The sequence below is a fragment of the Urocitellus parryii genome, chromosome 3 (genome assembly GCF_045843805.1).
Source record: "Urocitellus parryii isolate mUroPar1 chromosome 3, mUroPar1.hap1, whole genome shotgun sequence".
Lineage (NCBI taxonomy): Eukaryota > Metazoa > Chordata > Mammalia > Rodentia > Sciuridae > Urocitellus > Urocitellus parryii.
Window position 1 is genome coordinate 219,061,743 of NC_135533.1, and position 66,978 is coordinate 219,128,720.

The 66,978-nt window shown below is 59.7% G+C and overlaps 3 protein-coding genes across 3 annotated transcripts in view; all 3 read left to right on the forward strand.

Moving 5' to 3' along the window:
- The first annotated feature begins 8,843 nt into the window (after window positions 1–8,843).
- On the forward strand, window positions 8,844–19,711 carry Klf16 (KLF transcription factor 16). The gene is made up of 2 exons (XM_026414689.2): window positions 8,844–9,360; window positions 17,426–19,711. Exons 1-2 carry the CDS (start codon window positions 8,910–8,912, stop codon window positions 17,725–17,727), a joined length of 753 nt encoding a protein of 250 aa, XP_026270474.1. The 5' UTR covers window positions 8,844–8,909; the 3' UTR covers window positions 17,728–19,711.
- Window positions 19,712–23,724: 4,013 nt separating this feature from the next.
- Window positions 23,725–50,873, forward strand: Rexo1 (RNA exonuclease 1 homolog). Its single transcript, XM_077796635.1, has 16 exons — window positions 23,725–23,968; window positions 38,552–40,329; window positions 41,298–41,402; window positions 42,187–42,400; window positions 44,366–44,529; window positions 45,171–45,302; window positions 45,541–45,664; window positions 46,483–46,596; window positions 46,674–46,811; window positions 46,899–47,012; window positions 47,585–47,658; window positions 48,042–48,152; window positions 48,513–48,628; window positions 48,739–48,877; window positions 48,995–49,115; window positions 49,183–50,873. Exons 1-16 carry the CDS (start codon window positions 23,812–23,814, stop codon window positions 49,269–49,271), a joined length of 3,690 nt encoding a protein of 1,229 aa, XP_077652761.1. The 5' UTR covers window positions 23,725–23,811; the 3' UTR covers window positions 49,272–50,873.
- Window positions 50,874–52,414: 1,541 nt separating this feature from the next.
- The window catches only part of Atp8b3 (ATPase phospholipid transporting 8B3), a 16,158-nt gene continuing 1,594 nt past the window's right edge, over window positions 52,415–66,978 (forward strand). Inside the window, exons 1-25 of the mRNA XM_026414731.2 lie at window positions 52,415–52,755; window positions 54,164–54,222; window positions 54,706–54,797; window positions 55,227–55,340; window positions 55,930–56,028; window positions 56,110–56,171; window positions 56,583–56,655; window positions 56,730–56,800; window positions 57,032–57,114; window positions 58,637–58,795; window positions 59,204–59,319; window positions 60,064–60,254; window positions 60,333–60,541; window positions 60,842–60,873; window positions 60,958–61,126; window positions 61,617–61,805; window positions 61,896–62,008; window positions 62,958–63,122; window positions 63,214–63,325; window positions 64,025–64,100; window positions 64,189–64,300; window positions 64,581–64,947; window positions 65,051–65,274; window positions 66,424–66,507; window positions 66,750–66,978. The exon at window positions 66,750–66,978 is cut by the window's right edge and continues 11 nt beyond it. Of these exons, the coding sequence (XP_026270516.2) occupies window positions 52,415–52,755; window positions 54,164–54,222; window positions 54,706–54,797; window positions 55,227–55,340; window positions 55,930–56,028; window positions 56,110–56,171; window positions 56,583–56,655; window positions 56,730–56,800; window positions 57,032–57,114; window positions 58,637–58,795; window positions 59,204–59,319; window positions 60,064–60,254; window positions 60,333–60,541; window positions 60,842–60,873; window positions 60,958–61,126; window positions 61,617–61,805; window positions 61,896–62,008; window positions 62,958–63,122; window positions 63,214–63,325; window positions 64,025–64,100; window positions 64,189–64,300; window positions 64,581–64,947; window positions 65,051–65,274; window positions 66,424–66,507; window positions 66,750–66,978 (3,541 nt within the window). The remainder of the gene's footprint in view (window positions 52,756–54,163; window positions 54,223–54,705; window positions 54,798–55,226; window positions 55,341–55,929; window positions 56,029–56,109; window positions 56,172–56,582; window positions 56,656–56,729; window positions 56,801–57,031; window positions 57,115–58,636; window positions 58,796–59,203; window positions 59,320–60,063; window positions 60,255–60,332; window positions 60,542–60,841; window positions 60,874–60,957; window positions 61,127–61,616; window positions 61,806–61,895; window positions 62,009–62,957; window positions 63,123–63,213; window positions 63,326–64,024; window positions 64,101–64,188; window positions 64,301–64,580; window positions 64,948–65,050; window positions 65,275–66,423; window positions 66,508–66,749) is intronic.

Consider the following 66,978-nt stretch of genomic DNA (forward strand, 5'->3'; position numbering starts at 1 on the left):
AACTGGGACCATGCGGCTTCCTTTGCAAACGGAGAACAGATTCCAAGAACAATGGCTGTTCCATGGATCTTCCTGGGGAGCCAGTTTTGAGGTTTGGGGTCGCGGGGAGCACTCCTGTTAGGATCCATCCAGTTCTGGTTCTTCTTGCGTTGTGTTCTCCAGGTCCTTCCATGCCCTGCGATCTCTAGGGCAGGAGCCCTAGAGCGAGAAGGGTCAATCACCCACTTTGGTCTCGGACATCCCCTCAGCCTGTGCCGCGCGACCAGGCAGGCGGTGGAGAGACCAAGACCTAGATCTGGCTCAGCCTAGCTATAGTTTGCGGCCCCTTTAAGGACCTGCGGTACCTAAGCCCGGGGGTTGGGTGGGGACACGGGAGCAGAGGGCGTGGCTTTCAGGTCAGCGGCAAGCGGAAGCGGAAGCGGCGCAGCGCGCATCCGGAAGTGGATTCCGTGGCCCTGGGACCGTGGTAAGTGGCTACTCCGCTTTCCGCCGGGGCTCCTCCGGGACAGCCTCTGCCCGGCTCCGCGGTTTCCTCGGTGTGCGGTCCGCGAGTCCCGCGGATGGGAGCGCGGGGAGGCGGCTGCGCTTTTGGAAGGAGCCCGCCCCGCGGTGGGGCGCCTCCGTGCCGGGGTTCGCCGACCGGCGCCTCCCGCCGCCTGGCGCCGTCAGACCCGACCCTCAGCGCCGGGGAGCAGAGGTGCGTGCGGGCACCCGGCAGAAAACTCGCGGAGCCCGGGGGTATCGGGAGCCGACGTGGAGGCGTGCTTCCCCGCGCTTCCCGCTGTGGTCCTCCCGGCCGCGTTCCCCGGGGCGGGGCCCTTCCTTTCCGTCAGAGGTGCGCACGCACACACGCCGGCGTGAGTGTCCGCGGAAGGAGCGTCCCTTTACTAGGGCGCCTAACGCAGCTGCGAGTGGACGGTGTCCTCGGACACAGACTCATTTCGTTTTCACGGTTGCCCAGGATTTTTCTAGTACTGGTTCATTTATCCTGTTTCCTGTCGATAGAAACGTGGGTTCTTTTCAGCCTTCCGTTAGGAAGAGCAATGCTCCTATTGGGGTTAACTATAGTTTTTTTAAAAATTTTATTTTTTAAAGGTTTTTCTTTTATGATTTTTTATATATTATTATTATTTTTTTTTTAGTTTTCGGTGGACACAAAAATCTTCATTTTTATGTGGTGCTGAGGATCGAACCCAGCGGGGCGCGCCTGCCAGGCGAGTGCGCTACGGCTTGAGCCACGTCCCCAGCCCTGATTTATGTTTTATTACTTATTTATTTCTGGCTGCTGGGCTTGGATCCCAGAGCTCCACTCCAAAGTATTGGTCCTACCACTGAACCACACACCTGGCCTATTCTTGTCATTGTACTCCAGCAGGAATATTTCTTTGGGCTCAATTGCTCACCGCGGAAGTGCTAGGTCAAAGGACATTGTGTAGATGCGGAAGGTGCCCAAGTTGTCCCCTCCACACAACACAGGAGACGTTTGGTGTTCCTCAAGCTTTGTTTTGCAGATGTGGTAGGCATAAAATGGTATGTCATTGTAGCTTCATTTGAAATTCCTGTAATTAACTTTTTAGAATACTAATGTCAGAGCATTTTGATGTTAGTAGTTCCTACCACTATTAATATTTTGAAATTGGAAAATATGTCTTTTGTTATAAATATGTATATATTTAAAAGCCATTTGTATTTCATATTATTTGCCCTTTTTTGAATTGGGTCTTGGTGTCATTTTGGGGGAACAATTTATATATTAGGGAAATTAGTCTTTTTGTTGTCAAAAGTGTATCCTCCATCTTTGATTTGTCTTTGTAGTTTTTTTTTTTTTTTTTTAATGCCAGGTATTTAAAGTTGTTATTAGTTTTTCACCATGGCTTCTATGTTCTGTGTCATGTTCAGAAAAATGATCAAATACAAGATTATAAAACACTTGGTAGTTTCTTTTAGAGATGAAATGACTTCTATATGTATATTTTATACATATACATTTAGATTTTTTGTCTAATAATATTAGACAAAAGAATACTGTCTAATATTAGAAAATACTTCTGGTAAGGAGCAAAACTTATTTCCGAATCACTTGCTTTGACTTAGTTTTTCCAAAAACATTTTTTCCTCCATTGTCCTGTTGCGTGCTGAGGCTCGACTGGCCTGTTTCCTCAGCGAGCTGGAACCCCACTGCCTAGCTACATATGTCCAGAGGACCTTTTCCCCTCCTTTTCTTGGGCAGGTTTCTTTTTTGTCAATGACACCAGGCGAGTTCATCTTGTTTCCCTGCCCTGTTTTTTTTTTTTTTTTTCCTAATTGGGATTGCTTAGGTTTGTAGATTAAGTTGCAATAAAAGTGCGAACTCGATTACTGGATGCCTTGTACGGAGTACTTGTAATGCTCATTCTAGTAGGTGCTCTGTGATAGAGGAACCTGAGGGCTTCCCAGCTGTGCATACTGCTGTTTGGGATGCCCTTGTGGCTGGTGTGAACTCGGCTCTCTGTCCCTTCAGTTGCGCTGACAGGCACCTGTGGCACACACATGGCCAGCTCAAGGCACTGTTTTCTCTGGGGCCTGCTCATTTCACCTGAGGCATGGAGTTAAGCTGGACAGTGAACTGCAGACTGCTTGGGTGACCTCAGTGCCTGGGCCCTACCTGGATACAGGAACTCAGCCCTCACCCTCGACCCCTTCCCACCCACCTTGATCTGGGTCCCTGGGAAGCCAGCAGTCTATTCCAGGCCCCTTCTGCTTCCAATCGCCAGGATTCCTGGGACGAAGGCCAACTTCCAAATCTCTATTTTGTAGATTTTCCAGGATACACTTCTTTATACCCCAATAGCAGCAGTGTCTCCTAGCCCAGAGGCTGATTCATGGGCCCTCCCCATGTCATCTGTCATCGACACACTTCAGACAAGATCTCTGAGGGCAGAGACCAGGTTCTGTTCCCTGGCCCACCAGCCAGGTGACCCTGTGGCCTAGACATGCTGTGGTTCTTAGAGACCCATGGACAGGACCTGTCCAGGAAGACAGGCCCACCCCAGGAGGACACAAGCCCTTATAACTGGCCATATCTGAGGCAGCACCTAATGCCACCACCTCTGGCTCCTCCCTGGGGACCTGAGTGCCCCAGGCTGGCATTCCATCTGGGTTCCAGCACCGGGGGCCACCCGTGCTTCTCTCCTTCATTGGCAGCTACAGGTCGTGGTGTCTTCCCATGACACTGGGCTGGCAGGACCCACACTGTGGTCTCGGCTCTGCCTGGACACAGGGTGGAGAGGTTGGATGCTCCCTGGGGTTCTGTCCCCTCCTCCACTCACAATGGCCTCTGGTTGGACATGAGCCTCTGGGGCAGTGCCACCTCCTTCCTCCTTCAGGGCACTGTGAACCTGGTTGCAGGAATGTGTGCTCCCCAGGAAGGGCTGGTCTATCTGTTCACCTGGGTCCAGGTGCCTGGCCAGGGGTTGGGGTGCAGGACTGACCTGTTGACTGTGTTGGTTCAGCCAGGTGGGCCCCCACCCTGCATCATGTGGCCCAGGGGCCAGCCTGAGTTTCTGGTCTACCTCCTTCCCATTTTGAAACTCCTGCCACAGACCATGGTGGTCTTCCATTGGCTCCAAGAAAGAAACCCTCCAGAACTCTCCAGAACTCCAGAACACAGGAGCACATGTGGCTTGGGAAAAACACTTTGACACACATCTCCAAGCTCTATACTGCCTGTCCCCAGAACCTGGTTCAGAGCAGGCACAGACAGGGTCGGTGCATACAAAAGGAAAGGGGTTCTGAGTCAAGGCCCTGGCCAGGGTCACTCAGGGAGTGCCCATCCCAAAGTTGTGAAGTGCACCACTCTAGGTGGTGCCCTTAAAAACTTCCAGCTGGTGCAGAACCACATGCCTGAGGACTAAGGCAGGAGTATCGGGACATAGACCAGCCAGGGGAACACAGCAAGACCCCATTCCCCCAACCCCCGGAAAAGAAAAACCCCCAAACCTCTGTCCACCTGACCCTGTTATAGCTGGATAGTTCTTAGGGCTTTTCATCTTCCAGAGGGTGGGGGGCCTGGAGGAGCGGCAGGCCTGCTGCCAGTGGTGGTTCAGAGGCCCCACCCGCGTGTCCCAGCCTTGCAGAGAAGACCCCCTGCAGTTGGCTGCAGCCTGGATGGTGTCTTCCTGAGCCCTTTTCCAGAGGTCTGGGCTCTGGATTTGGCTTGAGTTGCTGGGAACATGTGCCAGCAAGAGCTGGACCCTCCTGCCGCTGTGGAACCCCTAGCCTGGTGGGTGGCTGGTGCTTCCTGAGCAGTGTTCTACTGCATCACCTTCTGTCCTCCATCTGAGAGCATGTGCCCCAAATGGAGGAGGGTGGCCACTTGTACCCTCTCACCAGGCCTGGTGTTTCAGCTGCTTGCCGTCCTGCATGTGGGCCACCACCAGACCGTGGTAAGTACTGAGTTCATGTTGGAGTAGAGATAAATGTAGATGGTTATGGGGGTAAGTTATCAGTTATGTAACAAAATGTGCGTAATTTAAATAAAGCCTTCAGCACCCAGGCCGTTCATCCCACTGTGCCTCAGTTGCACAGGTGGTGGGGACTCCTGTTCACTGGCAGGCACAGCAGAAGGGGACGGGTCGTGCCTGCAAGTGCTAGTGGTGGCAGGGCTGGGCACTCACTGCCTGGGGTGCTTCTGAGGAGCAGATCTGCCATCTCCTCACATGTCGCTCACACCCACTCACTGCTCCCGGGCTGCTGACAGGTTGGGAGAGTCTCCACACACAGAGACCGGTGCAAAGAGAAAGCGGACTACAGGCGGGGCTCTCCCCAGACCGGGAGTCTGTCCCCTGGGACAGGCAGTTCTGCTGAGTGTCCCAGCAGGCACAGCGTCCCCTTCATCTAGTAGCTGACACTTGTTCTTTGTTTCATTACACACAGTGCAACTGTACCAAGCCTGAACAGGTTTCCTTGTGAGTATGTTTGGGCACTTCAGTAGGAAGGTCCAAGGGCATGGCATGTTTCACACCTTGGTAAGCTGTGCCCAGAGCCAGGAGCATACTTGTAAAGCTCTGTGAAGGAGGTGGACCTGGTGGCCACATCTGTGATCCCTTGTTCGGAGGCGCAGGATCGCAAGCCCAAAGCCAGCCTGGGAACTTAGTGAGACCCTTTCTCAAAGATAAAAGGGGCTCAGGGTGGAGCTGGGGTTGTGGCCCAGTAGTGGAGTGCTTGCCTGGCATGTGTGAGGCACTGGGTTCAATTCTTGGCACTGCATATAAATAAATGAACAAAAATTCATTAACATCTAAAAGATTATATTATATATATAAAAGGGGAGGGCTCAGTGTGTGGCTTAGTGACACAGTGCCCCTGGGTTCAGTCCTCAGTACCACAAAACAAACAGGCAACTGGTGGCACATGTCTGTAATACCAATGATTCAGGAGGCTGAAGCAAGAAGATTATAGTTTGAGGCCAGCCTCAGCAACTTAGCGAGGCCCTACGCAAGTTAGATCCTGTCTCAAAATTAAAAATGTAGCTCAGTGGCAACATGCCTGTGTTCAATCCCCAGTACCAAGGAGGAAAAACATTTTTTTTTGGCATGATGGCACACTTCTGTCATGCCAGCAACTCAGAAGGATGAGGCAGGAAGCTCCAGGGTTCCTGGATTGGGTCAACTACACAGTGAGATCTTCTGCAGCTGGTAAGCCATGTGTCACAAAAGGGGCTAGGGATGTGGCTCAGCTGGTGAGCACCCCAGGTTCAAACCCCAGGAGGTGCTGGGGTGAGCTGCGGAGGGGACGCAGCTGGTGCCCACCCCACACTTGTGTGTTCTCATTTTGATCTGCTTAGTGTAACCTTTGGGTTAGAGGTTGGGGAGGTGGCGTGGAGGCCTGTTGCCCCAGCCTGCCTCCTGGTGGACATTAGCCTAGGCCCATTCCTGGATGTTCCCTCCCCATCACAAACCTGTCCCCTTTGTCCTCAGCCCCATCTAGGAGTCCCGCACTGCCCAGCTTCACGGGTCCTCAGCCTTAAACTGTCATGGTTTTTGAGGCCCTGGAGACTTCCCTTGACCAGCTTTAGGACTGACTGACCAGGTGCTGTGACAAAAGTTCCCTGACTGGATTTGTCTTTCTCGTAATTAGACTGAGATCAAGGGTTTGGGGAAGGACACCCAAAGGCGAGGCCTCTCTCACATCCTATTAGGGACACCGCATGCCTGTGCCACATTACCTGTGTTGTGACCTTGACACCACATTGGGTCCACAGGTTCTCCATTCTCCATGGGCAGTTACATCCTCCCCTCCCCGCTATGCTCTTGGGAGACCAGTCTTGGCATGGCACCATCCTCATATGTGACCCTGGGTATCTGCTGTGGGTGTACCCCAGTTCACATCTATTCTCACCTGTACCCCTGGACCCTTGTGATCTTCCCAGGTGTGGCCCTGGCATGGAGTCCTCTCCACATCCCAGTGACATCTGGCTGCTGCCTGCTGAGACCTGTCTCTGAGCCCCTCGGGGCAACCCCACTTATAGGCAGGAGCTGAGGTCTGCCGGGCAGGGCTGAGGCAGGGCTGACAGTGCCGAGAACTGCACCTGGCCTCAGCCTGGCGTGTCCCCAGAACCCGCAGCTGCTCCACATCTTGGTGCTCCAGCTTTGACCTCTCTACCTGTACAACAGGAGAGGGTAACAGCACCGGCAGTGTGATAGTGGGGTGTAGGGGCCATCCCTGGACAAGAGCAGGCCCCTACCATTGTACAAATCGAGGCCATCTGGGTGTCACTGGGGTGGAGTGTGGTCCATCGGGGCTGCTGATTGCAGCGTGGCTGGCATGGCCACAGGCTTCGATCCTGGTGATGGATGGAAGCAAGGAATATCTAAGGTGGGATACCCCGACAGGGACCCGCCTTGCCTACTGCATAGGCCTGGATTGTCCTCAGGTTTCAGGAGCACAGTCCTGTGATGTTCAAGCTCCAGGTAGGGCCGCCTTTGGACCAGTAACCTTCAGTGGAAGGAATGCAGGGTCCTGGCTGTTACCTCCTGTTTTCTGCACAGGTGCTTGGCCTGGGCTCTGGGGGAGAGACCACCAGGCACACCATCCCAATCACAGTAGACGGGAGGGGCTGAGGCCTGCCCAGGGGGTCCACCCTGCTCCACCTACAACTACACTGGATGCCCAGGGAAGAGAAGGAGGTACCCCAGGGAGGGAGATGGTACCCTCCCACGTCGCTCTTTCTTCTCCTTACCTTCCTCTGTCCAGCCACAGCACCACTGGGGACCCCAGAAGGTTCAGCTGTAACCTTCTGAGGGATACTAGTTGGCAACACCAAATGCTGGAAGCCCGGAGCTAAGGAGACTCAGGGGAAGTGGCCAGCCAGATAATAGAAGGGCTTAGCCAAGCCTGGTGGCTAGTTGGGGGGTGATGGGACAGGATGGACACAGACCCAAGATGGGGCCAGGGTCGCAGTCCACCCCTTGCTTAGGGCTGCAACTCTGAGACCCGACAGCAGTGGATCTGGCTCTAGGAGGCCATTATTACCTCCTGGAGGGCCCCCGCAGCCACTGCATGGCCTCCACCGCCCTGCGGGAGTTAGGAAGGGGCGGGAGTCTGCTGGCTGACTTCCGCGCGCCCGCCCGCGCCCGCGGCCTGCACGTTTGGGGGACCATGCTCACCCGTGTCCCCAGCGTCCTCACTGCTACGTAACTGGCCTGGAGGTCCTCCAGGGGCCTCCATCAGCTGACCTGTTTTCCCGACCCAGTCACTGGGTTCTTAGCCCAGGGCCAGGAAGCGACGCCTGGGACCCTTGTGTCCCAACAGGGCGAGGATCCTTGCTGTGGCAACTCGACCCTGGCCTGCCCTTCGCGGCCTCGCCTGCCTTCTCTTTTCTTCTCCCTACTGTGGTCCTCCCCAGTCCCAGGGGGCCGCGCACGAGTAACTCCCGAACCCAGGGCAAAACAGGAACCAACGCACGCAGGGTCGGCCCGGCTCCCCACCTCGCAGACTCTGCCACGCGACACCTGGTGCCCAGGCAGGGGAAGGCCTGCGGGGCGCTGGGATCAGCGAATGGAGGACTTCAGAGAACTGGGAGACAGGAGACCGGGAGCGTGGTCAGAGCCCGGCTCCTGGACCGGGAAGCGGGGGAAGGGTCGCGCACGTGGCCTGGGGGCGGAGCTGGCTGCTTCCGCACCCCCACCGCGGCCACGTGCAGACCCGAGCCCTCCCCATCGCAAACGGGGGCGCGCCCAGGACGAAGGTGGAAGTGTCCGGGGAGGGGGCAGGCTCCCGCCGGCCGCGCGCCCCGGCGTGGGGTGGGCGCGCCCGCGAGGAGGCGGGGCGCGCTCCGGGAGGAGGCGTGGTACGCCCCGGGAGGAGGGGCGTTCCGACTTGGGGCGGGGCGCGCTCCGGGGAGAGGGGCGTGCCGGAGTGCGGGCGGGGTTCGCCAGCCTCGCTTCCCGGTGTGGGGAGGGGGTTCTCTGGGAAGGGCACGGGACGTGCGCCTGGACAGGGCGGGGCTCCCCGGTCTCGCGCCCTAGGATGGAGAGGGCGCCCTCGAGGCTGGAGACCCCGGCGATCTCCTGCGCAGGAGTGGACGCACCGAGGGGGCGGGCTTCTCTGACCTGAGCCCCGCCCCCAGAGCCCGCGCGCGGCTCCTAGGGCGGTGGAGGGCGCGCCCGGCGGGGGGCGTGGCCGTGTCGCCCCGAGGGGGCGTCCTCCGGGCGGGGCGGGCCTCGGCCGCCCCCGCGGGCTCCGGTGCGTCAGGGCGCGTCAGGCGGGGCGGGGCGGGCCGAGCGCGGGCGGCGGCGGCGGCGGCGCGCGCCGAGCCTCCTCCTCCTCCTCCGCCTCCTGCACTCGAGCAGCCGCTACCGGCAGGACGGGCTCAGCTCCGGCCGCCTCCGCTCAGTCCACTGCGCCTGCACCGCACGTCCTTGCCCGGCATGTCGGCGGCCGTGGCGTGCGTTGATTATTTCGCCGCCGACGTGCTCATGGCCATCTCCTCCGGCGCCGTGGTACACCGCGGGCGGTCCGGCCCCGAGGGCGCGGGCCCGGCTGCCGGCCTGGATGTGCGCGCGGCGCGCCGGGAGGCCGCCCCGCCCGGGACCCCGGGGCCGCCGCCTCCGCCCGCCGTGGGCCCGGGAGCTGGCGGTGCCGCGGCGCCCCACCTGCTGGCCGCCAGCATCCTGGCCGATCTGCGCGGCGGGCCCGGAGCCGCCCCGGGGGGTGGCTCGCCCGCCTCCTCGTCTTCAGCCGCCTCTTCCCCGTCCTCGGGCCGCGCCCCCGGCGCCGCGCCGGCCGCCGCCGCCAAGAGCCACCGCTGTCCCTTCCCGGGCTGCGCCAAAGCCTACTACAAGTCCTCGCACTTAAAGTCGCACCTGCGGACACACACAGGTGAGCGCGGACGCGATCCCCGACCGCGCGGGGGTGGCCTCCCAAGCCCCCTCCCCCGCCGGGACCCCGAAACTGCGTGGCGCGTGGGGGGCGGGGAGGGGGGCGCGCCCGGGCCGTCGCCGCGCCGCCGGGAGGGCGTGGCCTCGGTGGGTGGGGCCCGCGGGGGGCGTGGCGGCCACGCGGTCGGGCTGTGAGCTGAGGGCGGTGGCGGGGCTCCGGCAGAGCGGGGCGCCGGCGCGGCGGGGTCAGCGGGCGCGATCGCTCTCCGCCTGACCGTCCCTGGGTCTCGTTTCAAGTTCCTTTCTGTCTTGCGTCCTGATGTGGGTGGAGGGCAGGTGGTTGGAGCATCCGGTTCCGAGGTTCTTCTTGGTTCTCCCCCTCCCCCAGCCTCAGTTTCCTTATCTGTGAAGAGGGAGGAGGATCCGGGTCTCTGCCTCCTGGGTGGCCGCGCGGATTCTCCCACGAGGGCGGCTAAGTTTCTGGCTCCGGGCCCGGGTGGGGGTGCCTGGCACATTTTCTTTCCTCCGTTCTCTATTTTTCGAGGGGGAGGGCGCGTCGGGAGTGCGGGTTGGGGCCTGAGCCTCGAGCGGAGAGGCGTGGAGAAGGGATCCCACCACTTTTCGTCAGCGTGTGGCCCATTTCCTATACCTCGTGAGGCATCCCCGGAGGTGCGCGGGGTCGAAGCGCAAAGCAGTCCAGCCCTGGGTGTCTGGGGAATCCGCATACTATCTGCGCCCTGGTCATCTTTCTCTGCCAGCCCTTCTCTGGGACCCCACCGGGCTGGCGGTTGGCGTATTCACTCCTTCAGAAAGTAGAGGGGAAGCAAAGGTGGTGATGTGGGGCTGCATTTGGATGGAGCATCCATCCTGTCTGTCTCTTAGCAGGTGACTTATCTGCTCTGGTTTGGGAAAAGGATGCCCGGCTGCCTCCTGAGGGTCATTGTGGGGATCCCTTAGGGGTACCGGCACCCAGAGGGGACTTGTTCCACAGCCTCTCAGGGAAGGAACAGAGTTGGCCAGGGCCTTGCAGCAGAGGTGGTCTTGGAGATGGCTCTGCAGGCAAGCCCCAGACACATTGCAGGGTCTCCAATACCAAAAGGAGGGACTAAGCTTCCACCCTTGGGTTGTGAGGAGCTGGACTTGGAGGCTGGAGAGGAGGAGGGAGTAGGGTAGTGGGCACGGAAAGTGCCTGTTTTCTGCATCTCCCCCATTTCTGTTTCGTCTTCATAGCCTGGGGCCAGGACCCTCTGCCCACCTTGGAGCCTAGCAGGACAGAATATAGGGTGGACTCTACATTTAATGCCAGAGGTCTCCACCTTTTGCTGAGAGGTTCTGCAGGAGAGACATTTGGGGAGGAGCTGTGAAAGTGGCAAGGGAACTCTGGGGGCAGAAAGGGAGATGCCTGCAGGCCCCCGCTGAGCTGAAGAGTGCCTGGGCTGCTTGCTAGTGGGTTTGCTGTTCTGACCTGTGGGGTGAGGTGGACCCTCGGGGAACCCTGCCTTCTCCACTCACGGCCGTACACCCCCTCCTGTCCTGCTCCAGGACCTCAGCGTTTCCTGATGGTGTGGCTCTGAGTACTAGTGTACTGGCTTGGCTTTTTTGTTTTTTTTCTGGGCCATCTTTCTTCCTGGGTTGGTTCAAAGGGGAGGCCCGGCCACCTCCCACTGTGGCATCCAAGGGATACGTCTATAGGCTCTGAGGCGTCTATAGGCTCTGAGGCGATGGCAGCATCTGCCCGGCTCTGGGGTGTCAGCACGGTCATCCTATGTGGAATTAGAAACAGGCAAGAAGCGGTGCCTGGAGGCTAGTGGGGCTGCCGGCATGCAGGTGGACATTTTACTACAGCACTGTCTCCTCTGCATGGTGGGGAGGGCAGGGTGCCCTCCTTGGGTGGATCCCGAGTCCCTGCCCCCAACCACAAAGCCCCTTTTATGATGAACGTTTGGTGGGTAGGAGGACAGTCCTGGGCCCAGGCATCTCTGATTTACTTTCTAGTGGGTTGGACATTTGGGTGCTGGATGACTCCTCATTCACGGTCTCTTCCGCTCCCAGGACCACAGTGGGGTTAGCGTCCAAGGGCCACTTTTAATGGAAAGGGCTTTGGTTTCTGTAGTCCTCAGGGGAGGCCAAGGCAACTGTTAGGCCTGCTGGGGAAGCCAGGAAGGCCTACTGGGTCCTCAGGCCAGCTGGGTTCACCCTGAATGCCGTTGTTAGTCACCTGCTGTCTGTAGGGCTGTGGTCTGGGAGAATCCTGTCCTTACCCAACTCTGCCTGGGGACTTTCTCCTGCACTAAGGGGACAGCAGTCTGGCTTAGCTCTCAGGGCAGAAAGAAGGGCAGTGTGAAGTTTTGTGTCCCCAGCAGCTTGGCCACATTTGACCCTGGGCTGAGGGGGGCCAGGAGGAGCAGCAGGATCTTGTTCTCAGAAGAGTACCCCACCTGGTCTGTGGGTAGAGCCTGGACCACAGGCCCCTGTGCCCACAGCTCTTAGCCCTGTGGAGTGCCCCTGTGTGGGGCGGGGAAGGACTTTGGAAACTGTGGGAGATGTTGATGCCGTTGCTGTGGATACCTAGAGTGAGCCAGGCATGGGGTGGGGGCAGGGTGGAAGGAGAGGCGTGCTGTGGACTCCTTGCTCTTGGAACATCCTCCATGCCCAGAAGCCCCCTGGCCCTGGCCCCCAGTGCCCAGTCCAGTCAGCAGTGTGCCTGGGGGGGGGGGTGTCTGGCCCCTTTCCAGCCGAGGAGCTCAGACCTGGAAGAGGTCCCCTCTGGGCACTGCAGCCTGCTGAGCAGTGTCCCTGGCTTCCGCCCATTCCATGCCAGGAGCATCCCAGTTGTGGCAACTACTAGTGTCCCTGGAGGGGTTTGCAGGGTCAGCCCCTGTTGCACTCTTCTCTAAGGTCCCAATTTACCTAAGTCTGAAAGGTATCACTGAGTGTCTGCTGTGTGCCAAGGCTGTGCAAAGCCCTGGGGGACAAAACTGGTCCCTGTCCTAACCCTTGAGCTCCATTCCCAACCCTTTTCATTCTTTATTTTTATTTTAAGATAGAGTCTTGCTAATTTGCCCAGTCTGGCCTCGACCTTGGGATCCTCCAGCTTCAGCCTCCTGAACTGGTAGGATGACAGGTGTGTGCTGCCAGGCCAGCTTGTCCCAGGACTTGTGAAACCTCGAGGAGGGAGGGAGAGCTTTGCTGCTGTGGAGAACCAGGCTTCCCAGAGGAGCAGGTTTCAGACCTGCGCCTGGCCTGGGTGGGTGGGGCAGGAGGCTGGGTTTCCCCCGTGGGAGGAGTGGGCTGGGCCTGGGCCTGGATTCTGAGGTGGGGAGGTGCAGGGCAGGCAAGGTGAAGGGCTGTCTGATCCCAAGGACGGGGCTGGGGAGGCAGGCTGGGCTTGGCAGAGGAAAATCCGTTTATGGAGAAGGGATTAGGGTGGAAAGGGCTGAGGGTGGAGCAGGCCTGGGAGGGAGGGTGGGAGGTGGGCCAACCTGCCAGTTGGGGTCAGGGAGGATGGGGTGCAGGGGGAGGCTAGGGTGACCTCAGTTTTCTGATAGGGAATCCCGAGATGTCAGCAGGGTGTGACACTGCCCCAGGAGGAGGCACTGGGGATGGGGGCCTAGAAGGACAGCAGCCCGTCTCGCAGGCAGAGCTGTGAGTGCCTACAGGGGCAGACTGGCAGTTCTGGGAGGGGGTATGCCAGGCCCAGGGGCACTGAGGTGCACCTCCATTGGGTGCCCAGAGACTGCCTCCCCCACTCTGCAGGCTCCCCAGCTGGTGGGAGGAACAGGGCCCCCCAACTTTGTGGGGGATGATAACTATCCCCCACCCAGACTGCCTGATAAAAGTGGCCCAGATGGGCTGGGAGTTGGTGAGTGATACCAGCCAAGGCTGGCCTCCTCGGTTTGGGGGCTGGACGCCTGGGTAGGGAGCCTCGCAGGGGTGTGTCCGCCCCGCCTTCAGGCCCCAAGAGGAAGGTACCAGTCTGAGTGTGAAGTGGCCACACAGGCTGGGTGGTCCAGGAGGGACAAGGGGCCTTGGGTTGTTGGTGGACCTTGTGTCTTTAAGTAAATGGAGTCCTGAGCTTGGTCCTCTAGGACTGCACAGGCCCCATGCCCGGTCCTGCTGAGGACTCAGCAGTGCACACAGCACCCTGCCCTTGGCTCACAGTGGGGTGTCTAGATATCACCATGAGATACAAGAAGGCTGACAAAGGGCACAGGAGGTGGGGGCCACCAGCAGTCAGGGTACCCTCTGCGCACAGCCCAGGTGGAGACCTCTGTGCTCACTCTCTGCTGAGCAGCTGCTGCAGGGCTGGGCAGAGCCATGTGGGCTCTGGAGATTCTGAAGGTGGTGGGTTTGCTGGCAGGTGGCGTGTGGGGAAGGGAGGGAGTGAGGACCCCGGGATGTGTCTGCTGATGTTTTGGGCAGGAACAGCACAGTGATTCCAAAGAGGAAGCTTGTGACATGGTGGGAAGCTTTGGCTCCGGAGGTCGAGGGCCGCAGCAGTGGAATGGGTAGGGTGATCAGGGACCAGATGTGTTCAAGACCTGGGGCGGGTGGTGCCACCCCACAGGCTGGCCATGGTTTTCTAGCCTTTCTGCCATGGCTCCCAGACTCTCCTTTGGATTCTGTGGGACCTCTTCAGGGCCACCTCCTCCTCTGCCCCTCCCTGGGTGTGTGTAAAGGGTCCTCCTCCACCCACTACTATCTGTGGAGTGCCCTTGTCCCTCCCCTGTGTCCCTCCCCCATGGTGGGCACAGCTGGCCATGCCCCCTTTCTACTAGGCAGTCTCAGGTGAGGTTTCCCTGGCTGATCCAGGTCCCTTGCTCCTCGCCCTGAGCCTCAGCCAGACTGACACCCCCAGGCCCTCCCACAGGCAGCTCAGGGGCTGGCGCAGGTTTTGCGGATGCCCTGGCCTCCGTCCCTCCGTTTGTCTAAAGGCTAGCGCTCTCCCAGCTGAGCTGTTTTGGCAGGGTGGCAGGTTGGCCTCCCGTTTTCCTGACCCTGCATGGCACCCGGGCAGCCCTGCTGTCCTGAGCTCACCCTTCCTGCCAGAGTCAGAGGGTCAAGTCCACCTTGGCTCCGCCCACAGTGCCTTTCCTGCGTGGTCCCCACCCACCACATCCTCCTGTGGCCACCTTCCAATCAGGTAGCCCGCAGTGCCAGGTGGCTGTATTTGGAGTTCTGATGGACTCAGCTCTGGGCCATCCCCATCTGCCTCCCAAAAATTAACCCCCGAGAAAGGATGGTAAGATGGGGCCAGGCATGTTGCGGCCGTGTGCCGGACGCTGCGCACCCCCATACCTCCGCCCACGTGCGCACGTGTGTCCTCGCCACCCAGCGTGGGGCCGCGGTTGGCCCGCGCTCAGGAGGGGACCCTAGCCCGCCCTGCTCCCTGGCGGGAGCAGGACCACGTGAGCGGGGCCGGCTGGGGCTGCTGATGTCCCAGCCGCCACCGAGCAGCTACGTGCGGCAGCTGTGTTCCCAGCGGCAGCGGGCTGGCGCTGGCACCACTCGCCTGTCTCACAACCTGCTGGTTGCAAAGTGGAACTGGGGGTGGAGAGGGGCCGTTGGGAGGCGGGACCAGCCTGGCGGCCCTGAATGGGGAAGTGAGCCTCTCTCCCCTCTCCCCTAGGGCCTTCCCTGCTGCTCCCTGCAAGATGGCGACCGGTCGGCTCAACTCCAGGAAGGAGTGTGGCCCCTTCATCTCTTGGTCTTTGCCAAAGCCATCACCCACAGCCCATAACCAGACTCCCCTCCCCGAGACTGTGACCCTTAGGAGCTGTCAGATCTGCCCCGTGGGGACTGGGGGGTGGAGCTTCTTTCCGGGCTGTTTAGGGCTTCTGGGTCCTATTGAGAGGGCAGCCCCCAGGGAGTTGGGGATCTGGTGGTCTTGGGGAACAATTGCTCCCTGCCTCCAGCTCCTATCCCACAGCTGCTTGGGGTCACAGCCTTCTGGACCTTTGGTTCCTCCAGAGGTACCTGGTCAGAAGCTTCCCTGAAGGGTGTCTGCTGGCTTGGACCCATGGTCTGTGTGCAGGGGTGTGGGTGTGCAGCAGGGAGGAGGATGGCTGGAGAAGGGGGGTTTTCTTTGGCGCCTTCCTGATGGGGTGATGGCAGGTGCTTCTTGGCAGCCCAGCCCCTCCTACCATTTCTCCACCTCTTCCTCAGTCCTCTCCCCTAGAGCAGCCCTTGAGCTGCTTAGACCAGAGATGTCACCATGTCATCCTGGTGTCCCTCCTGCAGGTTCCCAGTCACCTCTGTATCCCCCCATACCTGGCTCTGTCTGGGGGCTTTTCCCTGTCCCTGGCTGAAGGATCCCTTTCTGTCGAGTTCTGCACCTCTTTCCCAGCGTCTCCCAGCTGGTGGGCATGTTCCCTCATCCTGGATTGATGCAGTCCCCCGCTCCAGGACTGCCACCCTGGCCGTGAAGTCCTTTCCCTAAGGCTAGACCTCGGTGTCACCAGGGTACCTGGTGCTTCATCTCCCTTTTTCCCACTTGGGGCTCGATCCAGTGTCACAAGGGGCCTCACACATTTGAAGATTCCCACGCAAACATGCCCAGCTCTTTCCCTGTGCACCCCACCCTTCAAAACCCTTGAGCAGCCAGGCAGGCCAGCACACACCTGTCATCCCAGCCACCCAGGAGGCTACTGCTGGGGAATTGGGGAATTGCAAATTCGAGACCAGCTTGGGCAACTTGGCCAGAGCCTGTCCTTAGCAGTGGGGGTTGGGTGCTGGAGGTCAAGCTCAGTGGTGCAGGAGAGCACACAGGAACCCCAGCCTTCTGGGTGCCCTCCACGTGGCCAAACGGGCATTCTTGGGGTGTGTCTGGCTCCGAGTGCCAGAGCTGGTCCAAGGCCCTTGGGGTCTGGGTGGACCCTGAATCTCAGTGGCACTGGCTTGTCCCTCCCCGGTCCTTGGAGGTCCCTGTGTGCTGGGTTGTCGTGTGCTGTGTGCTGAAGGCCGGGTTCCATGGGGTGTCGGTGGGCCCAGTTCTGGAGAAAGTGGAGGGACGGCCAGGCCTGGCCCCTGGTCCCAGGTTCCAGGAAGGATGGGCGCGGCTGGCCAAGTGGTGGGAGGGATTTGCAGAGGAAGTGCCTGCCCCTGCCCAGCACCATCTGTCTTTGGGGGGGGGGGCAGGCCAGCTGCAGCCCTGCCCCTTCCCAGAGGCCCCGCCCTTGAGCCCTGGGTCCTTATCTACATGGTGACCATTCTGGCTGGTCATTCTCTGAGAGCTCGATCCTGGCTGCTACCCTGCGTCAGGGGCTCTGGAGACGGAGGTTGAGACGAGGCCTCTGTGACTGGCAGAGCCTGATTGTCGGAGGCTACAGGTGGCTCTGGGAGTGCGTGGGTGGGGCTCTTCACATGTTCTTGGTCCAGAGAGGGGACACAGTGGTCAGTGCAGGGGCTTCTGGGTGGGAACTTGCCCAAACTGCACCCTTCTTTGCGACTGGATGGTCATTTGAAAGAGGAGGGGCTTGGTTGGGATGTCTGACCCCGGGGAGGCTCTGGGATAGCGCCCCCCCCCCCCCCCCCCCCCCCCCGGGGTGGACTGGGGGTTGGGGGTAGAATCCTCCAGGGAGGGAGTGGAGTGGCTCATTTGCATTTGGAGCCACTCCCCAAACCAACTTGCTGGTTCCAAGTCGGAAGAAAGCCTAAAACTAGGTGACCTTTGATCCTTCCTAAGGATGTTGTCCCATCTTGGGGGGGGGGAGGAACAGCAGACCTGGGGACACTGTATCCTCAAGAGTCTCCAGGTTCCGGTACCATTCTTTATCGGAGTTTCTAGGACCTAGAGAAGGAAGGGATTCGTGGCGGGTTCCTGATGGACCCCGGGGTGGGTGGGGTGACTTTAGTCTTGTTTTCTTCCTTTTGGTGGTGCTGGGGACAGAGCCCAGGCCCTGGCATGTGCCGGGCTCTGCCACTGAGCTGTGCCCCATTTGCTCATTGCACGTTGGCATCTGAACACAGCCTCTTGGAGAAGGGGCTGAGAAATGCCGGGCTGGTTGCACCTTTAAGTTTGTGGAAGCCTCCTGCCTCCCCCTGACTGCTCTCTGCCCTCTGTCCAGGTGAACGCCCCTTTGCCTGCGACTGGCCCGGCTGTGACAAGAAGTTTGCCCGCTCCGATGAGCTGGCCCGCCACCACCGGACACACACAGGTGAGAAGCGCTTCCCCTGCCCCCTGTGTACCAAGCGCTTCACCCGGAGCGACCACCTGACCAAGCACGCCCGCCGCCACCCTGGCTTCCGCCCGGAGCTTCTCCGTCGCCCAGGCACCCGCAGCACCTCGCCCAGCAACTCGCTGCCCTGCAGCCTGGCCAGCAGCCCCGCGCCCAGCCCGGCGCCCAGCCCAGCCCCTGCAGGCCTGTAGAGCCCTTGCTCACACGCCCTGGGCGTGGGTCCCCTGCTCGGCCTGGCTTGGACACCAGCAACGGGAGGACATGTCTGCCCTCTGGGGCCCACGTGGGGAACAACCCAGAGCCCCAGGCCCCCTCCAGCAGACCCTGAAGATGCCCCCTGCTCACCTCAAGAAAGCAAGGAGGGGCCTGAGACTGGACCTGGGTCAGCCTTGGAGTCGGCCCTGGACAGCGTCTGTATATAGCCATGATTGTCAGCTGTCTTCCCGTCTGTTCTGCAGGGGCCCCGGGTGGGCAGCCCGCAGGCCCTCCCCCACCCCGACGCCCTCTGTCTTGCCCCAGTGGTGGTTGAGAGGCTGGGCGGGCCCAGGGGAGCTTCCCCTGCCCAGGGCTTGCACCAGGGGCTGAGGGGATGGCCACTCTCTCTAGGTTGGGATGAAGTGTGCACAGAGCCATAGACGGACCAGGGGTTCCCTTGAACTCCTGCCTGTCCCTATCCCCACCCTACCGAAAGCCATTGGAGACGTTCAGGGAAATGGGGGTGCAGCCTGGCCACCCCCAACTCGGTTACTCAATCTCAGGTGTCCATAGGTTCTGCCCATGGGAGGGGCAGCCTAGCACCTAGGCCCCAGGGAGGGGGAGGTGTTGGGGTTTCCACAGGGACCCAGGCCCTGCCCGGGGTAGGGAAGGAACCGGGGTTCCCTGGGGAGAGGGGCAGCGTGGGGTGTGTGTGCTGGTTATTTATGCCCGCTGTCTGCTGGCTGGCCCCCCTCCCCGGGTGTGTGTGTGAGAGTCTGGGGAGGCTGGTGCTGTGGGCCGACCTCTTTGCTTCCACTGGGGTAGGGGCCCTGGCTTTGGCCTTGGTGGCATTGTGTGACAGACAATCTTGTACAGGACCCTGCTGGCCACTGGGCAGATGCCAGCGGTCCCTGCCCTGCAGGTGGGCTATTGCCCAGGCCGGTAGTGGAGCTCTCGGGCTCTATCCGACCCTGGGCTTTCTGCCCTCAAGTCCCTCTTGCTCTTGGGTGCCTGAAAGGAGTGGCCCCTGGGCTCGGACACTAGAGGCAGGAGGCCCCGCTCTTCAGCCTGCGGGGATAGCTCGTTTTTTTTGGACCGGATAGAATATTTTTTCAGGCCCCAATCCCTTTCTTGTTTGGCCCCGTGGGTGGTCCGATGTCCTCAGGGGTTGTGAGTGGGGTGGGTAGGAGAACCTGCCAGGCAGAGCCTCTCCAGGGTCTCCCCACTGTGGTTTGGATTTCCTTTTGGAAGAAGGACCCAGGGCCTCCGTGCTGGAGTGGAGAGGGATCCAGGGTCCTGCCCCAGACCTAGAAAGGGTCTGCCTGTCCTGAGGCGCTGCAGGAATTTGGCACGCCCACTTCTCGGAACCTTCCAGTCCCCTGATGGGGGCTTGGGAGTTTGGGTGACTCTGGCTTCTTCCTGGCTCCAACTCCAGGCCAGACGCAGGGGAAGGCAGGGGTGGTGGGAGGCAGGGCACCATGCCCTTCTGGAGCTGGGCTCGGAGGGTCTACCGGTGCAGCCTGCACCCCAGTCCTTCCCAGGGTCCTTGCAGGCTAGGTGCATCTGTTTGCACACCCTCCTCCAGTGTCAGATGCCTTAGTCCCTGGGGTGGGGTGGGGGGGCTGGGACTCCCTTTTCCTTGTGTCAGATGTGTCTTGCTTGGTACCAGCTCCCCCAGGGCCTGTCCTCTGCAGGGGTGGGACTGTGCTTCCAGGACCCAGGAAGCTGGGAAGTCCTCTGAAGCCATGGCCCCTCTCTGGTATCTAGAGGCAGAGACTGCAGCCTGCTCTCCCCGCTACCCCGACCCCGGGAGCTAGCGGTCTCTGGGACCCAGTTCCAGCCATTTAGGTGTGGCCTCTGAAGGGGACGCAGGGGGGGAGCCCCAAGGGACTTGTGCTTTCCGTGGGCGGCGCCCCTCCTCCACCCTGCCTGGCCTCATCCTTGTATTTAATGAATTAAAGCCATTTTTTAAACCCTGCCCCAGAGTCTTCTGTGGTTTGTTCCCTTGGAGGGACCCCTGCTGGGGGCCCGCTGAGGCCGGGCTGGTGCGGGGTTTGGTGGTGGTCTTGCAATGCGGCTCCCCGCAGCCCTGAGGCCCAGGGAGGGGGCCTGCTGCAGTGCGCACTGCTCAGTCACCCACGCCTGGTGCAGCTGCGCCCCCCGCCCGCCCGCCAGGTTACCTAGCAACGAGCACGGTGACTCTACGCCCGCCGGGGGCGTCACCAGCCTGCCCCCTTCCCCTTCCGGCTCTGGTGGGGCCGTGAGGGCCTGCGCTGCACCCCAATGCGTAGGCGACACGCTCCTCCCCGGAAGGCCCCTCAGGAGCGCCCCACTTCCCCATCCGTGCCCCCCCTAGGTTCCTGGGGCCGCTCGTCCTGCCACTCAGGTACTGAGTGCCTGCTGTTTGCCAGCTTCCCAGTGGGAAGTGGGGGTGGGTGCCAGGTGGAGGCTTAGTGCCCCCCGTGGGCACCGAGCAGCAGCCGGTGGGAGCTTGAGCCCCTCCCTGGGAAAAGATCTCAGAGCCCTGGCCTCCCCCGCGCACCTGCCCTCTTCTGAGTCCCGCCCAGGCAAGGCGCTGGCCCGCCACCTGGTGACCACCCTTGGTACTGCGCAGCTGGCGTCCACTTGCCTTAACTCTTATGCAGGGTCGTTCCTTGGTACCCGGGGTCCCGCCCGCTGCGCCCGCCGGCTCTTTGCCTTTATGGAGGACAGCGGCCCTGAAGGACGGCCTCCCCTGGCTGCTACTCACTCGTCCCCAGTGCTGCAGACAGCCCGGACCTCGCAGCCCTCCAGCTCCTGCTGGACCTCTCCCTAGGGGCTGGGCTCCTGGAGCGGGGGCTGCACGCCTGGCTTTGCTCTTCAGCTCTCTCCGGGCTTTGGACCCTCCACGTGGCCCAGAAACACCATCGTTCCTTCTTTTTTCTTTTCTTATAGTTGGAGATGGACAGAATGCCTCTACTTTTTACTTGCTTATTTTATGTGGTGCTAAGGATCGAACCCAGTGCCTCACACATGCTAGGCACGCGCTCTGCCACGGAGCTACAGGCTTTGAGTGGCCTCTGGACCCCTGGCCCACGTGGGTGACCCCTCCTACCCCCATCTCCTGTGTACTCCATTCCCGCTCACCGGACTGCTTCCAGCCCCAACCCATGCTGGTCCACCCTCACTCCCTGACCAGCCCCAGCCTGGTCCTTCCCTCAACCCCACACAAACAGGTATCCCCCGCTTGGCCTTCGGCCGGCCCTGCCATGTCCCCCCTCTGTGTTGTCTGTGGCAACCCCATGTTCACACCGTGGGCCTTCTGGACTGGCCTTTCTTTTTTCTTTTTGTTCTTCTGTGGTGCTGGGGTGAGACCCAGGTCCCTGCATGGGCTACATGAGTGCCCCATCAGTGAGCTGCACCCCAGCCCCCATTTTTAAAAAATACTTTTTAATTGTCCATGGACCTCTCTTTTATGTATTTATGTGTGGTGCTGAGAGTTGAACCCAGTGCCTCACAGGCCAGGACCCCGGCTGACCCCAGCCCCTTTGTCGATTTGTTTGTTTTGGTTGAACCACATCCCACCCTCTTTTAGAGTCAGGGTCTCACTGAGCTGCTTAGTGCCTGGCTTTTGCTAAGGCTGGCTTTGAACTTGTGATCCTCCTGCCTCAGCCTTCCAAGCTGCTAGGATTACGGGCCTGCACCACTGCGCCCAGCACCCTGCCCCCACCCCCACCCTTTTTTTTTTTTATTTTTTTAAAGAGAGAGAGAGAGAATTTTAATATTTATTTTTTAGTTTTTGGCGGACACAACATCTTTGTTGGTATGTGGTGCTGAGGATCGAACCCGGGCCGCACGCATGCCAGGCGAGCGCGCTACCGCTTGAGCCACATCCCCAGCCCGCCCACCCTTTATTTTGAGACAGGGTCTTGCTGAGTTGCCCAGATGGGCCTCAAACTTGTGATCCTCCCGACTCAAGTCTCCCGAGGCGCTGTAATGACAGGTGTGTGCCACCGCACCCGCCTGGACTCACCTCTTCTTACTGCCCACCTCCAGTCCACTTTGAAGTCTCCCCTGTGCTCTATCTTCAAAATATATTTGGAGCTTGATCCCTAGCACCAAAACCCCACAGAATATACTCAGAATCCATCACTTTTTCCCACTTTTTCTTTGTGGTACTGGGAATTGAACCCAGGGCCTCGTATATACCAGGCAAGTCCTCTCCCACCAAGCCACACCCCGACTCCTCTCCCCACTTTTAGGGATTCATCTGATCTGGTCCCAGCATTCCTCACCTAGACCAGAGTTAGCACCTCGGCCCAAGTTCTGTGGTGCCTCCAGTGTGTCCTTCCCACAGTAGCCACCAGAGGGCCTGTGAGCACCCAGGTGAGGTCCTCCTGTGCCTTCAACCTTCCCTGGTAACAGCCTCCAGGGGAGTCAAAGCCCAAGTCCCCCCCATGGTGCACCAGGCCTGCCCACCTGTTTCAGCCTCTCCCTGCCTCCCCTCCTCCCTTCCTAAGGCTTGCTGCCTTTGCTGCAGCACAAGTGCCTCCAAAACCCCAGGCCCAGTCCTGTGTGGGCCTTGGCCTGGGTTGTGCCCTCTGCCTGGAACTCTTTGCCAGATCTTCTGGGTGCTCTTCCCTTCCCTCCATCTAGGTCTCTGTCTAAATACCACTTCCTCACTGAATTCTCTTACCCTAAACAGGAATTTCTGTAAGGAAGAGATACAAATGGCCAGTCTGCCTGCGAAAGGATGCTCAACAGCACTAAACCACAGGAAAGTACAAATAACCACCACAATGAGAAGCCACTTCCAGAATGGCACTTCCTCAAGGTGAATGTAGATAAAGTGTGGCCCAGGGAGGCCTTTCCTAGGTATCCATCCAAGAGAAATAAAAACACGTGCAAAGACTTGTACACAAACGTTCAAAGCAGCATTGTCTACAACAGCTGAAAAGTAGAAGCTACACGAATACCCATCCTTAGATGAATGGATAAACAAATGTGGCCCACTCTGCACCAGAATATTACTCAGCCATGAAAAGGAACCAGGCTCTGACACATGCTATATAACATGAAAAAAACTTTCCCAATGTAACTATTTAAAGCGCACAATTCAGAGGCATTAAAGAGCATCACTGTTGTGCAAACACAACCATCCTCTGTCTCCAGAACTTTCTCAACTTCTTAAATTGAAACTGTCCCCATTCAGCACTAACTCCCCATGCTCTCCCTGGCATCCGCCATGCGACTTCCTGTCTCTGTGGATCCGAGGGACCCTTGTGAGTGGAGTCCTGCAGTAGGTTGTCTGGCTTATTTCATTGAGCATAATGACCTCGAGGTCCATTTTACAATCCCACCAAAATGCACCCGGCTGTTCTTGCAAACTCCCATGAAGATGCGGGCTTAACCCAGGAGCCTGAGTCTCCCTGTCATGCCTGGTTCTGCTGCAAGGCCTGGTTTACAGTCGGTGGTACCCAGTGTTTCCTGAACCTCTAAAGAGAGTGTAGACCAGGGGATTCCACTGCTGACAGGGTTCATGTGGGGGGGTTATTAAGGCACTCACTGAGAGCCAACTGTACTCCGGGGCGGACTGGATTTTGAGTGGGCGCGGAGCGACGCACGCGTGGCTCTCCGCACAGCATAGGGAGACCTGCCCCGAGGACCGGCAGGTTTTCCAGCCGGCGCTTTTAGACTGTGCCAGGTCCCAAGGGGATCTCTCTAGTCAGGCGCGCCGTGGACAGCCCAGTCACCGCAGGGGCCTGGGACCCAAGATGGCGAGGCTGTGCCGCGAAGGACCTGGCGCCAGCGCGGGAGCAGCTTCCAGAGGCCGCGATCAGGGCCACCCACGCTCTCCAGCTCTCTTGTGTCCCGGAGCCGGGGCCCGCCACCCCCCGCGGCCTCGCGGCCGTAGGCCTTTCTGAGCAGGCACGCCGCGGGCAGCCCCTCCCGGGGTCCCTTGCGGCGGCGTCCCGGGGGCCTCCGGGGGCCTCGGAGCAAGATGGCGGCGGCGGGGTCCGTGAGGCGCGGGCGGCGACGACCGCGGCGCCAGTGAGGGGCCCCGGGCGGCTCCGGGCCGGGGCCCCGCCGCGGGACGGATCATGCTACGTTCCACTGGCTTCTTCCGGGCTATCGACTGCCCCTACTGGGCGGGGGCGCCCGGGGGGCCCTGCCGGCGGCCCTACTGCCACTTCCGGCACCGCGGGGCCCGGGGGCCTGGCGCGCCCGGCGGTGGCGGAGCGGCGTCCGCCGCAGCAGGTAATGCTCGCTCGCCCACCGGGTCTTGGCTCCGGGCCTGGGTCTGGACCGCACCGCCGGGCCTGCCCGCGCCCCGGTTCCCCGCCCAGCCCCTTCCCCACCCGCTCGCGGGCCGCGGTCCCCCCGCCCGGCGTCCCGGGCGAGGGTCTGGGCCTCCCTGAGCCTCCCCTCCTGCGAGCCTCCTCTCGGGCAGCGGCGCTGTGAGCAACGGGCGGACGCGCCCTCCGGGCCTGTCGCGGGGCGGGGGAAGCGGGCCCGCGCCCGGCCGCCGGGCTTCCCGCCGCTCCCCGGCCCCGTGGGCTTGTGGCAGCCCTTGTTCACGTCCAGGACCCGTCCCAGCCGCGCCTCTGGTGACAGCACCGCTGTTTTCAGTAGTTGTGTCCCGAGGGTCGTGGAGCACTTGCTGTCTGTCCAGCAAACAGGGAGTAAGTCAGAATCCACTTGGCTGGGACGGGCGCGGCCTTCCAGGGAGTGCCCTGCTCTTCGTTGGGCAGAGGACCTGGGTGGACTAAGTGTCGCACCCTCCTGTCATGGCAGCCTTTGAGCGCTGCGAGGGGTCAGCAGGGTCTCTTGTGAGAGGTGGGAGATGAGGTGAGACTTGGGGCACTGTGAGGATTTGGACTGGAGCAGAGGAGCAGGGCGCAGGCGCAGGCTGGGAGCCGGGATCCAGCATAGTGTGGTTCACACTCCTCCTGGTGACCTCTGTCTCTCTGGAGTGGCTGTCGCCTTCCCTCGGGTCCTTATTTCTTCAACCACAGGTTTCTTCATCCAGTGTTGTTTTCAGACATGTCTCACATTCTCCTTAAGGTAGTGATTTTTGGGCTAAGGATCTTCTGACTTAAAAAGAGGAGCACTCTTGCTAGGTTAGATCTTGGATCTGTTTTCCTTTGTCAGAGAAAAGAGAATGGTTTTCCGTTTCTCAGGTTTCCCATGTAGCTCTGCCAAGAGGACCCACACCTGCACCCAGCAGTCTGCAGTGCGTTCCTGGTCCAGCTCTGCACCTGACACTTGGCACCCTCGCTGGGCCAGAGGTGATGGATTCAGAGCTGCATAAGATGCAGGTCTCCTCTCAGGAACTTGCTGTTTCCTAGCACTGTGGAGCTAGGAAAGTTGGTGTGCCCACAGATACCGCAGCCAGAGGTGGGGATGGCTGGGGAGTGCATGTGGGAGGCTTCTCTGTGGCCACGAGGCTCAGTGTAGTTTCTTGACTTCATCTATGTTCTTGCTGGTCTTATGTGATGTTCTGCAAGAGCAGCCTGACTTAGTTTCCTCACTGCTCCCTCAATCCACAGACACCCTCATTGTGTGTGTGTGTGCGCACGCACACACACACAATTCTAGGGGTGGGACCCAAGGCCTTGTACATGCTGGACAAGCACTCCACCCCTGAGCCACACCCCGCTGTTTTGGCTTTCTGAGTCCTCTGGGCATTGCTTTCCAGCCTTCTGAAGTCAGGGGTGTTGATTCCTCAGGTTGTCCCTTTATGCCATGACAGCCTTTTGGTAAGTTTCTTTTGTTTCCCAAAAGGCCATTTCTTTGAGTTCCTTTGGTGATGTTCTGTGTGCCCCACAGTCCTTCGGGGAAACGCGTCTGCTTACCCAGCCAGCTGCTGCATTTCCATTTTGCTGGTGGAGAACGAATAGCCTTGTTCCAGTTTCTGGTAGGGAGGAAGTGTCCTTGCCTTCTAGAAGGCACCTTGCCCCACCTCAGTTCAACCCTCACTTTGTTGGCTTGTTTTGGGTACCAGGGATCAAACCCAGGGGCACTTAACTACTGAGCCACATTCCCAGCCCTTTTATTTTTTTTTTTATTTTTATTTTTTTTAAAAACCTGCCATAGTTTGGATTTTTTTGTTTTTTTGTTTTTTTTAGAGAGAGTGAGAGAGGAGAGAGAGAGAGAATTTCTTAATATTTATTTTTTAGTTCTCGGCGGACACAACATCTTTGTTGGTATGTGGTGCTGAGGATCGAACCCGGGCCGCACGCATGCCAGGCGAGCGCACTACCGCTTGAGCCACATCCCCAGCCCCCCAGCCCTTTTAATTCTTTAAAAATTTGAGACAGATTCTCACTAAGTTCCCTAGGATCTTGCTAAGTTGCTGAGGCTAGCCTTGAACTTCCCATCCTCCTGCCTCAGCCTCCCGAGTCACTGGGATTACAAGAAGTGCCTGCCTTCAGGTCAGCCTCTTTTGCCCAGCCTTGACAGTGTCCATCTGGACTCTGTAGAAGAGTAGAGGAAGAGGCAGCCCTTCTGCTGCCCTTTGCTTTTACCCAGCAGGTGTCAGTTCTTTGTGACTTCCATTTTGGTTTTTGAGCCCCTATTTTTTGCTAAGCACTTTTGTGTCCAACTTTGCTTCTGCAACAAAAGACAGAACAAACTCATGTCCATGTTCACTTGGCCTCTTTGGGGGATTCCATGTGGACAGGGCAGTGGCTTCCTGGAACTGAGAGCAAAATGGAGGTAGAAGTGTGAAGCCAGTATCCACCCTGGAGCACTGTGGAGCTATAGCACTGAGCTCAGCTCCTTAGATCACCATGGCCTTGATCTAGGTGCTCAGGGGAGAAACCAAAGCTGAGGGAAGGAGTGCCTTATCCCACAACGCTGGGTTTCTGTTGGCGACTAAAAGGCTCAGGGTCACTCCAGGAAAACTGGACTAACTGGGCTGCGCAAAATAACCACACAAGAGACACAAATACCTTTTTCTTTGGGGTCACTGTGACGGCTCCTCTGACCTTAAGGGTCCGCAGGAAGAGAGAGCAAGAGCATGCGCTGACCCCTTTTATTGAGGAAAAGCCATTCAAATGAGGCAAGGGGTCAGGTTTCAGGGGGCTGATTCTGTCTTCATGATGTCCACTGTCAACAGATTGACTGACACCTGGGTAGGCCACACCCAAGGGCACAGTAAAAGAAGGGGACACACACAAGGCACTTCCATGCAAGATTCTACCCTAAACCGGGCAAAGGGATATATTACAAAGGAACAGGTGAGCATAGCTCCATCCATGGGCTGTAGCAAGACACACCCCTGCACTGTCCCTCGAACCCAAGAAGGGTGGGGAAAGCTCTGTCACATTTCTGTGTCGGAGCGCCTCAGCACCCAGCCGGGGAGTGTGACTCAGTCACGTGTGAGGTTGGTCTCCCATACCACAACTGCCAACAAGGCTGGGCTTGGGACCTCAGGGAGCTGTGGGCCATCTGAGGTGGGAGGAGCATCATTCCTGCTGAGGACTAGGGCTCACTGGGGCTCTGAGACAGGCAGGAACTGGCCTCAGGGGATGGCAGCATCTGGAGCTCTGACTTGAAGGGCAGGTGAGACGGTATTCCTGGGTCAGAGGGACAGTGGCCATCCTCTGAGTATTGGGCTCTTTTAGGACTGGCCTGGGGGCTGGGTGGGGGTGGGGGGCAAGAGGACCCACCTGACATCCCTTATGTGCCCCAAAGCCCTGGCTTCCCCACTCCTGCCGAAGCTCCCCCCAGATGACAACTTCCTTCTGAGTGAAGGAATGGGTGAGAAGAGCCACGACAACAAGACTGACTCCAGGGTCTCTGGCGGATTGTCCCTCTCTGGCCTCCACCACCACCAGGGAGAGTGCTGTCCAGCGCAGGTTGGGCTGTGAGTGACAGCCATAGGTAAGAGACAGTGCTTCAGCCCTTGAGGACCTCTGGTTCTGGTCTGGGGTGTCAGGCTTAGGGGTGAGTCTAGTGGGAATTACCAAGAGTCGTCCTGGGCTCAGGCATTGATAGCACATATTCCAAGGAGTGTGTCCATGGCGTCAGAGACTTGAGTCAAGTGCAGAGAGCCTTCTAGAGTGCTTCCCAGGACTGTGCTTTCTGTAGGGAATAGGATTGGGTCAAGCAGGGCCAGAGAGGAGGGAGGGGACCAAGTCAGGGACTGGGTGTGTGGTTGGAGCAGAGGTGCCTCAGACCACTCCCAAGTAGCAGTCAGGGTGCTGAGGTGCGACAGGGCCTTGAGCTCCCTGTGCTGGCACTGCAGCCCTGGCCTTGGGCGCATCTCCTGAGCCAGGCCAGTGTGTGGCCAGGCAGTGTTCCTTGGGGTTCTCGCAGTGCGTGCTTGATTGGGCTCTGTGTGTTCCTGCACACAGAGGTTGTAAGGATCGTCTCCATTTCACAGATGGCAGGGGAAGCTCCTTACCTGTGCATGTGTGTCAGTGGGTAGGAGCCAGGCTGAGTGCAGCAGTGAAGACCCAGTGCTGCCTGCTGTCTCCCCCAAAGTCTTGCTGCCAGACCCCTGACACCAGGAGCACCTGGTGCCCAGTGGGGGGTCAGGCATGGTACTCTGCCCTGGGAGAGACAGAATTACTGGACTTGTGGGAACACACACTTGCTCTTAGAAAGTTGAGTGTTCCCTGGAGGAACTAAGCCCTGTATCTCCAGGGATGCCCAGCCAGGCAGGGCTGAGGTCAGGGAGGTGGTGGCGCTTCTCTGCTGTCAGAGTGGGGTCTTCCTCTGTGAGCTGGCTCAGAACAAGGAGTGGGGCCTGGCAGCAGTACCATCCCTAAGGCTGGGTCCCTCTGGGCTCTCAAGTGCATTGTAGGGCTGATATCCTGCCATCTTGCGTCCTCTTCTCAGAGACCTGACATGCTGGGCACTCCCAGGACCCAGTTCCTCCTGGAGAGAGAACTGCTTTAGACTCCCTCCCAGGGGAAGACCCAGTTCTTGAAGAAAACCCAGCAGAGGGCAGTGCTGCCACATTAGGAGGCTTGGCCAGGACCTGGGTGGGGGTCTTCACTAGCTGGTGGTCAGAGTCAGGTCAGCTTGACCGCCTCCTTTGTGGTGGGAGCTATGGAGCCCATTGAAGGAGCAGTTGATAGTCTGGACGTCAAAGTCAATTTTCCTGGGTAGGGAGGGCTGTGTATCGTAGGTGTGCAGCAACATCTCTGGTCTTCCCTTAGTTGATGACGGTGGTACTCCTGCCCCCCCAGTCAGGACAATCACAGATGTCCCAGACACTTGCAAGTTATTTGATGGACAGAGTCACCCTGCTAGAGAACCCCTGGTTGTGTTTGGATTTTCTTAGGGAAGGCCACTCTATTTTCTCTTTAAGCCTCTTCCTGCCCAGGGAACCTAAATCCAGCATGGCCAGGCCTGACTCCAGAGGCCTGGGACACAGCTTTACCCCACCTAGTGGAAGAGCCACTGGTCTGACCTCACTGCTGGCTGGCTCTGGGGTTCTCCCCATCTCTGGAAGCTGGGGTAGAGGTAAGGCACCAGGCACCCTGTGAGCGTGGCAGGGCCCAAGCCTCCCTCCCCGCAGCTGCACAACACAATGTGGGTTGGCTGCCTCTGTTGACCCCATGCTTTTACCACCCTGGACTGGGCCTGATATTCATTTTAGAAATGCTAAGGAGCACAGAGAAGTCAAAATGCTTCTTAATCGCCACAGGATGGCTTTGGGTTTGGTGTCTCTGTAGAGTAGTCATGAGCATGCCTCACACGTCGCACTGGATTCTGTTGTTTTCTGAGGAGTTTCCCTACTGGGGCCCCCCTGGATAGCCGGGGGGGCTGTGAAAACTGCCTTCTTGGCCCATCCCAACCTGCAGCTGGACGTCCTGGCTTGGGCTTTTAAAATAAGGCTTCCTGCACAAGGTCACTTGGGCATCTTAGGGTCCTCTGCTTAGTGTGGATCAGTACAGCTGGGATCTCAAACTGCAACCCTGCCTCCCTGGTGAGTCCTGGGCCATGTCTGGGGACATTTGTGGCTATTACAACTATGGGAGCTCCTGGTCTGGAGTGGATAGAGGCCAGAGTTGCTGCTCAGTACCCTACTGTGCCCAGTGCTAAGAGGACACCTTGTTCCAGTATGCCAGCATCTGGCCAAGGGCCTGTAGAGGCGGCAGAAGCCATGAAAACATTCTGTCCCCCAGCCCTTGTGCTCAGGCTGGGGCCTGCTAGGGTCGGTGGAACCACCTGTCTGCTGGGAGTTGCCTAGAGGACCTGCAGGTCCTGAGTGCTCACCCAGTCTCAGCCCTCACAGCTCTCCTCCTGCTCCAGGGACTCCAGAGGAAAGGAGGTGTGGCCCTCAGTGACCACAGAGATAGTCGAGTCCCAAGTGAAGGTATCTTAGCTTGGCTTCTTGTGGTGGAGGGCCTAGCTAGGCAGGGAGGTGGGCCTGTCCCTTGCCTTGGTTGTCTCCTGCTCAGTGGGCATGGGACATGTGTGTACCCTGCCTGTGCAGGCAATAGGTCTACCCAGTGCAGGGCAAGGGTGTGCCCCTCCTCCACCCTCAGCATCCCCTGCACCTGAGCAGCAGTGAGGAGCAGATGGCTTCAGGCTGAGTTGGGGTGCGCAGTGCTGTGCTTACTCTTTAAAAGCCGTCCGTATGCAGTAGGTTGCTGTGACCCATCATGCAGGAAAAACTGAAAGACTAAAGGGGATCAAGAGGAGAGGGAATTGGCTGGTCAGGGCAGATGCCAAGGAGGTCCTGGCACTTCACTGAATATCTCTGGCTGACTGCCTTTCCCATCTTTCCTTGGTGGCCCAGTCCCGGGGGCTCTTGGGTGGTCGCTCACTCTTGGAGGAAGTGAGTGTGTGCACCAGTAGTCCTAGGGTGGGTTGCCTGGGCCCTGTGGTGCCCAGCAGTGCTCCAGAGGCCTCAAGGAGGGGATGCTGCTGGCTTCATAGGGAAACTGCCCTGGTACTTCCTACCTCAGTGTGCTGGAAGGTCCAGACCTGGGCACACACACTGTGGGCTGTAGTGCCTTCTGTCACCTCCAGAGCTTTCCCTGGTGCTCCCCTGGACTCGGTAGGTATTTGTGGGACAGATGGAGGGAAAGGGATGACAAGCATAGGGTGGGGACAGAAGCACAGACACAGTCCAGTCTCTAGCAGAGAGAGAGAGAGAGCTGGCACCCGGACTTGCAGGGAAGTCAAGTGGGTGTCAGGTAGTTACTGATCTGGCTTTGAAAGGTGCACTCTCCCAGAGGCTTGCCTGGGGTCTGGAAGCGGAGTGGGGGTGCACCATTTAGGATTCTGGACAGGGAGGCAGACTACCAAGGGGCCTGGAATGTTCTTAAACTCTGCTTCAGAGGGGCTGGCTCCTCCCAGGAGGTCAAGTGAGGCAGCCTCAGTGCTGCTGCTGCCCAAGGGCCAGCAGGGCTCACCATTGGCATGCTGACTTGTGACCTGTCCTTTCCTAGCACAGGCCCTGGAGGGCTGCTGTGGACCTAAGTCTGCTCAAAGTCGGGGGCAGGGGTTTGTGTGCCAAAGATGGGGGCCTGAGAGGCTGGTTAGCCTTCTGTCTAGCTGCTGGGAGCTGTGTATCAAGGCTGGGGATGTGGCTCTGTGGTAGAGTGCCCCTGGTTTCATTCCCCAGTGTGTGTGTGTGTGTGTCTCTCTCTCCCCTCCCTCCCTCCCTCCCCTCCCCCCCTCCCTCCCTCCCTCCCTCCCTCCCTCTCTCTCTCTCTCTCTCTCTCTCTCTCTCTCTCTCTCTCTCTCTCTCTCGCACGCGCGCGCACACACACACACACACACAGGAGTGTCCCTTGTCCTTTTGGTGTCTCCTCAGAGGGTTGGGGCTCTGGTTCAGTGTTCCACTCATTCATCTGATTATCCACAGGTGCTTGCACTGGGCCTGCCTGGTTGAGGCTGGGTCCTGCTGCTGGTCCAGTGGATTGCGCTGCAGGCTGATGGTGGCTCTGCCGGTTTCCAGGGAAGGGAATGTTTGGGGGCTCTGGGACTGGCTTCCACTCTAGGCAGGTCCTGGCAGTGCAGCTCATATGCTTGTCCCTCAGTTCTGGCACAGTCTGCTTGTCTGGGGAGAGCACCCCCCACTCCCCACAGTGGCTCTGAGGCCTCAAAGAGCAGGCCAAAGGAGGTGGGGTGAGGCCAGAGTCTTCACCTGGCTCCCCTCGTCCCTTCAGGTGTGCCTTGCATGTGGGCACATGAAGCTGGCTCCCTGGGGAGGGTCTTGGACAGCTGGAGGAAGTGGCTGGAGCAGGGAGGGAGTGGGGAGCTCCTTGTGTTGGGCAGACTGGGCTCTGTGGTTGTGGTGGAGGAAGATGGCCAGCTGGAGGAGTGACTGACGGGGTGGGCTGTCTCCCTGGAAAGCCAGCCCTGTGTCACCCAGCACCTGCCTGCTGTGTGAAGAATAAAACCTCTGGTGCTCATTTGTGACCCTGACATGTGGGCACAATTTTAGAAGACACCGTGGCCCCATTCCTGGAACAAATAGCCTTTGAAACCCTGGCCTGGTAAGGCTTCCGTGCTTGTCCCACCCCAGCTTCCCTGTGAGCACCTGGGTCCTAGGCGTTGCTAGGCTGAGGGTAAAGGAAGGTGGCCCCAGAAATCCCTACTGGGATTAGGGATTTAGGATACTGGAACATTGCTGGGTAGGAAGACTGGGGCCTTTATATTTCCAGTTCATTTATTTGAGCCATGAAGATGATTCCTGCCTGTGATGGACTACTGGGAGAGGAGGGAGCAAGGCAGAGAAGAATAGGCCCCTCCAGCCCCCACCACCAAGACACATTCCAGGCCAGCCTCCCCTCCCCCACTGTCTGCCTGCCCTTTGCTTCAGGAATCCTTGGTGGTTGGAATGGCCACCTTGAGCTCTTGTTGTGACTACATCTTTGTCATCACACATCATTCTGTGAACATTTGTGGGCCCTTCTCAAGCCTGAGCAACGGACATGGCTGCCTGCTGGGCATGGAGGGGCAGCCCAGCAGCCTGTGTAATAAATGAGTGTCCAGGGCAGCTCTTGTGTTCTCTGTCCTTGCCTCAGGAAACTAAGCATCACCAGTGACTTACAGTCTGGCTGGGCAGTGTTTTCCAGGTCAGGACCTGTGGCACTGCCTGCTGGGAAACCCTGCCATCGTTCTGGGGATGGCCTTGGGGCAGGGAAGGCTCCCTGGGAGGGGCAAGTAGCCAGCCCGGGCTTCAGGGAGGTTGGGGGCACTTGTAAGGCTTGGCACCCTCCTCACTGGCTGGGCCCTGTTCTGGGTGCCCGTGAATGGCCTTCTCCAGTGATGTGCAGTGCCTGTCACTCCAGGCGTAGGGTACTCTCTGGAGTCAGTGACCCTGTCGCTGCAGTGGGGCTGAGCTCAGAGGGCCCTGGGCATCCAACATCCAGGGTGGGACATGAGGATGTCCTGCATGTGGTTGGGACGGGAGGCCCCTGTGAGCCAACACGGGCCTGGGAGGACAAGTGGCGGACTGCCATAGGGACCTTGGGCTATACTGTCATCCACTGAAGTAGCCTTTGGGGGGCACTGTTTGCCAGAACATTTTCCTGGGAAAATCCAGAGTTGGTGGGTCCTCTGACATGAGCCAGTGGGCAGCTCTGGGGACTGTCCTTTTTGAGTCCTTGGGCTACCCAGGTGGCTTCCTGGGTCTGGGGCAAGACCCCGTGGCCAATAACCCTTTGACTCTTTGTGTCCCAGCAGAACTCAGAGGGGAGGCCCTTGGCTGCTTCCCTTGGTGGGCCCACTGCCTTGTGAGGGTCAGTGTGGTGTGACCACCACCTGAGTGCGGAGCTACCCCATGCAGTCTCTTGGCCTTTATCAATCTTTGGGACTCAGGCAGAGGCTGAGAGAGAAGTGGAGGTGGGTGATGGCGGGCCTCCCAGGCAGTGAGGGAGACCTGGGCTCAGGACCCAGGAATGCTCCCTCCCACTCCTGCTTCCGCATCTGTGACCTCAGCTTAGGGCATTTGCAGGAAGTGGTGAAGGCAGAGCTCTGGGGAGGTACTGGGAATTCAGAGGAGTTTCTGCTGTCCATCTTCTTGTAATTTTCAGAGTCCTCTGGTTATTCTGAATGTAGTTAGAGTTTGGGCCAGGCTTCCTGGGGGACCCAGGCCCCCATTCAGAGGCAGGTGGTACCCTGGGCAGAAAACCACAGCCAAAGTGAGGTTGGGAGGGATGGGGACCTGTGCCTGGTCCTAGATCCAGTGCCCAGGGCTCCAGAAGGAAGCACCACCCTCTTGCAGGTGTCCAGCCCACTTGGAGCTCTGTGCCTGGGCACCTCTAAGGAACTAGCGACAGGGCCCCTGAGTCAGGGCTGGGTCTTGCAGAGAGCTGGCCAGGTGGTTGGAACTCTAGCAGGTGGAGCCAGCTCTGCCTGGGCCAGGAGGGAGGCTGGGCGTGGGGCCTTGGAAGGGACATCCCTGCAGTCACTGCCAGAGAGGCTCTGGCTTGGGGATTGTTGGGGCTGTGTGCCCTCCCTTCCTGGCCCTGGTGAGATGGGGAAGAAGGGCACAACCTAGAGGAGCCTTAGGCTTTTGAAGTCACTGTTGTCAGTTGCCATATCCCTACTCTGAGAAAAATGCAGTTAATCTTGTTTACCAAACAATGCTTACCTCTCCAAATCCCTGAAGAAGTTCTCATTTGCTTCCACCTGGATTAGTTCTCACAGATGGAAGGTGCTATCCAAGTTCTCACAGCTGGAAGGCCATCCCACCTGGGCCCATCCCACCTCAGGGTCCCCTTTTTAAATTGTGTTTATTTTGCCAGTCTTGGTGGTGTATGCCTGTAATCCAGTGGCTCAGGGGGCTGAGGCAGAGGATCACAAGTTCAAAGCCTGCCTCCGCAATTTAGCAAGGCCCTAAGCAACTCAGAGATACCTTGTCTCTCAACAAAATTATAAAGGGGGGCTGGGGATGTTGCTTAGTGGTTAAGCACCCTTGGGTTCAATCCCTGGTTTAAAAAAAAGTTTATTTTGCAGCACTAAACCATAACTCAGCCCAGGCTCCTCCTTTTGATGTGTCCCCCAACCTCAAGTGCGGAGGTGAGCCACAGGTGCATCAAGTAGCATGCAAAACATTTTCCTAGGCTGACCTGGTGGCACCCCCCTGTCATCCCAGCAACTTGGGAGGCTGAGGCAGGGAGATTGCAATTCTGAGGCCAGCTTCAGCAATTTAGCAAGGCTCTAAGCAACTTAGTGAGACCCTGTCTCCAAATACTAAAAAAAGGCTGGGGATGTGGCTTAGCAGTAAAACACACTGGGTTCAATCCCTAGTACCAAAAAAAAAAAAAAAAGAGAAAAGAACAAAATTCAGCCCTGTGAGGGAGGGTCCAGGGGCGGAGGGGGCAGTGATACCTTCTGTATTGGGGCTCCTAAGCCTCAGGTTACCACTCTGTGGGCCCCTGTGCTCAGGTCTGAACTGCAGGTGGGCTACAGTCCAACTCTGTTAGCTGTGGCTCTGCCTATGGACCTGTCTGGGTCAGGGCATCACTATATGGTGTCAACAGGGGGACTTGGGTGCAGGGATGAGCTTCAGTGCCTGGAGGAAATAGATGGTCAAAGGGGATGTAACTGACCTTGGCCCCGCAGGGCAGTTGCTTTACCCTTGGTACAGTGCTCCTGGAGCCCTCCAGCTCACATCATTGGTCATCATTGGCCTGCACTAGAGTGTTCGGCTGGGGCTGGTGGAGCCAGCTTAGGGTCTGAGCAGCTCTGACCCTCCTCCACCCCTCCCTCTGGATGGAACCCACTTATTTGTTTATGTATTTATTTTGGTACTGGGGATTGAACCCAGGGACACTCAGCCCTTTTTTTTTTAATTAATATTTATTTTTTAGTTTTAGGTGGACACAATGTCTTTATTTTACATTTATGTGGTTCTGATGATTGAACCCAGTGCCTCATGCATGTTAGGCGAGCGCTCTACCACTGAGCTACAACCCTAGCCTCAGACACTCAGCCCTTTTATTTTTTATTTGAGACATGGTCCTGCAGAGTTGTTTAGGGCCTCCCTTAGTTGCCTGTGCTGGCCTCAAACTTGTGGTCCTCCTACCTCAGCCTCCCAAGTAGCCAGGATTACAGGCGTGCATCACTGCACCCAGCTTTTCCTAGGACCTTTTAGGAGTACCTTTCTCAGTTGGGCAGCTTCTGGGAGAACCTTCCTGGCCTGACCTAGGCAGTGGCCTCTCCTTCCAAAACACAAGATGTCTAAAGTCCTATCTCAGTGGCTTTGAGATGGGCTAGAGAGTGGTTTCCGTGGTGTGTGCTTTGTCTGGCCCCAGGCCTTAGCCTGTGAGTACTGTATCTGCTTGTAATCCTGGTGACTTGGGAGGCTGAGGCAGGAGGATCACAAGTTCAAGCCAACCTCAGCAACTTAGTGAGACCTGTCTCAAACTAAATAAAAAGGGCTGGGGATGTGGCTCATTGGTTAAGCCCCCCTGGATTCAATCCCTGGTACCAAAACAAAACAAATCCCAGGCCTTGATCTACTCTCTCAATATACTCGCCCTTCCCCCTGCCGCAGCCTGAAGGGGTAGGGCAGCTGACTGGGCAAGAGCAGTGGCCCTCCTGGTGCAGTCCTGTCCTCTCCTCAGTGTATGAGCTCACATTCGGGGTGCTCAGCTCCTTGGCCCTAGAGATGGGAGTGCCCCACTTATACCTGAGCAGAGGAACAGGGCAGCTGCACTTTCTGATCCTGGTGCCCCATCCCTCAGCTTAAAAAAAAAAAAAAAAAAATTAAGAAGCAGACAGTGTCTTGGTACTGGAATTCTGGCCCAGAACTGGTACTGGGCAGCAGCCTATCTGTCCACTTTTGCTACATGGCTCCACGGCTTGTCTCACTTTTTTATCGGCCCGTCTTAGACATGCCTGTCAGCACTGTATACAGAATAAATGAAGACACCATTGTACTGCTGTGCACAAGGGCTCCCGCCCCCTGAGACCACTGGCCAGCTGGCAAGATAAGGACCTGTGGCAGCCTTGTTCCCATCCTTGGCTTAATTGTGTTTGTGGAGAGGCTTTGAAGGGCACAGACTGTGCTCGCCCTGACCACCCTCCACTCCCATTGTCCTTGTCTTTCCCACAGCAGTGTACCTTGGGGGTGGGACCGAGTGTGCTCTTCAGCCCCAGGTGATGGCACTCAGGCTTCCAGGTCCACTCCTTTGTTATTTTCTGCAGGTGGTGCCTCCAACTGTGCCTTCACATCTGTCTCTTCTGTGTGTCTGCAGGTGGGCTGGGGTGAGCCTAGGGTGCTACAGGCTGCTCTCCAGAGAGCCCCTCCCAACCCTGGGTGGCAGCAGGGCTGTGGCAGAGCCACTTGCTGCTCTGGACAGTCCATCTCCGGCACTTCATGTGGTGGCCTCCTGGCTGCCCATTCTCTTCCTGTTCCTCTCAGTAGTGTCTTCTCTTTTTTTAAATATTTTTTATTTGTTGATGGACCTTTATTTTGTATGTGGTGCTGAGAATCGAACCCGGCGCCTCACGCATGCCAGGCAAGTGCTCTACCACTGAGCCCTAGCCCCAGGAGTGTCCTCCTGACAGCTGGGTGGCAGGCAGCCCCTGTGGAGTGAGCAGGCTGGATCTTTTGTCCTGCTAGTTGGACCTGTGTATCTTCTCCCTTCTGTCTCTCGACTTGTGGTCATCTTTTCCATGCAAGTGTTTTCTTTTTCAGGCTATGGGTTTCCTATGGCTGCTATAACAAGTTATCACAAAATCAGTAGCTTAAAACCGTATAGACTGCTGGGAATGTAGCTCAGCAGCTGAGCGCTCGCCTAGCCTGTGCACAGCCCGGGTTCAGTCTCCAGTATTGCAAAAATAAATAAATAAACATTTGTCCTCTTGCATTTCTGGAGGCCAGAAGTCCTAAGGTCCAGGTGTGGCAGGGTTGGTCCCTCCTGAGGCTCCAAGGAGAATCTGAGCCCTGCCTTCTCCAGCTTCTAGAGGCCACAGCCCTCAGCTGGCCAGCCATGAATGCGGTCTTCCAGTCTGTCTGACTCTCTGCCCCATTCATGGTGTTTTTCAAAGTGTTTGAATGTGTCGTGCTTTTTCTTTTTCTACACAAATGTGATCACCAACAGACCTGTTTCCTTCACACGTCTTATGCAGGTGTGACAGGACAGTGTGCTGAGTGGGGACTCTTCCTCCACCCCGAGGTGGTTGGCGCTGGGTGCTTTCTTGGCTTTCACTTTCTCCCAAGTTAGGGCTGGCCTAGTGAACTTTGCCATACGCAAAAAAGTTTGTGGGAGCTGGGCAACTTGGGGAGACCCCAGCTAGAAACAAAAAAAAAGCTGCACACAGTGGTGTGGGCCCATAATCCCAGTGACTTCCAAGGCTGAGACAGGATGGCAAGTTTGAGGCCAGCCTTAGCAACTTGGCAAGATCCTGTCTCAAAGGGAAAAGGACTAGGGATATAGCCTCTGGGTTCAAATTCCAATTAAAAACAAAAAAGTCTGTGGGAGACACTGGGCCTTGTGACATACTCACACCACTGGGTGAGCGGAGCCCAGTTCCCATGGAAGGCCTCACCCTTGTGTCCACTGCCAGAGCTGGTTGGTGGCTCAGCCCAGAGCCTTGAACTGTCGGGCTGCGTGGCCCACTGCCCAGGTAGCCTGGTCTGCCATGTCGCCTTTGCATCGTGAACTCAGTGTGTAAATTCCTTGAGCGGAGCTGGGATGTCTCTGGGACATGCTGCTGTTGGCAGTTGCCAGGATCTTGCCTGCTTCCTACCCCTCTGCATGGGCCTCAGTGGGGGCTGCTGGGACCTGGGCCAGAGCCTGGAGTCTGGTTAGTCCCAGGAGGGCTGGCTCTGCTCTCCCTGCCCTGTGGAGGCCAGCATGCGGCAGCTCTTCAGGCCTGCTCACCGGCTCTTCTCTCCTCTCTCACTCTCAGGGCTTGGCTATGATCCATACAACCCCGAACTGCCCAAGCCTCCAGCACAGAGGGAGAATGGCGCCCTGGGCCGGGGGGATGAGCCCCGCTCGGACATCCTGGAGCTGGAGCTGGTCAACCAGGCCATCGAGGCTGTACGCAGTGAAGTGGAGCTGGAGCAACGGCGGTATCAGGAACTACTGGAGACAGCCCGCGAGTACAGCTCCGCCGAGTACAGTTCCACCGGGGCTGCTGCCCTGGCCCCCTGCGGTCCTGCTACCAGCCCCACCTCAGCCCTGGACAAGGATGCCTTCCCGCTGCCCTTTAGCTATACCTCTAGCAGCCATGGCCTGCTGACCCCTGATGCCAGCTACCAGCCCACCCCTCTGGCCACCCCTGCTGAACCTGGCAGCAAGTATTCCCTGGCATCTCTGGAGAGGGGTCAAGGCAAGGTGGGAGGGGGCAGCAGCGCCCTAGAGTATGTTCCCAAGGCTGTAAGCCAGTCCCGGAGGTACGGCCGTCCTGTGCCCAGCAGCAAGTACGTAGTGGACAACTCCAAGCCGTCCACTGACCTAGAGTATGATCCACTCTCCAATTACTCAGCCCGGCATCTCAGCAGGGCCAGCTCCAGGGATGAGAGGGCCACCAAGCGGCCCCGGGGCTGCCGTGGTAGCGAGCCCTATACACCTGCTCTCAAGAAGCCCTGTGACCCTTTTGGTGGCTGCGATGCCAGGTTCTCAGATTCTGAGGATGACACCACCCCAGCTGCAGCAGAAGAGCCAGCCACAGCCAGCTCCCCTGTGGCCGAGGCCAGTCCTTCCAAGGCTGGGACAAGCCCCAAGAGCAAGATCCCTGGGAAGCCATCCCCGAAGGAGGGCCTGGAGCCCGAGGAGGGCAGTCTGCGGGAGACCAAGGAGATGGCTGTTCAGTGCGACGTGGGAGACCTCGGGCAGCCCCCAAAGGGCCCAGATGGGGTGTCCCCAGCCAAATCTGGCTCCCTAGCCAGGGCCTTGCAGGGTCAGGGTGGCCCGAAGGAAGGCATACCCAAGAAGAAAAGTGGGACCCCACTATCCCTTGGCCACAAGGACAGTGCCCGGAAGAAAGACAAGACCAAGGACAAAGACCGAGGGCGGTCTGAGAAACCAGGTGCAGAAAAGAAGAGCCTACAGACTGGCAGCCCCCGGCATAAGGCCGAGCGGCCAGAAGGGACCAAGAAAAAGCCATCTTCAGCCACCCCAGTGGCCAGCTCAGGGAAAGGGAGGCCCACCAGTGGGGGCCCCCGGCCCCAGGACTCTCGTCCCAGTCCCCACCAACTGCCAGACAGGAAGGGTGGCGGGAAGATGCCATCGGGGAAGCTGGTAGAGCGCAAGGCCCGCTCGCTGGACGAGGGTGCCTCTCAGGATGCCCCCAAGCTGAAGAAGCGGGCCTTAAGCCACGCCGAGCTCTTTGGGGATGAGAGCGAGGAGGAGGGCCCTGGGCCCAGGGCCCTGCAGGTCCGTCCCCCTGCCCTCCCCAGCCTCAGCTCAGACTCAGACTCGGACTCGGACTCCAGCCTGGGCCTTACCGCCCCGCAGCTGCCCAAACGTCTCAAGGCCTCCCCGCCCCCCTCCCCTGCATCTTCCTCCTCCTCTTCCTCCTCCTCCTCCTCAGGGGCTGGGGAGGATGCAGAGGAGGATGTGGACTACTCGGCCCTGGAGAAGGAGGTCGACTTTGACTCCGACCCCATGGAGGAGTGCCTGCGGATTTTCAACGAGTCCACCAGTGTGAAGACGGAGGACAAGGGCCGGTTGGCCCGGCAGGTGAGGGGCACCGGGCAGTTGCAGCTGGGCTCCTGGTCGGGCCAGCCTTGGGGTTCAGTCCTGGCCCTGCGGTACTCAGCCCTGGCGAGGGCCCTGCAAGGGGACGTTCCGCCCTACAGCTGTTTCCAGACGACTCGAACCTCAACGACTGGTAGAAGCTGCTCCTTCAGCACTGGCCTCTTAACTCATTTAAAATTCAGGAACCCTCGGTGGCCGCCTGCTGCCCCCCCGCACCCTCTCCAGAAAGAGGACCTTGGCTTACAGCCCGCCCAGCCGGGTTTCCGCGGCAGCGTTTGGACTGACCGTTCAGACTGACCGGCAAAGGGGTATCGGGCCCAACCCGCCCCTCGCCCTGCCCCCCTTGTCCCCTACCCCTTGCTTCTAGCCCCTCTCCCCACTCTGTCCTCTCTTCTCTGACTTCTCTCTCCTACCCTTCCTTGCCTCTAGCCCCTCTCCTCTCTTCCAGCCTCCCCTGACTCTGGTCTCTGTCCTCCTTTTCTCTTGGTCCTTCCCTCACTCCCCCAGAACATTAGGGATTCCTGGTTCTCTGGCCAGCCCTGACTTTTCTGGGCCTCCTCATCCAGTGTCCCCACATCAGCCACCAGAGGGAGCTCTCCTAAACCAAGTTGGACTTGGCTTGAGCCCTCCAGGTACAGGCCTCCAGGGCCTGTCTGGAGTCATCTGGTTCTCAGTGCCTGAGCTCTGCCCCCATGCCCTGCAGGAGCAGGAGAGGTGGGACTGGGCTCCTGTGGAACCTGCTGCTCCATCCAGGACAAGGCCTGGCTCTGGGGCCTCAGCTACAAGACCAGCGAAATGTCCTGCCTGCCCCAGGATCAGGGCCTGGAAAGGCACATCCTCCACTCGCTGGAGGGTGGTTAGAGGCAGGGTGGGGAGGAGGGCATGTGCCCGTGTCAGGTCCGTGAGGCCTGGCGGAGACATCCATGTTGAGGAGCGGCCGTGTGTTTCAGCCCCCCAAGGACGAGAAGAGTGAGGAGAAGGGGCATGCCGGCCTGACCACTCTGTTCCCAGGGCAGAAGAGGAGAATCTCGCATCTTTCCAAGCAAGGCAAGGAGGTAAGGGCTGGCATTTTGGTCCTGGGTGGAGACTCTCGGGGGAGGAGGGCGTAGCCCCTTTATCCCTGGCACCTCTGTGGATGTCAGACCCCTTGTGTTCCTGTCCAGGGAACTTGGCAGACTTGTTTCAGCAGCTGCTGTGTCCTGGGCGAGAGGTGCATTCTACCCACATAATGTCCTCAGATTCTCCCCAACGCTGGGCAGGTGTCACAGAGCAGGGGAGACCGCCATGAGTCCTGGCCCCAGTGGGCTGTGACCTGGTGCAGATTGCCCTACCTGAGCCTTTGCTTCCTCTCCTATAGCCATGGGGGACAGTGAGTTAGCACTGGAAAGCCAGGGTAGAAACCCTGGCTCCAAGGTCAGCAACCAGGAGTTCCAGTGGCTTCTGTCATCAGGCCCTTCCTGGGAGGAGGGGCCAAGGGATTCAGGAAGCTGGAGACCAAAGGAATTTTTTATCAGGCAGGATTGGATTGAAGCATTGCCCTAATCAGAGGCCCAGGGATTCCTGCCCCACCCTGCCTGTATATCAGGACCCAGTGGCATGGCCTTGGTACTGGGGAGGCTGGAGCCAAGAAGGCAGGTCAGGCAGATGCTTCTGGACCTCGGGCAGTGTGAGCTTGGGGGCCGAGTCTCTGTGCTGGTCCCCTGCAGAGGCTCAGGGGTGACTGGAGGGGCTGCCTACCCATCTTTGGAGCCGCTGCTGCCTTGCTGGCAGCCTCCCTGGGGCCACCTGCTCTGGGTGCTCCAGACAGGCAGCCAAGCCCCGGGATGTGACTTCATCCAGGCGGAGCCCCCGAGGAGGGGCCCAGCGGTGCCCCCAGCCCGGCTCCCGACTGCCCAGGAGGTGTGCTACAGGCGGGCCCAGCAGATGCAGAGGGAGTCAGCCAGCTGGCTGCAGGCCGCCCCCCGGCCAGCTGAAAAGCCCTCCTCCGTCCACATCGCTGCACCTGGCGAGAAACGGAGGATCGCCCACACCCCCAACCCCCGCTTGGCCACGGGTGAGTCCCCGCCCCAGCCCTGGCCCTTGCTGGGGGGAGGGTGGGGGAGGAGGGGCTTGGGAATGTTTCTTGTTGGGTACAAGAACAGGCAGAGCCCCAGGGTCACTGGCCTGGCCACCCTGTACCACTTAATGACCTCGAGCACTGCCCTGGGACCTCAGTTAACCTCTCTGGGGATGAGAGTCTTCCTTACTGGACCATCTTCATTATCCTCCCTGACCCAACCACCCTGGGATGTTAGAGGCCAGAAAACCAGTAGGGACTGGTACCAGGGTGGTACCAGCTCTAGCTCCTGTGGCTCTGCATCTGGCAGGTTCTGAATGAGTGGGTGTGGGCTCTCATGAGTCTCTGCAGCCATTTTTGCTGGGGTGGGTGGACTGTGTTTCTCAGGGGGCACTTTTCCCCATCATGACCACACCTCAGTGGGCAGGTGGGCAGGACATTGAAAGGGGAGACAGTCCTGTTTTGTATGAGCCTTTTCATCTCTGGTATCTGCATCCAGGAGGTCACCCTGGAGGCAGGTGACAGGTGGAATCACCTGGAGGACTCCTCAAAGTAGAGATTCTGAGCTGGGCACAATCATGGCTCAGTGGATAAGCACCCAGTACCGAAAAAAAGAAGAAGAAATGCAGCTTCTGCTGGGTGGGGTCAGGGAAGCCTCAGCACCTGCCAGGAAGGGAGGCCCTTGCTTGGGTTTAGAGCCCACCTTTGGAGCAGCCTGGTGGTTGGAGGCCCTGCAGGTCTGCCCGTCTTAGGGGCCCTTGCAAATCCAGACTCCCTGCAGCCTTGGGTCCTGCCCCATTGCCTAGGACCTTCTAGAGAAAGCTCTGTCTGGGTGATTCTAACTCTCCCCTCTCCAAAGCCACTGGGTCACCACACTCCTTCCCAAGTTGGTGTCTTCCCTGGGTCTCCTACTCATTTTTGATGCGTTGAGGGCAGAGCTGTCACAGAGCATCCTGGGCAGCCTGGCACTCCAGACACTGTGCTCCCCACCACAGGGCTGACCTGAATGAGGAGGGGTTCGTGGGTGCTTGAGCAGCCCAGGGTGTGCACTGCAGAGCCTGGAAGCTGCTAGCACCGGTCAGGGGTGGATACTGGCTACAGAGGCTCATGCACAGCTTGTCCACAGCTCTCTTCTTCCCCTCCTCCCTGGGGGCTGGCTCGAGCAGCCCTGGGTACCTCCCAGGTCAGGTGGGGCTCACGTGGCCCTGCTTCTCAGATAGGATGGGCAGGAACCATTCTAGGGCCACTGTAGTCCCAGCTGTGAAACCCCCACAAAGGGCCAGATGGACTTTGGGGAGAAGCTGCCCATGCAGATCCTTAACACGAGAGTGAGGGCATGTACCCCAGTGTGTGCCCATGTGCCCTTCCGCAGTGTCACTCCGGGTTCAGGGCCATCCAGATACCCAACCTCACAGACCCATGCCTGGTCTAGCCACCCTGAGTGACCAGCCTCAGAAACAGCCCCTCCCCCGCAGCCCTGCTCTCCTCCAGGGGCGGGAGACTGTTTGGTTTGTGACCTCATCAAAGGGACAGGCAGAACACAGAGGCAGTGCTGGGCAGGCTGGTGGCTTGTCATAATGACTGGCCGGGGCCGTCCCATACCCTCTGGTCCTTTGCCCAGGAGCCAGGGCGTCCTCCTCAGACGTCAATGCCTCGGAGTCGGGGGCCGGAACATGTGGCAGAGGCCCAGTGTGCCCCTCGCCACTCGCCAGACCACCCCGACGGCGACGTTGCCTGAGCCGGCCTCCGCAGCTGATTTTTGTTTCCCCGTCTCAATGGACTTACCAGAAAGCAGATAGAGCCTAATGCCATTTCGCAGCCCGAGCTCTGCGCCCCGGCCGCTCCCCCTGCACTCAGAGATGCACGTCCTGCTGACTCTCAACGACCGGAGCTGCCTGGTGCTGCGCAGCTCGGTGATGGGCCTCCTCTCTTCCTGTACTCACGTCCCCTGTACCCCGCCAGCCCCCACAGGTGCCAAGAGGACCCTCTCGGCCAGCAGCAGCCAGGCCTCCCATGGCCCTGAGCCTGGCAGCCAGCCGCTGAAGACGCGCACGCTGTCAGGGATGGCGTCCAAGACCACCACCACCATCACCCCCAAGCGCGTCGCCCACAGTCCATCTCTACAGGTAATGGGCACCAGCTGGCTGCCAGCCACAGGTCCCTGTTGGCAGCCTCTCCATCCCGTTCTCTGACACCCAGGAGCATGGTCTTCATTCTTCTGGGTTCCCTCTGTGAGGTCTTTTGTGCCTGTGTTTTTGTTTTATTTTTGTTCTGTGTCTTTCCCTCTGCGTGTTCAGTTAAATACTTGGGGTTTACGTTTTAGAGTGGATGAACTCAGAACCTTGGGCATACTGGGCAAGTGCCCCATCACTGAGCTGCACCTCAGCCCTCAGGCACTCTTTTATCTTTAATATTTTATTTTTCGTTTGTAGATGGACACAATATCTTTATTTTATTTTTATGGGGTGCTAAGGATCAAACCCAGGGCCTTGCACGTGCTAGGCAAGCGCTCTACCGCTGAGCCCCAGCCCCGGGCCTCATGCACTGTTTTTAGAGAACTTCTGGGTTTTGGAAGTCTGAGCCCCACTTGCCCTCCACACTCACGTGTCTCCGTTGCTGACACTGTGTGTGGTGTTTCTGTCCCAGCTGGTGCCTTAAATGCACACTGCCGTCTCTGGCATCCATAGTGCACGGCGGGGCTCGTGGTGGGTAGCATGATGTTGAGTGTCCACCCCAGGATCCTCTGTTATTTCTCTTTTTTCTCCAGAGTCTAAAGAAACCCATTATCCCAAAAGAGTTTGGGGGCAAGGTCCCCACCGTCATCCGCCAACGCTATCTCAACCTGTTTATTGAGGAGTGTCTCAAGTTCTGCTCATCCAACCAGGAGGCCATAGAGAAGGTAGGGGCCCCAGAAGTGACTGTCCTGTTGGCTGGCTGGGCAGGGCTGGTGGCTGTGGCTGCTGTGTCTAGTGGCTGGGGGCTGGGACAGTCACCAGACATTTCCCTGGCTCTCAGCCCTCTCTCTGGTACTGAGACCTGACTGGTCCTGGCAGCTCCCTGGTTACCTCCTGACCTGCTGCTGGGGCTCCAGGGTGCCTGTCGGGACCTGAGGGCTGAGTGCCGTGTGTCCTGTCCAGGCGCTGAATGAGGAGAAGGTGGCCTATGACCGCAGCCCCAGCAAGAATATCTACTTGAATGTCGCTGTGAACACACTCAAGAAGCTCAGGGGCCTGGTCCCCAGCACTGTGCCTGGTCTCAGCAGTAAGTTCTGGGGGCAGGGGCTGTATGTAGAAGATGCAGGCTGTCGCCTCCATCAGAGGGACTGGGAGTAGGGCCTGCAAGGGTCAGGCAGCCCGAAGCCCACCAAGATCCCAGACAAAAGCCTCGGGGAAGCACAGCACTGCCAGGCTGTGGCTGCCTGCGCTCGGGCTGCTGCCTGAGGTGGACCTGGCCTCTTCTCACTATTAACCACCCGCCTTGGCAAGTGTGGCCTCGGAGCTGAGGGGCCACCCGCTAATGGAGCCGCTCACAGCCTCTTCAAAGAAGAGGCTCTGGCGCCCGGGCTGTGCTCTGTGCATTAAGCTCTGGGGAGGAAGAAAGAGCCGGGTTAAGACATTTCATTACTGCCTCTCGAGAGGGTGCATTAAGCAATCAGCTGGCGTGTCCCCAGCTCGCTCTCGCCTCCCCCGCTGGCCTCCAGGCCCCCCTGCCTCCATTAGCTTCTCAGCCCGCACTCAGAGGTGTCTGGTGGCCTTTGCAGGCCTCCGGCTGTAGCAGCACAAAGCCGTGGAAGACCGCTGGATGACTGTTCAGCCAGCCCGGCCTCCCTCTCCCTCCAGGGAGGGAGAGCCTCTCCTGGGGGCCTCCGCCCCGCACAGAGCTCTCGTGGGGAGGGGCTGCCTGGCACAGCCATGCCTCCTGTGGCTGGTCGAGGCCCTGTGGGCAGTGGGGAACTGTCCTGGAAGGGCATTGAGGCACAGGGAGCTGGGTGGCCGCCGGGGGAGCAGTTTGGGGTGCCCAGCCAGCACTAGACAGATGTTTAGTGCACCCCTCTTCCTCCTTCACCCGCTTCCTTCCAGAAGCCAGTGGCCGGAGGGTCGTGTCCCATGAGGTGGTGCTGGGGGGGAAGTTGGCAGCCAAGACCAGCTTCTCACTCAGCCGCCCCAGCAGTCCCCGGGTGGAGGACCTGAAAGGTGAGCGGGTCCCTCCCAGCCTGGCCACCCTCCCAGCCCTGGCCAGGCTGCGTGGGCTGACAGGCCGCCGTCTGCAGGGGCCGCCCTATACAGCCGCCTCAGGGACTACCTGCTCACCCCCGAGCAGCTGCAGGAGAACGGCTACCCCTTCCCCCACCCCGAGCGGCCTGGCGGTGCGGTCATCCTCTCAGCGGAGGAGAAGAAGCCCAAGGACCGTGAGTTGCCTCCCCTGCCTGGGTGGGTGGGTGGGTGCAGAGGGCAGGGCTGCCCAGCCCTCACCCTGCTCTGGCCTCTCCACTCAGCCTCCTGCAGAGTCTGCTGCCGCTGTGGCACCGAGTACCTGGTGTCCTCCTCTGGCCGCTGCGTCCGCGAGGAGGAGTGCCACTACCACTGGGGGCGGCTCCGGCGGAGCAGAGGTGAGGCCCACACCCAGGCCCCACCCACAGACCCCACTGGGGCCCTGGCTGCCCGGGGCAGAGCCTCGCTGGCCACTCCCTGACCCCCTGCTGGTTTCCTTTCCTCCTCCTTTCCTGTAACAATGTCCAAATGCCCGCTCCTTGCCCCCGCTGCCTCTGTAAAAGTAGAAACGCAGAGGCTGTTGCCACCCTGGGAACACAGGGCTCGTCCTGTCCTGCTGTTCCCAGTTCCACTTGGTCTAGTCGTGCGGGCCCCAGCCCAGGCTGCTCCCCCTGCCTCGTGCTGCTTCACACCTGCCGGCACAGCCCGCTGTAGGCCCTGTCACTCCTGCAGGCCTGCGTGGTGCCCATGCCTGCTGCTTCCTGGCTTCTAAGCTGCTGGGGAAGGACCCAGTCGCTTCCAGCTCAGCCCCTGAGTTCCCCGTCCTCACTGCATAGTAGGGCCTGGCTGCCACACCACAGAAGGGGGCTGGCATCCCTCTGCTAGGAAGCCCTGTCCTGGCACGGGCCAGCCTGGTGGTGGAGATGCTGGGACACCCAGGCTGTGCCCCTGACCGCTGTCTCTCCCTCAGTGGCTGGGGGCTGGGAGACGCAGTACATGTGCTGCTCGGCAGCCGTTGGCTCCGTTGGCTGTCAGGTCGCAAAGGTGAGTCCTGCCCTGGCACCCACTTGAGGCTCTTGCCTTCTGACTCTGGACTGGTTTGGGGTCAAGGGACACATTGCAGCCTGGCCTCAGGTCCTGGCAGATGGCCCAGTTAGCCAGCCCTTACCAAGGTGCCATGGAGCCCAAGTTCCCAGAGGTCGAGGGCCCAGCCATCCTGGGAGCCCTCCCTTTGCCGTGTCTTCTCAGCCAGCTCCCAACCGCAATCCCGGCTCAGGCTGAGGGTCACCAACTGGCACAGAACCTACCTGACGTGGGGTCTGGTCTTCTCTACCACGAATGGGCTTGAGGGTGAACACAAGAGCTAAGCCTGCCCAGCAGCCCCTGGCCTGGGGGCTCTGTCCCTGAGCCCCTTTCCCTACCCCCAGCAACACGTACAGGACGGCCGGAAGGAAAACCTGGAAGGCTTTGTGAGGACCTTCGAGAAGGAGCTTTCAGAAGACACTCACGCAGGAATCTACGCCCTGGACTGTGAGATGGTGAGTCCTCCTGTGGATACAGGCACTCGTCACAGCCTGTGGGGCAGGAACTTGAGCCAGCTGCAGGTTTAGCACCGCAGCCAGGAGTGGAGCCTGGCCGCACCGTGAAGTGCAGTCACCTGAGGCAGGGAGGTGCCTGCCCGGGGCGGCTCCCAGGTGGGCGTGCCCCAGGAGTGCTGTGCTTCCCGCACACCAGAGTGGGCCCAGGGTCCCTGTGCCTCTGGAGGCAGGGGGCTTGCCCTCCACTGAGCCCTGTAGGTCTCTTGCCTGTTTCCCCATCTGTAAGTGGGGCTCTGCCTCCACCCCACAGGCCTCTGGGGGACGAGGCTGTGTCTGAGGCCTGTCCCTTGGCTCCCGCAGTCTTACACCACATATGGCCTGGAGCTGACACGCGTCACAGTGGTGGACACAGAGATGCGTGTGGTGTATGACACCTTCGTCAAGCCCGACAATGAAATCGTCGACTACAACACCAGGTGTGGCCCAGCCCCAGCAGCAGGAACCCCAGCTGGCAACTGGTTGCCAGCCACTGTCCCCTCCCCACCACCTGCTCAGCCCAGGGTCCGTTCTCCCCTACTCCCACCAGGTTTTCAGGGGTAACAGAGGCTGACCTCGCGGACACAAGCATCACGCTGCGGGACGTCCAGGCTGTCCTGTTGAGCATGTTCAGCGCCGACACCATCCTCATTGGACATAGCCTGGAGAGTGACCTGCTGGCCTTGAAGGTAGCACCCATCTGGATTGTGCCCAGAGTCCCTGTGGATCTTTGTTCTGGGCCCCATGGGATGTGGGGGTGCATCTGCCCAGGTCCTGAGGTACCCTGCCTGCCCGCCTGCCCACAGGTCATCCACAGCACCGTGGTGGACACATCTGTACTGTTCCCTCACCGCCTGGGCCTCCCCTATAAGCGCTCCCTGCGGAACCTCATGGCCGACTACCTCAGACAGATCATCCAGGACAATGGTGAGTGGCCTGCCCTGGGGGCCCTCTTCCCCGGCAAGGGCGAACAGTAACCGTGTCTGCCCTGCAGTGGACGGGCACAGCTCCAGCGAGGACGCCAGCGCCTGCATGCACCTAGTGATCTGGAAGATCCGAGAAGACGCTAAGACCAAGCGATGACTCCCGCCCGCCCACCCGCCGCCCACCCACCTCTCCTGCAGCCCCGGCCCGTCCTTAGCCCCAGGCCTCTTCCAAAACAGTGCAATAAATCTCGAGAGCTAATGCTGTGCGCCTCGCCAAGACACGGAACCCAGAAGCGGGACGAGCCAGCGCCATGAGAGAGCAGAGCGCAAAGACAAACCTGCAGCCCAGCCCCTGCCGTGGCCCCTCATGCCTGTCCCCACGTCCTTGCCCCCCTCCTAGGCCTGTCCTGTCTGAAGACTGCTGCTGACCAGGACAGACCCAGCCCCTGCCAGGTTCCAGTTGTATGTCCAGGGCAGTGGGACCTGGCCTGTCCCTGCTCTTCGTATGCGGTGACGTGGTCAGGGCAGGGCGGGCTGTTGTGGGCTTGTTTGAGACAGGGGTTCTTTTTTTTTTTTTATTTTGTATTGTTATTTTTATTATTATTAATTTAAACCTGTTGACTTGCACAGTTACCTCCCCCACCGGAGGAACAAGGCCCTGGTGCGGCTTCCCTCCTGGGGGACAGGGGCAGGCTAGCCAGACCCGAGCCAGTGGCCCGGGTGCCTTTCACAAAGATCCAGCCCAGGTGGGCCTGGATGTCCCGCTCTGGGCTCCAGAGAGCTCCTTGTGCTTGGGTGGCTGGCTTCCAGAACCGCCTCCCCTGCCCATGTAGACTTCCGTGACCTCTGAGAGCCAAACCAGCCCCCAGGGCCCGCCAGCCTCTGGACACTGTCTTCCCACCAGAGCCCCGCCCTCCTCCCCATGGGGTTCTCTGTACCCCACTCTCTCCCACCCTGGGCAGGGACAATAAATGTTTGTATGGATTTTAGACTCCATGGTCTGGTGGTGCTCCTGGTGCCCAGCAGGACCTCCGCACACACCCTGTGGGGCCACCATCCCCGGGGCCAGGTGAGGAGAGCAAGTGGGCCTTGTCTCACCTTCATCAGATGGCCTCTCTAGGCCCAAGCCATCCCTGCTTGAGGACCCTGTCCTGGAGCAGCCCTGGAGCTTGCCTGGGTGTCTTAGAGCAGCCGGCCCCACTTCCCGTCCCCTGCCTGAGGGACGCTGGGTGAGGGTAGATTCAGCCCCACCTTGCCTGCTCTGGGGGGTGCGCTGCACACACGGGCCCCTGGATTGACGGAGTGACGCCTGCTCCTATCTGCGGAAGGCCTGGCCCACCGCGTGCCTCTCCATCCCCTGGCCAGGAAATGCCAGCTGCACCAACTGTGGCTGAGTGGCCCCATCTGTGACTTGTGCTGGCTGGCTGGGGTAAGAGGAGGCCCAAGGCCATTAGGCCCTCAATTGTATGTGTCTAACAAGTCAAGCTGGAGAACTTCTTGGACCAGGAGACAGGGGGCCTTCAGCTTCAGGGCAGGGTGGAGGTAGCCTGCCATCCTGGTCACTTAGGCTGTTGAAGGCCAGGAGAGTAGGGCCGAGGGCTAAGGACATGGAGGCCACTCCCCCAGCACTTTCTGTCCCCAGCCCTGGGGTCCATGCTGGGGTACCTAGCCCTGTGGGTGTCCTTAGTTAAGTCAGGCCATCTTCACCCTTGGGGCCTGTTCTTTTGACCAAGTTGACTGTCCCCCACCTTCTGTAAACAAGGCATTTTCTAAATAAATGGTGCCGATGTATTCACAGAAGCCCGTGTCTGTGTGATATCAACTCCCTTTCCCCAGGGTGCACGTGCTGCCCCAGGGAGGTTGTGGGCAGTTGGGGAGCTCCAGAGGCTGGCCAACAAGCAGCTGATAACTGAGGGCCAGCTCCTCTTCTGCCTGCCAAACTGGTCTGTTGGCCCTGGAGGCCTCAAGGCCTTTGCACACCTGATCTTCTGTGCTTGGGAAATGCTTTGTCCCCACTGGGGTGAACCCCTGTAGAGGGTGGGGAGATCTGGTGCCACAGCTCTCCAAAGCAAGGACTCTTCTAAAGGGTACCATTTTTTTTTTTTTTTCCCTACTGGGGATTGAACTTGGGCACTCGGCCACTGAGCCACACCCCAGCCCTATTTTGTATTTTATTTAGAGACGGGATCTCACTGAGTTGCTTAGGGCCTCGCTGTTGCTGAGGCTGGTTTTGAATTTGCCATCCTCTTGTCTCAGCCTCCTGGGCTGCTGGGATCACAGGCATGCGCCACTGCACTTGGCTAAAGGGTACCAGAAAGATTTCTTAGGACCACCCCCACTGGAGTCTTATAACCAATGACTGGGTGTCAGATAAGTGCCTTTTGCTTTAATCAATCTAAGGCACCCTAAGAGTCAAACAAGCTTGCCCTTGGTTTCCAAAGCGAAGTGTTCACTGGGAGCCTCCGAAGGCGGCCACTTGGGGGAGGCAGTGGGGCCCCTGTCTTCCCCACTGCGGCCTCTTTCCTTCATTCACCCAGCATCTGCCTGTAGGTGACACTGGGAGGAGATTGGGGGACAGTCTGGCAGACACAGGCACCCTGGTCTTTTGGGTGGGGGCCAGGCCAGAGGGAGGGACCCTGCCATAGGGGCTGGATAGGGGGAAGGGCAGGAGGGCAGGAAGGGCCTGGGCAGCCAAAGTTTGGTGCCCTCCTCATTTCCAAGTTTCAGAAAGTTCTGTCTGAAGACTGCTGCTGACCAGGGATATCTCCTCGGTCTCCCTCCCCGCCACCCTCAACCGGCCCTCTGGGCAGTGCACGTGGGACAGACACCCCGGTGGGCTTCCTGCGCCCCCCCCCCCGCAGGCTGATCAGTGTTTTAACCTGGCCCCCAGCCTAGAGCCAGCACGGCGCCCGGCCGGCCGGCGGGCAGCCAGGCCACATACCCGCATGACCTGTGTCCTCCAGTCCAGCCCCACACAGTCATGCCTGCAAGGCCCGTCTTGGCGGGACTGGCCATTAACTACCGGGACCTGTTTTGAAGATCTTCCCGATCCTTCCCTGCGGAATGAAGCCCCCCCCCACGCCCCCATCCTCGGGCCGCTCCTGTCGCCTTATCTGTTTGTACTAGGGATTGAACCCAGGAGCGTTGAGCCACTGAACCATTTTTTATTAAAATAAATTTTTAAAATTCAAAATACTTTTTAAATTTTGAGGCAGGGTCTCAGTTGCTTAGGGCCGCGCAAAGTTGCTGACGCTGGCTTTGAGCTGGCGACGCTCCTGCCTCAGCCTCCCGCGCACCGGGATGACAGGCATGGCCACCGCGCCCCGCCCTCCAAATCGAGGCCTCCGGGCGGTGAGCCACTCGCCCGGGCCCCGCCCCTCTTTGCGAGGTTCCTATAGGTCCCGCCTGCGGCCTGTCCCCGCCCCCGAGCTTGTCCCCGGCCCCGCCTGCCCTCTCAGCCAGGCCCCGCCTTCTTCCTGGCCCCTCCCTCGTCAAGAGCCGGCCCCAGCCCCGCCCCCAGCCCGTGCCGCCCGTTTCAGACCCGTTGGCACCGGGCTAACAGCTCCACCAAGTCCACCGCCTGGATGCCCGGCGGCCCGCCTTAAGCAGCCCGGTCCCCCCCCCCCGCCCGGCCCGCGCAGGTGAGCGGCGAGTGCTCCACTGCTATGCGTCCTCCGGGTTTCGGCCGTCTGAGGACTTGGGTTGCAGAGGCCGATACAGGGCACCCCCTAGAGGTTCGTGCATAGGACACTGGGACGGGGTGCCAGAGAGCCTGGCGCCCACTAGACAGAGTTCCCTGGCCCGGGCTGTGCTCTGGGCATTTGAAACCTGCCCTGCACCTCCGGGGGCAATCCTGGGGACTGTGGTTACTGGGGCTCGGGTTAGTTGCAAGTGGGGTGGGAGGAAGCAAGCTGTGTGCTTCTGTCCCCAGATAGCTCTGGGCGATTCTGGCCATCTGGTCTCCTCCAAACCCAGCCCCCACCCACCGGGTCTTCCCCTCATCAAGCTGCACTTCACCTCAACCTCACTTTTCCTCATCTGGTGAATGGGCACTGGCCCCTCTCAGATTCCCAGAAGACCAGCGCTGTCCCTGAGCCAGGCCCTGCCCCACCAGGCCCTGGGGACACTCATGACTCAGATGCTTGTGATCCCAGCCCCAGGGAGGTGGAGGGTTCAGCAGAAAAGGAGAGAGTAAAGGAGAGAGGCAGTCAGAAACAGGATGGGGGACCCCCCAGGCAGAGGGCAAGCCCCCAGGAGGCGCTTGGCGCAGCCTTCGAGGTCCGGGACATACAGAGTGAGGTCGCCGCGGTGAGGAGGCTTCAACCGTGCGGGGAAAGTGCTCTGGCAGGGCCTGGGGAGGAGGGAGCGGCTGGAGTGCTGTGGAGTGGGCGCCTCTCAGGCTCAGGGTGGGCTTGGGACTCCTGGGTCCCCGCTGTTGGGTGAGGGATTATTTGGGGAGCTGCCAGGGAAGGGGCTGCTGGTTAGGGGTGGTTGGCAAAACAGACTCAGAATTCCTGAGCTGGTCAACAGAGGGTTCCCAGCTGGGAGGGGAGTGGCTGGGCCTGCTGGACCCTCCCTAGGCTCTCCAAGGCCAGACCCCTCGTGTACACTGCTGGGAGATATGACATAACCCTGGGTCTGTCTGGTCCGTCAACAAACACAGATTGAGCATCTAACCCAGTGCTGGGCCCCAGGGAGAGGGGCAGGGAGGGCAACTGGGCACGGTTGTCTTGGAGCAGGGAGCAGTGGCTCGTGGCTGGAATCCCTGGTCCGGGCTGTAATGGAGGCAAAATTGGGGTGCCATCTGGGAGACTGGTGGACGTGGGGCTGTTGCAGGTTTGGGAGAGGTTTGGGACCCCTGGGTTTGAGGACACACAGACAGTGGCAGAATTTTCTGAGCCCAGGGAGGTGGCCACAGCTACACGTGGTAGTCAGTTTAGAGGGTGGACCCCTAGGCCCTGAACTCCTTGAGGGCCCAGTAACAGGCAGTGTCCAGCCTGGGCCAGGGCCACAGGTGTGATGTTGGCCTTGGGCCCTTCTCCTTGACAGTCTCACCAACATGGGCAGTGGTACCCACAAAAGAGACCTGAAGGATAAGGAGCACACAGGTGCATGTCCTGGGGCGGAGGGAGGCGTGCCCGCGGGGAATGGGGGGGCTGGACAGGTGCATGTCCTGGGGTGGAGGGAGGTGTGCCTGCGGGGAATGGGGGGGCTGGGACTACCCCCCCACAAACATGCAGGACTTGCGTGGTGCTGACATGGGGCTTCACACCCATCACTGAATGGGGGACTCAGGATTCGGGGCTGCCCAAGCAGGCCTTGGGGTCTGGGGTTCCTGACAGCCCATCACCAAGCCTCAGTTTACCCATCTGTAGACATGAGTGGACGTTAGTGAGTCTCCAGGCGCATTCTGAGTGGAGGTGACTCAGGGGAAGGGAGACACTCCTGGGATCCCTGTGCCAGCATCCGATGAGCACAGGGCAGGGACTGGGTTGCACCCCAGAGGTGCCAACCGTTTGTTTACGAGCCGCCCAGGCCCCTGGGGACCCATTAGTGCTCCTGCCGGCGCCATCAGCTGCCTGTCCCTGCAGCGTTCACCTGGGAGGTGAGGGCCAACGACTGGGGCTACTACAAGCAGTTCAAGAAGAAGGTGTGCCTGTGCTGGTACAGGGACAAGTACAAGGTGGGCCCCCACCCTGCTTCCCGGAGCCCCATGGGTGCCGGGCTCCCGTCACCTCCGTCACCTCCCGTCACCTGCGTGTGCCCTGCATCCTGATGTTACTCAGGCGCCAGCTCCTGTCTTGAACAGGCTGGGTTCATTCCTGTTCCCTGCCCAGTGAAGATGAAAGTCACCTGATACATACCCCCACGTCCTGGGTCCAACCTCCCGCAGGGCCTTGCCCGGAGCACAGGAGTCCCAGCTGCGGGACCGCGTTCAGCTGTCCACTAACTCTGGCCTCAGCGGTGCTCCGTGGGCCTGGTTCAGTAGACGCCGGACTGAATCTGGCCGTGGCCTCTCAGGCGCCGGCGAGGGCCCTGTCCAGGGAGGGCTGGGCTGGCTGGGGTCCCGGCCTGGCAGCACCCGGCATGCCCACCGGTAGCTCTCTTCCAGACCAACGTCATCCGCACGGCCAAGTACAGCGTCCTCTCCTTCCTGCCCCTGAACCTCTACGAGCAGTTCCACCGAGTGTCCAACCTGTACTTCCTCTTCATCATCATCCTGCAGGTGGGGCCCAGGCTGCCACCCCAGCCACGTCCTAGCCTGCAGGCCCCAGCAGCGGTGTCCTCTCCTCCCCCGGGACACCCTCCCCAGCCACCCTGGCAGCACGGCGCTATAGCCCTGGGCTGTGACTCCTGTGCTTGGACCCGTGGGTTGCCGGCCCCCACTGCAGCCTGGCACACAGAGGTGCCCAATGCGTGCTGCATGAAGGAGGGTACACCTGCCCTCCAGGCCCAGGAGGGGGTCCTGCTGGCTCTCACTGACTCCCTCGGCCTGAGCTGCAAAGCTGACCGCAGAGGATGAGGAAACAGGGTGCAGATGGGGTCCTCAGGACTGGCCAGCAGGGACAGTCAGGTCAGGACAGGGCAGGCATCCAGCAGGGAACCTCCTCTCCCTGGGGGGCACTGTTCCCAAACACCTCACCCCTCCAGCGTCTTGCTTCTGGTCTGGAGAAGGTGAGATGCTCTGCTGTTATTCACTGGGTGCTTAAGCATGATTGAGCACCTTCTGTATGCAGCTTCTAGGCTGGGCATGGGGTGGAGGGACTGAGCAGTGACCCTGACCTCTGTCTGACGCCACCTGCCCACATGTGCAGGCCATGCCTGAGATCTCCACGCTGCCCTGGCTCACTCTTTTTGCCCCCCTGGTCTGTCTCCTCGCCGTACGCGCCGCCCGCGACCTCATGGATGACATTGTAAGTGGAGTCAGGGTGGAGCTGCCCGGGGAGGGGACTGTGGGGAAGAGGGCACGCTCTGACCCCACCCTCTTGGCCCAGGGGCGGCACAGGAGCGACAAGGCCATCAACAACAGGCCCTGCCAGATCCTGACAGGCAAAAGGTGAGGCTGTGAGGGTAGCTTAGGGGACGTGCCAGGACCAGTGGGCTCCCGCATGCTGGGCCTGGCCATACAGGCGGCGTCCACAGAATGGCTGGCACCTCGGCGCTCCTGGGCCTCCTGGTTGAGTCTGATTAGGCACCTGCCATTTACCAGGCCAGAGGCTAGCCCTGGGATGGGGACAGAGAGGAAGAGGCCCTGAGGGTCTGCTCCTGTGTTGTGTGGAGCTCAGACCAAGGGGAGGGTGAAGAGAGGCTAACAGGCTTTTGGACATGGGCCCCAGGGTCACTGGACAGGAGCAAGGACTGAAGGAGGCCAGGGAGGCAGGGGAGGCCTGTGGGCGGCGGCCTGAGCTGTGCTGGCCTCGCAGTGCGACCGCGGCTGTCCTGGCCTCTCACGCCTCCTACCCCGCAGGTTCTCCTGGAAGAAGTGGAAGGACCTGTGTGTGGGGGACGTGGTGCGCCTCAGCAAGGACAGCATCGTCCCGGTGAGCCGCCTGGCCGCGCTCTGCCCAGCCCGGGAAGCGGCCGCCACCTGCTGCCACATTCTCTCCCTCCCCAGGCTGACCTGCTCCTGCTGGCCAGCACGGAGCCCAGCAGCTTGTGCTACGTGGAGACGGTCGACATCGACGGGTGAGAGTCTCCCAGGTTACCAGGCCCAGCGGAGTCGCCTCCCAGCCTCCAAAGAGGTGGGCGGCCGGGCTGCTTGGCCACGTGCTCGATCAGGTTCCTGGGGGAGGACACGGGCACTGAGTGTGCTTGTACTGACAGCTGGCACCGATGGCACAGCGAGAAGGTGGTGTTAGTGCCTGAGGAGGAGGCCCCCGCCTGGGGTCTCACCTGTTGCCCCCTTTTCATGGCCAGGGAGACCAACCTGAAGTTCAGACAGGCCCTGCCGGCCACCCATAAAGAGCTGACCAGCACGAAGAAGATGGCAGCCTTCCAGGGTAAGGGGCGCTGTGGCTGTGGCACGGCCCGGGCCTCTCTCTGAGTGCCCTCCTTGGGGCTGGCATCACATGGACTCGGGTGGTGGGCGCTGGGTGGGGTCTGGCACTCGGCCCGCACAGATGGCGACACTGAGCTGTTCCTCGACCCAGGGGTTTGGCAGCCTTGAGTGGCTTCTGACAGGCTGGTCACCACCGCCCACTCACCTTCCCTCCCTGGGTGTGCAACTAGGGGGACCTCGGGGTCCTGTGGCTGCGCAGCGGCCGCAGCATTTTGTTGGGGCTGCGTTTTCTTTTGCGCTTAAAGAGCAGCCGCACGGCCGTCGCGGGTGGTCCTGTTGAGGGCAGCCCTGGCCTCAGCTGTCCAGGAGCGGGGCTGGAGGCACGGGAGCAGGCTCCTGCCTTCCCTGTCAAGAGTCTTCACACACCTGGTGTGGGGGCAGTGGCCGCGCTGTGGCCAGTGGGGGACAGCCCGTTTCCTGCCCCACTGCAAAGGGAAGTCACTCTTGAACTGGCTCCTGACACCCAGCACTGTCTTCCCGGATGGCGGTGAGATCTGGGAAAGGGTGACTCCCTCCCGGGCACCCTGACCCGGCTGGCTCCCTGGGGACAGATTCAGAAAGAGGCAGGGACTTTTGATTGAGCTGGCCACCCCCACACCCGCCGGTCCCGCCGACCTTGGAGGATTGGCAGGAGGCTCTCTCTGGGTCCTGGCCTGGTCCAGCCACCCCACATCCCTCAGGGCATGATCCCACCTTCCAGAGGAGGTGGCTAAGGTCAGAAAGTTGGTGAAAGGTTGGGCTTGCCAGGGACTCCTCTGCCCCGCCCCCCGCCCCACTTTTCTGATTCCTACATTTAGGACCAAGTCAGGTGCCCAGTCCCTAGGATGGACTGGGGCAGGCAGGTGAGGACCATTCGAGAACCTGGCAGCCCTTCAGCCCCGCCCCACACCCGTGGTTATTTCGACCCTCAGTGAACACTGCCCTGGGTGGGTGTCTGCACCTGGAGCCATCTGCTCAAACAGGAATGAGACGGACATCATCTGTGACAGTGGATGGCATGAGGGCACGGGCCCTAGCACCCAGAAGAAGCAGGATACTGGATTAAGCTCCCCTCCCTCCTTCCCACCTTGTGCCTGTACTGAGCACCTACTGTATGCCACGTGCTGGGCCAGGCCCTGGGGAAACTGTGTGACCGTGACTGGGGGTGGCCCATGACGCTGACGATACCATCTCAGGCATAAAAGTCCACCCCACACCTAGGCCCAGAGCAGGAAAGGGGGGGTCTGGTGGGGCTGGCCCAGAGGGCCGCAGGAGAAGCAGGTGTGCACGGCCCGTGGCCATGAGGGATATCAGTGTGCAAGTCTGTGGCACTGCAGGACCATGAGGGTGTGACTAGAGCTGCACGGTGCCAGGAAGGTTTCCTGGCCTCAATAGGGGAGGGGCACAGGGAGTCCTGTGCCAACACCTAGCCACGCAGTCCAGAACTCGCCTGGCACCCCTCCCTGACCACCCAGTGGCCACAGGTACCGTGTTCTGTGAGGAGCCCAACAGCCGGATGCACCAGTTTGTGGGAATCCTGGAGTGGAACAGCCAGAAGTATCCCCTGGACATCGGCAATCTCCTCCTCCGCGGCTGCAGGGTCCGCAACACAGACACCTGCTATGGCCTGGTCATCTATGCTGGTATGGTGCTCCGGGGCCCTGGCCATGGGAGCCGTTGGGGTGGGAAAGAGGCAGCCAAGCCAGGCACTGCCACCACTATGTGCCTGCTGAGCCACGCAGGCTCCCGAGGCTCCCCTGAGCCAGGGTTCACAGGCTGACCATGCTGAGCCAGCACCCGCGGCGCTTGTGTGTAGATGGACGGGTTCGTGGTGGGGTGGACTGGCTGGTGGGTGGGATAAACAAATGGATGAGCCATGTTTGCCATCCGGGAGACTCGGAGGCTGAGGCAGGACATCCAGGTTCCAGGCCAGTCTCAAAAATAAAAGGAGCTGAGGTGTGGCTCAGTGGTAGAGCACCCCTGAGTTCAATGCCCAGGCTGGGGGGGAAATGGGTGGGGCGAATGGGTGGGGTGAATGGATGGGAAGATAGATGGATGGACAGGTACCAACCCTGCAGGTTTTGACACTAAGATCATGAAGAACTGTGGCAAGATCCATTTGAAGAGAACCAAGCTAGACCTTTTCATGAACAAGCTGGTGGTCCTGGTGAGCAAGGGACCCTGACAAGGACAGGGCTGGTCACCACTAACAGAAGCCCTATGGTCATCTTCCTGGCTTAAGTCCCCTTCCTCTGGAAAGTGTGCAGCCTGATCCGGTGAACAAGTCTTTGGGTCAGAGAACGTTTTGTTAAAATAACAGTTTTTTAAAAATGTGTGGAGGGCTGCAGTTGTGGCTCAGCGGTAGAGCGCTCACCTAGCATGTATGGGGCCCTGGGTTCGATCCTCAGCACCACATAAAAATAAATGAAGATATTGAGTTCAACTACAACTAAAAAATAAATATTTAAAAAAAATGTGTGGAACCAGACATGGTGGCTGTCCTCCCAGCCACTGGGGAGCTGAGGCAGGAGGATTGCCAGTTCAAGGCCAGTCTGGGCAACTGAGCAAGGCACCATCTCAAAATAAAAACATACCATGGCTGTAGCTCAGGGGCAGAGCACTGGCTTCCCAAGTTTTATGAAACTTGACCCTGACCCTTTGCAAACCTATGGGAAATAACAAAATGCTCACCTACACTGTCCTGAAATTTGGAACAATTCTTACAGTTTTGTCCAATCACCTTCACTGTTTTAAAAAAAGAATCAAAATAAAAGGCAGAAGGACCCTGAAAGTTGCCCTTGGGGGGCCCTTCCAGGCCCCCTCCCCCCTCACGGGCCCATGCCACGCCCTGGTCCCAGGGCTGCTTGTCCTTTCAGGGGACAGCATGCCCCCTCTCTGCTCCACCCTGCAGATCTTCCTGTCCCTGGTGGTGGTCTCCTTGTGCTTGGCCCTGGGCTTCAGTTTCAAGGTGAGAGACTTCAGAGAGAAGCACTACTACCTCTGGGCCATGCACACGCGGAGCGTGTTCATGGAGTCCTTCTTGAACTTCTGGAGCTTCCTCATCCTGCTCAGCGTCATGGTGCCCATGGCCATGTTCATCCAGTAAGTCCTCCGCGGCCGCCTGGCCCACCCCTGGGCAGGGAGGCCCGCGGCGCCCGCGTGACCGGTGTGTGTTGGCAGAGCCGAGTTCATCCACCTGGGGAACAGCATCTTCATCAACTGGGACGTGCAGATGTACCACGAGCCGCAGGACACGCCCGCCAAGGCCCGGAGCACCAGCCTCAACGACCAGCTGGGCCAGGTGCAGTACATCTTCTCCGACAAGACGGGCACGCTCACGCAGAACATCATGACCTTCAAGAAGTGCTGCATCGCCGGCCGCGTCTACGGTGGGCCCCGCCTCGGGTGGGCGGGGTGGGCGGGCCCCTCCCCAGTGGGACCCGCCCAGGGTGGGGCCACGCCCACGCCAGGCCCCAGTCTCAAGGGGTGCCCCACCATGGCCTACCCACCCTGCCAGTGCCCATCACTGAGGACCAGCGCCACTGCTGTGCCCACACCAAACCTGAATCACCGGCTGTGGCCACACTGCCGCAGACTGGCGTGGCTTCTCCTTCCACATCCGGGGTCCCTGGAAGTCTGAGGAGAGGAGTGCAGGGGAGGTGGAATTCTGAAGCAGGGTCTCTCCTCAGGTCCAGATAACAAGATGGAGACCCCTGCTAAGGTGAGTCCTGCCACCTGACCACGTGGATAGTGGGGAGTGGGCAGTGACACGCCCAGACCCAGCTGGTCACCCCCTGCCCTCCAGAAGAACCCTTACCTGTGGAACAAGTTTGCAGACAAGAAGTCCCTTTACCACAACGAGGAGCTCCTGGGCATCGTCCGGAAGAAGCAGGACAAGATGGTTCAGGAGTTCTGGCGCCTGCTGGCCATCTGTCACACTGTGATGGTCCACCAGAGTGACGGTGAGTCGAGGGGTGCTCCTGGCCTTACCTCCCATTCTCCAGCTGAGCAGTGGCTTAGAGCCCTAGGGGCCCCTGAGGTGCCCCTGAGTGTCCCTGGCCTCAGAGCTGGCCCTGTCCAGCTGGAGTGTGCTCAGTCCAAGTCCTAGGCATCTCCTTAAGGCCGTCCAGGCCTGTGGCCAGACAAGACGGCTTCACGTTGGGATCAGAGGCAGAAGGTTCCGAGGAAAAGCACGGGCAGGGTCAGGGCCTGAACCTCAGGAATCTGGTTTCAGTAGGGAGGTCACACCGGCCAGACCCAAGCGGTCACCTCCCTTGGGCTTAGAGGCTGCCCAGGATCAGAGGCTGTGGTTCTACAAACATTCTCAAGCTCTGACCTACTGATTTCCTCCCCTCCACTGTGAGGTGAGATGGGACCTGCCGTGTGACCCTGAGGACCACCACAAAGTCCCGGGGAAGGCTTGTTGCCCCTTGCCCTCACCCGACTGGTCCTCTCTCCCGCCAGACCAGCTGGTGTACCAGGCGGCCTCCCCGGATGAGGAGGCACTGGTGACGGCAGCCCGGAACTTTGGCTACGTGTTCCTGTCGCGCACCCAGGACACCATCACGGTGATGGAGCTTGGGGAGGAGCGGGTCTACCAGGTCCTGGCCATGATGGACTTCAACAGCGTGCGCAAACGGATGTCAGTGCTGGGTGAGCCCTGGACCCTCCCCACCTCGGGCTGAGGGTGGCCGGAGGGGAGCGTCAGTCGGCAGCCTGGCCTCTCCCCTACCCCCGGCACAGTCCGGAACCCAGAGGGCTCCATCCGCCTCTACACCAAAGGCGCGGACACTGTCATCCTGGAACGCTTACACAAGAGGGGTGACATGGAGATGACCACAGAGGAAGTACTGTTTGTGAGTCCCTGCTTGGGGGAAAGGTTCAGGAATAGAGAGATGGGGGAAGAGGAAGAGTGCGTGGAGAGAGGGCGGCCAGCCCTGGCGGCCATGGACTTGGGCAGGTGGTGCCCTGCACAGACCATTCTCCCCCCACCCCAGAAGCTGGGAGGGGCTGCTCTCCATCTCTCCAACCCAGAGAGATGTCTCCCTGTAATTCACACAGGGGCTGCATGGGTGGGTTGGGCTTTGGCCTGGGCACTGCCCCACCTCCAGCCCTTTCGGTTGCAAGGCCTTCCTTCCTGGGAGAGAAGCTCAGCTCTCCTGAGGTCTGCCCCACACCTGGGCACCTTGGGCTCTGCGCACAGCCCTTGGTCTGCTTGGGATGCCGCTCATTCTTTGTTATTCACAATCTCTTGGTCCTTGGGACTCACGACAGGCCCCAGCTTCAGGGGGCCTGCACCCTACCACAGGCCTCCTCCCATCATGTGTGTCCAGCCTGGGGCTCCCCGCCCTGCCCTCCTGCGGCAGTGGGCGACAGTTAGGTGTCCAGCCTGTCAGAGTCACAGAGCTGAGGAGTTTGAGGTCCATCCCCCCTTGGAGCGGGCAGGTGAACTGAGGCCCAAGGCCTCCTGAAGCTCCCCCATCCCTGGGGGCCCTTGGTGCTCTCCAGACCCCCCAACCCCTTCCACACCTGGAGCTGCCTACGGGGAGGGAAGCCTGGGCAGCTGGGAGGGGGAGCAAGGGACCACGGGGGCCCCTTCCTTGGGGCCATCGGATGAGAGTGTGCTGGGCCTTCCATGGGGGCCTGAGACAGATTGGTGTTCCTGTCCCCTCGGTGACAGGGACTCCCAGAGGGAGGGGTCGAGGGTTGGGGGAGTCCTGACCCAGGAGGGGTCCAGGCAAGCAGAGTGGAGGTCTAGAGAAGTCTTCAGGATCTGCAGGGTGGTGACCGCCGCTGCCGCCCCAGGCCTTTGCGGAGGAGACCCTGCGGACGCTGTGCCTGGCCTACAGGAAGGTGAAGGAGGAGGCCTACGAGGAGTGGAAGCCCCACCACCAGCAGGCCTGCCTCCTGCTGCAGAACCGGGCCCAGGCCCTGCACGACGTCTACGAGCAGATGGAGCAGAAACTGCAGGTGCGCCCTGTGTGGGGCTGGCATGCGCCCGGGGACCCACCCCCCGCCGGGTCCCTGCTCAGTGTCCTCCCTGTCCCCAACGTTCCACCAGCTGCTGGGGGTCACAGCCATTGAGGATAAACTCCAGGATGGCGTTCCGGACACCATCAAGTGTCTCAGGAGAGGAAATATCAAATTTTGGGTGCTCACTGGGGACAAGCAAGGTGGGTCACCAGTGCCTCTCCCCCAGCCCTCTCACACCTGGTCCATCATTCCCCCATCCACCTGTCCATCTGTTTGGGTTCAGGGCTATTCTCCATATGGTCCCTGGGAAAGGGAGAAACAGTAATTAAAAGTGTGGGGACCTTCTGGTGCCTCCCATGTTTGGGCAGCTGCCCAGCATGTGGTGAGGGTCTTGTCCTCACAGGAACGCTGCAGGGTGGGGTCCTCAGCACCCGTGTGTAGGAGATGGGTGCAGCAATGCTTAGAGAGCTTGAGACACCTCCCCAGAGGCGCTCAGCTGGGTCTCCACCGGGCTGGTGCCCACCTGGCTGCGGAGGATTTCATATGCCTGAGTGGACCCCTTCCTGCCCGCGGAGGCTAAAGCTGACATGTGAGGGGCAGATAAGGACAAACATCCAGGCGGAATTATACTTCTACATTATATTTTTCACTATGATTTTAAGGGATAAAGAAATGTTTGAGGATCCTAAGAGGTCATGCGAAGCCCCAGTCTTGCACTCACCTCGTTCCCAGGGTCCAGCCCCAGCCAGCAGACAGTCTCAGAGCTGGCTCTCACTGGCTGACCTGGGTGACCTGGCCTTCACTGAGCCAATTGCCATGGCTGGGGGTGGGGTGCGCCGCGGCGATTGGCAGGGCTTTCTGGCTGGGCCGTGGAGGCGCTGAGCAGGGCTGGTTCGCAGAGACAGCGGTGAACATCGGCTTCGCCTGCCAGCTGCTGTCGGAGAAGATGCTCATTCTGGAGGAGAAGGAGATAAAGTGAGCTCCAGGCTGGGCGGGCGAGGTGGGAGGGAGGCCCTGGAGGGAGGGGTGAGGGAGGCCCGAGCTGACCCCAGCTGCCCCTCAGCCGCGTCCTGGAGACCTACTGGGAGAGCAACAACAACATGCAGACCAACAAGGGCTACCTGAAGTTCGTGTCACAGGTCAAGCTGGCCATGATCATTAACGGGGACTTCCTGGTCAGTGTCCACTTGGGGTGGGCAATGAGAGTCTTAGTATGGGGGAGGAGCCTGGGGGAACTGCAGGCTGGTGGTGGGCACCCCAAAGAGCTCCCAGGGGAGGCTAGTCAGGACCTCGAATGAAAACAGAGAGAGATGGCATGGAGGAGGCTGGAGCAGGTCCAGCCAGGGATGGCGATACCGGGATCTGGGAGGGCAGTCTGGGAAGGCTGTTGGACAGGGGCTGAGCCTAGAGAGCCCGGAGCAGGCAGAATGATGCCCCCTCTTCCCCCTGTGCCAGGACAAGCTGCTGCTGTCCTTGCGAAAAGAGCCCCGGGCTCTGGTCCAGAACGTGGTGGTGGATGAGGCCACCCCGGATTCTGGCCAGGTGAAGAGGGACTACCTTCAGGCCAGGCGGATATCCCTCATGTGGCGGAGCTTCGGGACCTCCGTGGCCTCTTCCGAGTCCAATACTACAAAGACCCCAAACAGCCCCGAGGTGCTTCGGGAGCGGGCCTTTGTGGACCTGGCCACCAGGTGCCAGACGGTCATCTGCTGCCGGGTGACGCCTAAGCAGAAGGCTCTGATAGTGGCGCTGGTCAAGAAATACCAGCACGTGGTGACCCTGGCCATCGGGGACGGTGCCAACGACGTCAACATGATAAAGAGTGGGTGGTGGGCAGCAGGGATGAGGTGGGGGGCCTGGGGGTGCTGGGGGCCTGGCAAGCTGGTTGGGTGGCTGTGGGCTGACCAGCTGCATGTGCCCTGCAGCTGCCGACATCGGCGTGGGGCTGTCGGGTCAGGAGGGCATGCAGGCGGTTCAGAATAGTGACTATGCGCTGGCCCAGTTCCGCTTCCTGCAGCGCTTGCTGTTGGTGCACGGGCGTTGGTCCTACATGCGGGTCTGCAAGTTCCTGCGGTACTTCTTCTACAAGACGGTGGCCAGCATGATGGCTCAGATCTGGTTCTCTTTCTACAACGGCTTCACCGCCCAGGTGGGCACCAGTGGGAACAGTCTCCCCTCAGGAGCAGCAGGTGGGCCCGCACAGAGTGCTGGGGCTCCCCCTGGGCGAGGCTGGCCTGAGGTCACCCTGGGCTGCATACGTGGAAGTACAGGGTCCAGACCCGGGGGAGGGTCATGACTCACAGGTGCTGTGTGCCTGACGTGCCTCGAGGGTCCTTTGGTGAGTGAGTGCCGTGAAGCGAAGGCGTGCTGCAAACGCACTTCCCCTGGGGCCATCGAGGGGACTGAACCCCAGAGGAGGTGATGGTGGGAGCTGGGTCCCTGACTCCTAGCTGCTCACTGGTGAGGCAGTGTAGACTGGATGTGATTTTCCCTTAGTGTAAGGAAATGGCCTGGAATTCCACTTTTCCAGAGGTAGGGAGCTGCCCCTCACTAGTCCTGGGCATCTGAGAGGGAGCTCCCCAGAAGCACCCTTGCGTGTCCCCTTCCCCAGGCCTGGAATCAGCCACAGCCTCAAGGAGCCCTGTTTCTTCATTAGTGAGTGGAAGTTAGACCCCACGGTCTGAGGTGGTGGGGGCTCAGAGCCACTGGGACGCTCTTACCCTTTCAGAAAGCAGAGCTAGAGACGTGCACAGACGGACTGGTGTGCCTCTGGACCCACCCTCCCTAGCTGTCATATCTGCCTGTCATCTCTATTGTCTCCTCTCTCGTCTGCCACCCATCACCTCTACCAGTCCTGGGTCTGTTGCCCACCTACCTATCTTATCAGTCTGTCTGTCTGTCCATCTCCACAGTGTTTCCACCTGGGAGGGGTCTGGGCTGCTGTCCCTGGGGCTCTTCCACTCTGCACCCCTCAGGGGTCCCCTAAAGCTAAGGTGCTGTGAATTGAGAACTGCCTGCAGATCCTGCTCTCCAGCCGGTCCACCTGCCGCTCTTTAGGGGGCCTCCATTAAAGACAGACTGGAAGTGCTTCCCACAGAGGCCGCCTTCCCCACCTTCCGCGCTCCAGCCTTCCCCGGCCTCTCAGCCCCGTCCTGGTCTAGTAGTAGGTCCAATTTTGGCCTGGACCCCTCCCCAAGTGCTTGGCCAGCTTGGCGGGGCTCCTGGGGCCCAGATGTGCCTAGGCCCCTGGCCATGGGGCGTCTGAAGGCCACCCTGTCCTCCCCCGCTCCCGGCACAGCCCCTGTACGAAGGCTGGTTCCTGGCCCTCTTCAACCTGCTCTACAGCACCGTGCCGGTCCTCTACATCGGGCTCTTCGAGCAGGTGAGAGGGGGGCCTTCTCCAGCCGAGGGCCGGGGCCAGGCTGGGGGCCACAAGCCAGGCCCAGAGTCCCGGTGGCAGGGTCTGAGCCCCGTCTCATGGGGAGTCCTCAAAGGGGCCTCTTGACAGCACCCCACACCCCACAGAGCCTCCTCGTGGGAACCTTGTGTGACCAGTGGCTAGTGGGGGGTCTGTGCCCTTGGGTCCTTCTGCCCCCGCCCTGCCCCATGAGCCTCCACCCCTAGGACGTGACCGCCGAGAAGAGCCTGCAGATGCCCGAGCTGTACACCGCGGGCCAGGAGAACGAGCTCTTCAACTACTGGGTGTTCTTCCAAGCCATTGCCCACGGCACGGCCACCTCCCTGGTCAACTTCTTTGTGACACTCTGGGTGGGCCACGACTCGGTGGGACCCTCCAGCTTCAGTGACTACCAGTCCTTTGCCGTCATTCTGGCCCTGTCGGGGTTGCTGTCCA

What these genes read in the sequence shown, in the direction of transcription:
- Klf16 (XM_026414689.2), top strand. Translation starts at nt 8,910, where the DNA reads ATGTCGGCGGCCGTGGCGTGCGTTGATTATTTCGCCGCCGACGTGCTC. An exon ending in GCACCTGCGGACACACACAG is followed by an intron (nt 9,361 to 17,425) that starts GTGAGCGCGGAC and finishes CCCTCTGTCCAG; the next exon opens with GTGAACGCCCCTTTGCCTGC.
- Rexo1 (XM_077796635.1), top strand. Translation starts at nt 23,812, where the DNA reads ATGCTACGTTCCACTGGCTTCTTCCGGGCTATCGACTGCCCCTACTGG. An exon ending in TTTCCAAGCAAGGCAAGGAG is followed by an intron (nt 41,403 to 42,186) that starts GTAAGGGCTGGC and finishes GACTTCATCCAG; the next exon opens with GCGGAGCCCCCGAGGAGGGG. An exon ending in CCCACAGTCCATCTCTACAG is followed by an intron (nt 44,530 to 45,170) that starts GTAATGGGCACC and finishes TTTTTTCTCCAG; the next exon opens with AGTCTAAAGAAACCCATTAT.